At 54.6% G+C, this 68,636-nt stretch overlaps 2 protein-coding genes and 1 long non-coding RNA gene across 3 annotated transcripts; 2 read left to right on the top strand and 1 right to left on the bottom strand.

Moving 5' to 3' along the window:
- Positions 1–40,146: 40,146 nt before the first annotated feature.
- On the top strand, positions 40,147–49,681 carry LOC136992130 (maestro heat-like repeat-containing protein family member 2B). The gene is made up of 18 exons (XM_067296987.1): positions 40,147–40,171; positions 42,007–42,149; positions 42,355–42,477; positions 42,742–42,907; positions 43,357–43,455; positions 43,556–43,710; positions 44,149–44,292; positions 44,832–44,924; positions 45,405–45,474; positions 46,143–46,216; positions 46,494–46,613; positions 46,977–47,084; positions 47,276–47,411; positions 47,700–47,740; positions 47,881–48,022; positions 48,628–48,680; positions 48,941–49,048; positions 49,352–49,681. Exons 1-18 carry the CDS (start codon positions 40,147–40,149, stop codon positions 49,679–49,681), a joined length of 2,130 nt encoding a protein of 709 aa, XP_067153088.1.
- A 393-nt stretch (positions 49,682–50,074) lies between these two features.
- Positions 50,075–58,778, top strand: LOC106496078 (maestro heat-like repeat-containing protein family member 2B; the record flags this gene model as incomplete). Its single annotated transcript, XM_067296986.1, has 22 exons — positions 50,075–50,131; positions 50,543–50,569; positions 50,923–51,045; positions 51,394–51,473; positions 51,571–51,706; positions 51,839–51,934; positions 52,222–52,326; positions 52,553–52,676; positions 52,842–52,951; positions 53,203–53,355; positions 53,638–53,792; positions 54,034–54,196; positions 54,497–54,690; positions 55,122–55,259; positions 55,453–55,564; positions 56,182–56,328; positions 56,633–56,815; positions 57,084–57,239; positions 57,733–57,855; positions 58,095–58,197; positions 58,405–58,470; positions 58,656–58,778. Coding segments are annotated over 22 exons (2,652 nt in total), but the record flags the coding sequence as incomplete, so codon positions are not given.
- Positions 58,779–60,890: 2,112 nt separating this feature from the next.
- On the bottom strand, positions 60,891–63,684 carry LOC136992166 (uncharacterized). The gene is made up of 3 exons (XR_010884230.1): positions 63,575–63,684; positions 62,620–62,740; positions 60,891–61,654 (listed from the first exon to the last, which is right to left on the bottom strand). It is a non-coding gene; the product is annotated as an uncharacterized lncRNA (long non-coding RNA).
- Between the last annotated feature and the right edge of the window lie 4,952 nt (positions 63,685–68,636).

Here is a 68,636-nt window from a genome sequence, read left to right as displayed (position 1 = left end):
AAGCTCCTGGTCAAATCGAACTCCAGAATGTTCCCTTAGCTGTGATCTAGCCACCGCTACACAAAACAACAGGAAAGCATGTTTACATGTACGAGTGCCCGAACATGGAGCTGCTCACTAGTAATCTTTTGGATATCAAACTTTCTACAGAAAAATATTAACTCTCTCCTCTAGAGCAAAGCTCAGTTTTTATCTGCTTGTTTTCAAGAGGGACAACCATTGCCCGTAAAACTTAAATTTAGATCTTACCTCATATGGGGGGGACACACGTATGTTTCAAAGGTTGCAGAGGAATAGGACTTGCATGTATGAAACCTGCATCAAAACCACTTTTCTTCTTGCCACGTGGAATTTTCATACGGTCTTAGGAAAAGATGCTTCCCTCCTTTCAGCTTCATATTTCACTTGGAGGGTCTTTTGCTGTAATACAGATCAGAGAATCCCATTCTCATAAATGAGGTTTTTCAGCAAGCAGCAGGTTATAGTGATTTCCAAGGGAACTGGGAACATGATAGTGAGCAGAGCCTGCTGGATCCAATTTAGAATCACCTTTTTTTTTAAGCTTTCTACAAGGTTAGATTTTTGTCATTAATTCCACCTCTTCGTGTGTACCCTCTATATAACTTCCTCCTTGCTTTCCGCCCATGAGAATAATTATCTCATTTTACTCGCGCAGCATTCGACTTCTTTAGCACTGCCTCCCCTTTCTCCCTAAAATTGCACCACTCACAAAATATGCTAATCATAATGTGCTGTAAATACATTTTCATTGGCCTTTCATCCCCAGAGATCTTACACGCTTGAAGAGCACCATATGCACTGAAATCCTTTACCTGAGCATGGACAGGGAGCCACTTCAGCAGTGAGAAATGGAACGTGTGAACAGGCATATTTAGGTGTGTGTATATGCATCTCTTGATTTGCTCCTGCTTGTTCAGCCTTAGGTCAAGAAGTACAGAATTCAAACAAAAATGCTAGAACGCATGCCAGGGAGCAAAATAACTCTGCTACAGCATTCGGCCATCAAGAACTCAGATACAAAGTTTGCCGTTGCTGCACTGCCTTGCAAAGAATGAGAAGGAAGGATGGATTTATGGGAGCATGCTGCAACGCATTGAGATGACTGGCTTTCATTTTTTCTTCTTCTCCACACTTTCTGCATAGTCTCAAGTAAATCAAATTGTCAGTCTGCCACAGGTGACTAAACCCAAAGCTACAAACAGCTCTTCAGAGGGACTTTGAAAGTCACCAAGTTGCTCAAATCCCTCAGGACCTCAGCTCCCACTTTGTCAAAGAAGGATAACAATACTCCTCCCCACTCCACCGCAAGGTCCTGGGGGACCACGGCAGGGGAAGCCGTGTCTGTTCATAGATAACTTGTTGAGTAGTGGGAGGAGAGAAGAATCTCAGCTGCTTTTTGTGGCAACTCAGACCTGTCAAATAGTCAGCTACTTCCGGATGTTGCTGGCAGGACTTATGGACGCGTAGGCCCATCCTTTTTTTTTTTTTCCAGGGTGGAGGCCTGACCTTGGTCTTGAAAGCTGGCGGCCAATGTGGCACAAGGAAGATGATGTTTCCTGAAGCTCCCCCACCATCCAGGCAAAGATCACGGAGAAGGGGTTGCCACCTGAAATCCAGTCACACTTCATCTGCTGCAGAATACAGCTGCCCACCCTCTCGGTGCTGCTTTCCCTGCCTGAAAGCAAGTTGCACCCGCATGCCAACAGCTCCACTAGCTTCCAATGCACTGCTGCTGCTCCTGCCTGCGCCTCTCTCCTAACTGCTTACCTACATCTCCGGTCTGCTGCAAGAGTTCGGGAAAGGCGCTTCTGTGCACCGAGCGCAGGCTGACCACTCCTTGGCTCTGTCCTCAGGAAGAATCGCCAGCCCTCCTGCCTCCTGAGGCACGTTCTCTAGTGGCGGAAGTAGAGCAAAAAAGGCAGAGCTAGTGTTGGGTTTCTCAGGGAGCCACAGAATAAAAGCAAAGCCAACAAGACAGAAAGGCAAAACGGGCAATAAGAACACTGAAGAGAGAACTCATACAGCAGTAACTAAAACATTCACAGGACACCCCAAAAAGTCGGTCAAACTCAATCGTCTACTAACCTCAAATAGAAAACAAGAGCACAGCTGGCAACAAGAAGCACACTCTGACCATCATCTTAATTGTTCCTTTCAAATTTCCCACAATCTCCAGCACTCTGAAATCACCTAGGTCTGAACCCATCATTTCCTTCTTGCTTTGTTACAGTGTAACACTGTTGGTTCTGAGTTCACCACTAAAGTGTATCCAGCCATTAAACAGAGTTTGGGTTAGTTCAAGGAATGGTTAGGCTGTATTGTATCAGCTTCTGCATTTATTTTTGGAAATCTTCAGTCCTCTGCATACAGTCCAGAAATAAAATGACTCCTATGTACATGCAGCCTACATAATAGGGAAAGATGTCAGAAAACATTCATGGGGAAAAGCACAGCTTGACTGAGGGGCCATCCAGGCAATACACTGCGCTGCAAGAAAGAACATCATGCCTCTGTCCCCATGTTAGCCTCTTCTGTCTTGGTCTCTTCTGCATCATGTGCACAAGTGCAATTCAGGACTCAGAATCTGCACTGCTGTATGGAATACCATTGTGAAAAGCCCATTGCGCTGTAAGTTTATTTGTATATAATTCAAGTTAAGGAATACAATTGCTTTATAAACAACAGACACTCTACAGATGCACACATCTAATTGCTGATTGCATGAAACGTGTCCTACTGCTACTTCTGCCTTTAAATATACATAAATATTTATAAATAAAATGGAAAACATTCAAAACCATTTTACAAAAAAAGGAACAAGCTGCTTTTGATTATGATCGCATATGAAACACACACACACACACACACACACACACACACAAATATATATAATGCTCAGTGCTCATCTGAACCATGGAAAGAAAAATCTACCCTTTGATATTGCTAAATGGTAGTTATTAGCTACAAGTGTACAGTCTGGAACACAAGCTTTTGCTCCACAATCTGCTCTCTCTTTTCACTCTCTATGGCCATCATCATTTTGCACAGGCTTTACTGGCTGCAAGTTTCCAAAAGAGTTTACAAGCAGGCAGGGAAACAAAACCAGCAAAACATGCTAGTGTCTTCCTCAAAGGGCTCAGTCCGGTTGTCATTCAATTCAATGGAAAATCTTCTACTGCCTTTACTGGACTGAATGTCGTACAAAATATTGAAATTGATTTGCAGTCAAAGTGATGGCCATTCAGCAGTAAAAAATAACTGTAAACATGGAACAAATCAATTAGTCCACACAGGGTATCAAATCAGTTAAAGAATCTCCTTAGCTTGCTCCTTAGGATTATCTTATGGGAACATATTGTCAGTCTTCTGCCAGAAACTGCATCAAATTACTCTTTTACTGCAGCATATTCAGAGGCTTATCAAACACAGGTTATTTCAATGTGGAACAAATTCAAAAAAAAAAAAAAAAGAAAAAAAGGCAGCAGGCCTCCCTTGCTGTTCATGAAGGGAGTCCAGGCTGAGGGCCCAGGGCCGCCTCATTAAAGGCAAAGTGAGGCTTGGCACTGACCTCAGCGAGCAAAGGATCAAGTTCCTTCTCTCACCAGAACTGGGGAAAGAGCCACTCCCTAAGGCAGTCCATCCCTAGCCCAGCTGGGATGAGGCATGGCCAGCACCTTACCAGGCTCGCGGCAGGCGTGGGTATCCAAACCCTGAGCACACATTACAAGCTTCCTGGAAGGCTTCCCATCCAGCACGTGAAATGCAGTGTGCTTCAGTAGCTAAAGGATTTTTAGATCAGAACTTGTCTTAGTGAGAGCTGAAACAAGTCCTAGCAGGGGTTATAGATGCATTGAGCCCATGAGCCCAGCATGTCCATCAGAGACAGACTGGCAGTTCAGATGCCCGGGGCTATCTGAGGTAGCTAAGCAGGTATGGCACAAAACCTACAAGAGGCATAGCTCTTTACAGAGCGCCGGATGAAGGCCCTGTGCGATGATACTTCTAGGACATCTTAGTAGAATACTAGAGGCCTATGCTTTGGTAACTGAACTGGACTGTAAGGCTCCACTGACTACGTCAGGAGCTGAGCCATCCACATCTATCTAAACCTAGGTATCTTAACCCGATAAGTAAGTTAACCCTGAACCCGACAATGTAGTCACCAATGTGTACTATTTCACTCTCCAGTTTTACTGCACTGTTCCTCTCCTACGGCTGATCCAGCAGACGTGACAACATACACAAACCAGTTTACAAGGGTTCTCTAGGTTCTGCAAGTCACACTCTGTATGTCTTGCCAACCTGGGGAGAAAGACTTGGCATGGACAAAATCGGCTTCTTTGCTGGCCTTGGACCATTAGAGCCGCTTACTCAGGGCAAACAAGGAGAATATTTCCGTCAAGATTCTCGCTGAGAGACCCGTCAGTAGGGAAGAAAGCCAGGCAAACTGATACCAAAAGGATGCTCTGTGTCAGGTTTCAGGTCATAAAGTTGCATAAAAGCTGCATTCCTGGCACAGTACTTTTAAACTGCTTGTGCAGTTGGGTTGTCTGGAGATCAGACCAGTGAAGAATAAGGGGGGGAAAAAAGGAAGAGTTGCATTTCAGTTAGCTTCATCATGATTTGGATTGCATTTTCAGTGCAGAGTGCTATACGGATTTTTTTGAAATGCTTTATTCTTAGTCTGCTGCTTTTGAGTTAGGTTTAAAAAAAAATCTCAAAAAAACCTCCTCAAGAACCATGCAAAGGAGAATGACTATTTATCCTTCTCAGAATAACCAATTCCCAATAACCAATTTCTGTCAAGCTGTGGGTGGGAAAATTAATGTAGTTAGGCAAATAGTGCCTCTAGTGACGAAAATGAAAAATAAATCAGGAGATAGTGGGGATGGGGGACATTCATAGGAGGAAATCTGTGTGTTTGGCAGTGTTAGCGCTAATATTCAGCTGCTCTTTGAGGGCATGTGGCAGACCTGCCTGGACGTGCACGGGAAGGACGGTGTTTCCCCATCAGTTCACCATTGGAGGAGCTGGCCTCCTTGGCCTGCCTGGGCAGCCGCGTCTCCTCCGCCCAGGAGCGCTGGCACGGTCCCTCCTCGGCCCTCTGTGGAACAAGCAGCTTCGAGGCTCTTTGAGGAACTGTGGAAGCCACCGCCGTGACCTGCACGTGCCCCCTCGCGGCGGTGGCGCCAGCCGCGATGCAGCCGGCGCTGTCAGGAGGCAGGGGCGCCGGGCAGGAGGCGGCCGGAGCGGCGCTTGAGGGGGGAGCCCGGCCCCGGCCCCGGCCCCGGCCCCGGCCCCTCACAGGCGGCCGTTGGGCGCGGCGAGAATGCGGGAGAGCAGCCTCGTGCGCGGCCGTTGCGCCCAGCAGGGGGCGGTGTCGCGCGCGGCCGTTGGGGTGGGCGGGGCGGCGGGCGCGCGGCTGCCGTTGTACAGCGGCGCCGGGGCGGGGCGGCGTGTGTGAGGGCTGGGCGTGAGGTGGCGGCGCTTGGTGAGGGGCCCGTGCGGCCGCGGAGGCTGGAGGGCGGCGCCCGGGGGTGTCTGGGCAGTGTGCTGTGCCCTGCTGGCAGGGCCGCGCTCTGCCCTAGCTGCCGCGGCTGATGGCGTGTGCGAGGGGGTGCGGAGGGCAGCGGCGGCGGAGCGGGGAGGGAGGGTGTTTGGTGTGCAGCAAGGCGCCCAGTAGTCCGCCCTGGCTGGGTGCCCGTGGCCGTGTGCTCAGCAGCGCTGAGAACTGTGCCCGGCGCCTTCAGGCCTCGGAGGTGCCCCGAGGCCTTGCGGTGCCCGAGCCTCGGCTGTCGCAGCCGCCTGAGGGAGCGGCACCAGCGGGGCCTGAAGACTGCCCGCGGGTGAGCGTGGGCTTTAGGGTGGGGGGGTCCGGCTTCTGCCGCCGGGGTGTGGGGAGGCTGGGGGGGCTGCTCCCCACCTCACACAAATAATAACTGTGCATGGCAGGGCAGCTCTTTGTTCCTCTGGAGCGTGGTGGGGAGCAGCTAGGAGAACAGGTGGGCTTCGGCCTGCAGAAGCTGGAGCTGACAGTGTTTTGTCTGGGCTCTGCAAAGGCCGTGACATTTTAGGCAGCAGGCTCCCTATGGCTGCCGCTTGGCGGAGGAGCATGCTGCGCACAGCGATGCGGGTAACCATGAGGTGGCTGCCAGTGGGCTGTGGTGCCATTGGAGAAGCACTGGTGAGGAATAATTCTCTTTCCCAAGCTGGTGACAAATGGAGTTCTCTCCCTGATTGGTTTTCAGCTTAGGGTGCTTCTGGCTACTTGAAAACCTCCCAGTGAGATGTGCTTTGTGTGGAGAGATGGCAGATCTGTAATGCAGAAGATCTCAAGAACAAAACATGTTTAGGAGTGTGCTGCCCCAGAAACTCTCTCCCCACCTTGTTGTGTCATGCTGTGTTACCTGCTGGCCCTTCAGCTGACTGTGGCAAATGGTTCACTCCAGTGTGTTCTGAGACATGATTTTAGAAAGTCCATGTGTTTAGGAATGGAGAGATTTGTACAAGGTTTGAGAGCGCCTTTTGCCTTAGTGGTATTGACACCTATCTGGCCTAGGCCTGTTGTGTTTGAAAGGCCTTCCCTGGTGCGTGGTTGGGTCTGTATAGCAAATGCTTTAGCTCCTGCTGTCTTTTGCCAGCACCGTGACTTCCTTCCTAGGTCATATGACCATTTCTGTTTGCCCATTTAAATCTGTCCCGATAGTTTTTGTGGGAGAGTGAAGCGTGTGAATCTGGAGAGAAGGCGGCCGGAGGGGAAACAAGAGGTGGTCCGTATGCTGCAGCTTTTTGGAAACGATCTTTCTGTCTTTGTGTCCTTGCAGAACGTGTGGCTGGGACCCATGATGTGGTGTAACTCTTGAAGGCTTTCAGGAATAAATTCTCCCTTTGAGCAGTATATCTTATCCCTTCTTATGCCGAGTTTCTTCGACTACCCACGGAAACATCTTGTCCCAGTTTGTCTTGATCAGGGTGCGGTTAGGTCAGATGACCGTAGCCTTCTTTGTGCAAGAGTTGTTAACGTTTGCCCTCAGAAGGAGCTGTGGTTCTTCCAAGCCCCGCGTGCGGTTCTTGGGACAGGCTGGGAATAGGGTGTTGTCAGCGAGGCTGCTGGGAGGGGAGGAGTGTCCAGCTAGAAGAGCAGTGGAGCCCAACCAGCTGGTCCAGAATGGGCTGCTTCTTTTGAGGCCCTTTGCCTCTAGAAGTTCCAGTGGTGAGAAGAGGTGTATGTGCTCCCTGAGGTGGGGGAAAGCCCTCTCTGCAGCCAAGCTGCTGAGGCAGCCTCTCCTGCCCTGTTATGGGTGGTGTCTGAGCTGCTGGGACACCAATGGAGGCTCTGGAGCTGGCAGTTGCTGTACTGCCAGGACAGGGAGGCGGCAGAGCGTTTCTCTGCAGCCCTGTGTCTTGGGGGGAAGGTGGTGGTGGGGTGCTCATGTCTGTAAGGAGCAGGCTGCTCTGTCAGAGGGGAGGTCACCTCTGTGAGAGCAGGGGGGTGAGGAATGCCTCCAGGCAAGTGAAGAGTTACACTGGCATGAAGTGAAAAGCTGACTCCATCCAAAGCAGCCAGGCTCCCAAAGGCAGCTGGCTTCAGTTTGTGTTAGTGTCAGTAGCCACCAAGTTACAGAGCCCTTCAGTTTTTATGGGTTCTGGCTCAGGTTATGCCCCTTTAGGTAGCTGGTCTGATGTATGTAAAAAAAAAAAAAAAAATCATTAATTTCCAGAATTACTTGCGTGGCCCAAGCAGAACAGTGCCCAGCTGGTGTAAATGTTTGTGTGCTTTTTGTTGTGAGACCGTTAGTGAAAAGACATGAACTGCCCCAGCGCTGGTCAGCCTCTCCCAGTTTTCCTATGAGCATTTTGCAGTGCTGAAGGTCTTCCTGCCGAGGGTGTCTCTAATTCCATTTCACAAGCTCAATGCCTTCGTTCAGCTATGCCATGCGCTGTCCAAGAATCTGCAGTGGAAATGCCAACCGCTATGGAAGGCCTGTGGAATGGAGCTGAAGGGTGTTTTGAGGGCTAAAGTAAGGTGAGAGAGTTGGTCATTTGGACAGGCAGCTGGTTAAAGAGGTGATGGGTGATAACAAAAAGAAGGCAAAAGGGAGCTCAGGTGAGAGGAAGGAATAGCAGGAGGGTTCTGGAGCTGGGTGAAGGTGGCAGTGCCTGCAGAGCAGGCTGAAAGACCTAAGCTGTTGCAGCAAAGGGTTTGTAGTGTGTGAATTAGCAACCCGGTTACAGGGCAACTGTCCAGTGTGAGGGGTCTTTTGGCTGTTGCCAGCTCTATCTGGTAGCAGACCCTGGCAGTATTAAAGGCTCAGAGTTTTAAATGTACAAGGATATTCTAAAGCCAGGGATTAGACCGTGGTTCTGGTGTGTGCACGTGCTGAGAGTTAATAGGGAATGAAAAGTTAAGGCTGTGCCAAATTTGTAGCGTTTGCACTAGCCCTTGGTGAGGCAGAAGCTGCTCATCGGGCCAGACTCCTGCGCAGGAAGCCAGATATCAGTGAGGTGGGAGAGACGCACTGGCCTTATGGGGACAGGGAAAGGCAGGGTAAAAGCAGAAACGTCACCGCAGAGATGTGTGAAATGCAACTCTGTATCTACAAGTGGAAGTTATTTAGCATCAGACTTAGCCATGTGGTGTGACCCTTGTGCCCCTAGTCACAGCCTGTGCTTTCCAAATACAGGTCTCATACTGTGTGTTCTTGTAAAGGGTCACCTCACCTTCTTGCCCGCCCTTATTTTGGCCCAGTGTCTCAGTGCCCCTCAACCTGTGGAAGAGCGATAGAGGAAGAAGTGTGCAAAAGTTTGTTCCAGGCTTTTCAGATTGTGTGGCTCTAAGTCTAGATCCAAATGTTCTTGTCTGATCCTCTTCTGAGATCAAATAAGATGCCCTGTTGCATGCTACTTAAAAAACAACAGAAGGAGGTGACTTGTTTGTTTTATTTCCTGATTTGAGGGAAAAAAGAGAGACAAAATACTAGGAAGACAAGAAGAAGGTTTGTAATATTCCTGACATAATCAGGAAGCCAAAGCACTTGTAATGAGTGCAAGTGTTTTCAGGGGAATCCCAGTTCAATTTTGCCAACCCAAGTGCTTGTCATGGTGAATATAAGCATTTAGATCAGAATTTGGGTTTGTGAGCCTTTGAAATTCATTAGTCAGGAGGCTGCTTTTTGGCTAGTGTTGCTCCTGGTAATTCTGGAGAGCCTTCTGACTGTTTCTTGGTTTGATTTTGCCGCCCCAGCTCTGTTCCCATGACTTAATAGTTCAGGAGAGGGTGGTTTATTCCTCTTGCTACCAACTGTGAAGTTCAAATGTACATGTGAGCGTCGGGGGCCTTTGGCCAGTTTTCATCTTCTAATAGGCATGCAAGCACTTCTGACAGTTAATGAGAAGATTCCTGTATTAAGGACGCTTGTGTATTAACCAAAGTGTGCAACATTCCCTGTGGTAGGAAAGAAGGAAGTGCTGCCCAATTCCAGAGCACTAGCCCTGTATACGCAGGAAATGGCTGGCTTACTATTTTCAAGATCTTTGGCGACTTGTTGGTCACTTCTGGTGGTAGCTTTTGTTCTTAAAAGAAAATGGCCAAGGGCTTAGGGAGAAAAATGGCATTCGCATGTCCATGTGTTTGGAGGAAATGGAAGAGCCTGAAACCACTTCTTCTGGTAAATGTGTAAGCATGTGAGCATGCATGAAGCTCATTGCTGTAACGTTCTGGTACCAATCATGAATATTTTTGAATTATTTAAAAGGCATGTCTGTTTTTCCTGTAAGGAAAATATGATGGTATTTGCTACAGTATCTATCTGATTGCTGATTTGTCACGTAGTTGAATTCCACTTCCCTTTTTCACTTTTTTCTAGATGGATGATGGGACTTGTCTTCAGAGCAAGAGAAGGTCACGATCTCCAATGCTGGTGCTGCTTTACTGCTTACCTGTGGTAAGTTACTTAAATGCTGCCATGCACTTCTTGAGTCTGTTAAAATGGGGTTGTGAACCTCGCACTGAAACAAGTTCATGAGCTGTAGGGCTGTTCCAGCACAAAACAGTTCATGTTGGAGGCTTCCTGGTCTTGTGGAATTATATTTCTGCCCCTTCAAAACTCTCACAATAGATGGATCTATAAAATAAACTTAACCTAGTTTTTGTTTTGTTTTTTTATTAGGGCCCTATGGAGATTTTAGGCCCTCGTTTTCAGATATCTCCTTTACAACTTTTATAATTCATGGAAGATATATTTTTTTTCAGTTTGTCCGGCTCCTAAAGTGCTGTGGTAATACAATGTTTTCATACATCTGTGGCATTTCCCAAGGGGATCTTAAACCCAACCCAGACCACCTTATATATGGTTATATATGAGGGTCAGGTGCAAGGATGTTCCCCATGTCCTTTAAGTTAAAAATCATTGTAAGAGGTACACTTGAAGAACAGATTTACAATGAACTTGCAGTAAAACAAAGGTATCATGCACAGCTGTGAAACACGTGCAGCCACTTTTCTCCTCCTTGAAGCATATGGGAAGTGGTCTCTGCCTTTCCCAGTGTACATCAGAGCCTGCACAGAAATGCGTGCAGAGCCTGAGCTTCTCCCTGCTTCCTGAAGTTAATGGCAAAGCTCTCCAAGTGACTTCCACAGTGGGGGACCAGAGGCTGATGTGGAAGGATATTGGGAAAGATTGTTTACTTGAGGAGAAGTCTGTACAGAGCTGATAGCATCCCTCTCTTACTCCTGTCTAATCGCTCTGATCTGCTTAATGTCCCAGGTGCCATTTCTCAGCCCAGATTTTTGTGCAGTGTGACTATTTGTCAATGAAGCAGCAGATAATGTAGGTAGCAGTAATTGAAATCAGTTTGGGGTTAATGTTATGTCTTGTAGGATGATCTGTTATGATGTTTCCAAGGTAAATTTACTGAAAAAAGAAAGTTGCATCTAGAAAAAGGCAGGACCTGAAACCTTGATAGAAGATGCACAAAACTGCTGCAAACCATATATAGGTGTTAATCCACTCCTAATCCCCAATTTTCATAATACTCAGCCGTTGTAGCATTGATGCTGTATAGCAGAAACATGAACTGAGGGGCAAATGCAAAAAATAGTAGTTTAGCAACCAGCCAGACCCATTTCAGAGCACAGATTGTGGCGGATGAATGGCACGGACGCAGGGGGGTTTGCGTCCTGAGACCTTTATTATTTATTTCTGAGCATATTTAAAAAGTTAGCTGCTTCAGTGGTTTCACAGACACACTTTGCTAAGCCAATCATCATACAGATTATGTCACAGGTAGCCAATCATTGCACCGATCACGCACGCAGCGGTCATGCCTTGTACTCTGCTACTTGTTTGGAAAGGCTGTCTTGCCCTTAACCTTGGTTCCCACTGGCTTCTGCTAGTTCATCCGTACTTTCCCAGGATGTATCATTCCCACCTGCACCGGTGTCCTTGAGTATGTTTGTCTGAGGCTCCTGTTGCTTGCTACTTGCAACTTTCCACCAGTTCAACCCTGTCATGACCCTCCACACAGATGTGGGTTGTCAAGGCAGAAATTGCTGCCTTTGTCTGCCAGTGCAGAATGTAAGACTCAAGCGCTTGCAAAATATATCTGTGAGCTGCTGGCGTCATGTGCTGCTTTTCAAATGGGGTGAAGCTGAGAGCACGACTGAATTATCTTCCACATGCTAAACAGCATGGCTGAAAAACAAAGCAAAACCAAGAAAAGCAGAAAGTTCATGCCAGCTCTGGTTAAAAAAAAAAAAAAAAATCTACTTTGGTGTTTTTCAGTAGGTTATGATGCAGGTTGCTTCTGCAGTTTCCATTTTCTTACATGTCTGAGTGACACAACTTAACATTGGTGCTGAGGCAGTTTTCTCATTGCAAATGTCCTGTGCTGTCCATTGCTTGTGGGTTTTGCTGCATAGCTGTACTAGGAGTGCTGTGTGATGTGGGGAGAGTGGAACTTGCATTTTAGAAGAGCTGCTTTGTCCCTGAAGTGTTGGGAGCATCTCGCCTCGGTTCAGGTAGTTCCTGGTGCTGGCGGTGTCATGCTTCTCCTAAGGGTAAGGAGAGAGTTTGACTTTCTAGGGCTGTCTAAATAGCGCCTTCTGTCAACACTAAAGGGTGCAAAATGAGTGAATATCTCTGCGAGAATGCATTCTAGCCTGCCTCGCTCTAGGAGAGCATGTGAGAAATCCCCGAAGAGTCTGCTGTGACTACAACGCTTGGAACTGGAACTAATGATGTCTTTAGCAGAGAACAGAGAGGTTCTTCTGAATGATCTCCTATGCCCTCATGTAGGACATGTTCTATGGTGCTTTTGTTGGGCTATTGAGACTCCTTCCTGCAGCAGATGTTAGAAAATGAAACCCTTTGCAGATAAACTGCGTCCTGATTAGTTGTCATTGTGCTAAGGAAGTTGTCCTCTGATAAAACAGCTGTCCTTGTTGCCTCTGGTCTTCCCTGTTCACAGACCACAGGAGCTGACTTGGCAGAATTTGCTTCTGGGAACCACAGTAAAAGTACCAGCTTCATATCTGAAAGATGGAATTTGCTCACGGAAGTCTTTGAAATCAACAGTCAAATGTGGGAAGACAAAAAAAAAAAAAAAAAAAAAGAGAGGTGACCAAAGAAAACCCAGAGAGTGATGGGAATGAAGAATCATGGTCAATTTATTCCTGAGGAATTCCTTTGGTATTGCTGCTTTATGATCTGCTCTGGACTCATCTGGCCACGATCTGTCTGATCAAAAAGACAGGTATGTTTTTAAATGTTTGAAAATACCCGGATTACCCGGAATTGCTAGAAATACATGTTACAGAGACTTCCTGACCAAGACAACAGTTAAGATGGTTTGAACTTTCTTTGAACTTCCTAAGCCAGTGCTAAAGGAATCGCAGAAAACAGAAAAACATAGAAGAACATGTGATGTGTCACACTGCTCAAGTGAGCTTTTGTTTTGGGTTTGTGAATGTAAAACTGTTTCTGCAGAAGGTCAGTGAGGTGAGTACCAAGGCCTGCTTGGGAGTAGCTTTCCTGCAGGATTGCTGTGTACTTGACATCTTGATTGGTGATTTAATCGGTTTTTCTTTCTACTCTGAGCACTCAACAGGACTATGAAATGTCCTCTATTGATGCAGTCTGTCTGAGTGGTTTGGTAGGATTAGGAATAGTACAAGGTTCTGTTTGTTTTTTCTCTTTCACCATGTTATTGGCATCCCCCCACCCCCCCGCCCTGGCTTCTCTTTTAATAGGCAAAGAATAAGTCAGCATGTTGCCTCCATAGCAGAGCCATTCTTCTTCCTTGTCAGGTGATTGCCTAGGTCTGCCTCAACATGCCTCCTGGAATGCTGTGCTAAGGAGGGATAGGAATTCCAGAGCAACAGATTGCTGCAGACCCTAAAAGTGCCAGTGGTCACTGAAGTTACAGTAGAAATGATAACACTTTGGGAAGTGCAAATATCCTCTCCCCTCCTTTCTTTCTGAGAAGCCCAAAAGGTATGCAAGAAAAGAAGAGGCAGGGGACTAGTGGCAGACTGAGGTGTCCCTGGAGGGTCACTTTGGGTGGAAAGAGTGCCTGCTGTGAACTCCTCCTGGCTGTGAGAAGGAGGAGTAAAATGCACCTTGCTGCAGCAGGCAAGATTGATTGAAGCCGTTATTTGCAATACAGGAACTCTCTGAAGCTAACATTGCTTGGGGGTGTGCTGTTTGCTCTGCAGATGAAGTCCACAGCTCAAACGGCCTCCTCTCGCGCTCTGGACAGATAAGGATTTGCAGAAGTAACTGACAGTCTGTTGGGTGCATGACCCACAGTTTCCTCTAAACACTGAGGAGCAGCAGGTCCTTGAGGCATGAGGAGGGGAGAAGACGAGTGGTGAGGTGGAGGGAAAGCAAACAGGAAGATGCATCCTTGCTGCCCGGCACAGTTTGCTTTTCTACCACCAGGTGAAGGTGTGAGGAAAGACCCTGCATCCTCGATGAGATCCCTCTTTCCTTAGGCGACCATTTGACCTGGGGAGCATCCCTGGTCTGGGAGGGAGGGGGGCAGTGGACACTAGGTGACTGCTGGTTGTTTCTCTTTGTCAGAGCACAGCACTACCCTTGTTCGGTTGCTGTTGCTGGCTCGAGCACCAGATGTGCGCACTGAGCAGGAAAGAGAAATGCAGCCCTGAGAAGAGGAGTTGTGGAAAGGAAAGGAGAAGAAAGCGGCAGGGAGGGGAAGTGCAAACAGACCTGGAAGGGCCTCTCTTGTCCAGCTCTCGATTCACAATCCAGGGCTTTGTTCACACCATCCAAACTGGATGCTGAACTGTGGAGGTTCATCTCTGTGGAGAGTGGGAGGAGAAGGAGAGGTTCCTCCAGCTCTGGACATCCTTGGCATAGGACTTGTGAGTGGGACGCATTTGACATGGGGCTTACAGGGCACCGCTTAGGGTTATTTAACGCTGCTGCTTGAAGGTGGCTGCCTGTGCCCTCTTTAGGGTGGCGCAGTGCAGAGGGGAGCGAAGCACTGGAGACTCAGGTTCTGTGGCACAGTGATGGTAGGTCGCAACTGAGGACCTGGACGGACAGAGAGCCTTGCCATGCAGCGCGCAGGTCCCCACGGCAGGTGTGGAGTTTCAGCGCTGTGGTGCCCTGGCTTGGGTGTAGCTGGTGCAGGTGTCTTTGTGCTCTGCTCCGCAGGTCTTCTAGTTCTAGAGTTAGCCTCCAGGCTTTGTTCTCTGGTCATTTGGTCTGAGAAGGTGAGGTTTAAAGCAGTCTGAGGACCCTGCTGACTGGACCAGAGAATCCAGTCAGGGTCTGGAATGCTGCATCAGTCTACAGCTTGCCACTGGCTTGTACGCTGAAAACAAATGGACCCTCATGGATCTTTCTTCCATTTCATGCCTTGCAGCACCACTCCAGTTTCCAAGGTGTGCCATAATTCCTTTGTTCTCCTTCTACCACTTCTTTCCACCTCTTTCTAATTCTGTGGTCCCTTTTTAAGGTCTTTCAGTGGAGAGGTAGCATGCCTGCTCCAAGCTTTCCTGCCTTGTGCATCTAAGAATGTGGCTCTACCAGATGTGTCAACACTGTGACACATGGGCCCCGCCAGCCCTTTCATTTCCCCTGCTCTTGTCCTTCTCCCTTGATAGAGTTCATGGCAAATATACTTCATGCCTCTTCTGCTGCTTGCTTAAATCTTTCCTCATCCTCTCCTGTGAAATGCTTTCAAGATGTCAGAAGCTTTCTGGTTTTACTTTGGAATGAGCTCAAGACCTTCTGAGGCTTTCCATGAGCAAATGGACGCAGTTTACCGGAGTAACTCTGGATTTCACGTTCTCATCAGTGACATGGCAGGCTTGATGAAGCCCCTGCCTAACGAGCTTCAATGGGAGAGTGAAAGGTGCCTCTTTCCCCAGAAACCCTGGTGCCCAGAGGAGTAGTCTGGGATGGGGAAAATGGCAATGCCAGGATTTGTTGTTCAAGTGCTCCCCATGTTCCAAATCCGTGTTGTGAGTGTGAGGCTCTTTTGCAAATGTACTTTGCTCTCTGTGGCTCAGACTGAAAGAGCTTGTGGCCTTAAAAAAAAAAAAAAAAGCGCCTTTCCAAGGTTTCCTAAAATCAGTACATGCTCACAAAAAGCTTTACATTTGACAAGCTACATCAACCTGTGGAAAGAAAAACTCATTTTAGGGAAAAAGTAATATTAGTAGTAATACTAAAAAGAAACAAATTCGTTGCATTGCTTGTTGCCCTCTCTCAGTTGAGACACGGTACTGCTCTTTGGCTGCTGCTGGTGCTGTGCAGTGTGTGATGGGAAACACTTGCTGGGCACCCCTGCAGGGGCCAATGGCCTCGCCCAGCTCTGTTATCCCTAGCTGGACCCCCACATGTTGTGTTGTGTAAGTAGCCATGTAGCTTCTTCTTAAATTAGTCGCTGAGTATCACTGAGGACCCTAATGCTATGGAAGACCAAAGGCAGAGGAATGAAATCTGGAAGTGAAAGGAGGGGAAATGAAAAGGCCAGATTCTGCCTCCTTTTTGGTAGTATTGCCCACCGAAATCCGGGACCATCTGTGGAATTAAGCGTTGCTCGGGCTGAGTAGTGGTCTGAACACCTTGACCTCAAGGCACTAGCTGGAGCACTAGGAACCTTAAAAGCTGGGAGTGGGGGGAGAGAAGAGGAGCTGCTGGGGAATAAGAAAGTGAGCACTGACTCCAGAACCTAGCACCTGCCTCCTCTAGTTTTTAAAATGACAGTGGCAGTGAGCTGACTGTGTTGGTTCCTGGGTCTAGTGGGCTTGGATGTTAGCCTTTGCGCTGGAGTCTCTCATGCTGATGAAAGCGGATTGCAAGATGATATTAAGCAGTTTGGTTGAGTCCACTAGAACTGTGCTAGAGTTAAACTGATGTGAAACAAAACATGCCACCTAGAGATGCATCTCAGTGCAGTCAGGAGAGGTATAGACTTCTTGGGAGCTGGAAAGCTCTACAGCTTATACATCTGTTGGGCGTTCAGTGTAAATAACACTAACAGTAGAATGCAAGAGACCTATTTACCTTCCCTCGACACTGAGTGCATATTTCATGAAGAATCAAGTGTGGTGTAGTGATACAATATGCTTTGTTGGCATAACCCAGAGACAGGACCTCATTTCTGTTGCTTTCCTAAACCAATGGACAAAGCCAGGCAAGCCACTGGTGGTGAGGCTGAGTCCGTTAGTCCTTCAAATATAGTCGTGCATCTTTAGCTAAAGCTGTATGTTGGCTGTGGGAATTATTTGCCTCCTATCAAGCCTTACCAAGTGGCATTTTGGATGGTGCTGAACATCTGGTGCTTACTATGCATCATTATGTGTTTGTGGTAGGTACATAACATGCTATCAATGCAGTATGCTGGAAAGGCCTTCCTCAGCGGAGAAGAATTATTACTCACAGGACTGTTTAAACACATTCTTTGCAGCCTCCAAAGATATCAAATAAAGACTTGAAAAACTATTCAACAGTATTCTGTAGTCCTGGTCCAGAATATCAGAGCTTAAAGTAACATTGCTGCAATGTTTTGGGTTGATTGTTGTGCTTGCGTTAGGAAAATGTGATGGGAAGGGTGATGGACCACTAGAGGGGTGTCCGGGATTCTTTTGGATTCCAGGGTTAACTACACTGAACTCGAGAGAGCCTCATTTGTCAAGTATAAGAATTTATTAGAGCTCAGCAGTTGTGCACATATGACAGACGCTGGACTCGGATAAACAATTAACGCCAGAAAATCTACAAGTATAGCAAAGCTAGAAAGAGTTGTAAAGCTAGAAATAAAACAGAACTAAAAACAGAATACACACGAGAGTTCTGTGGTTAAGCCATGGATGCAGAGTACAATGACCGTTCTTGCCCGTTCCTTGTCCTTATGTGTCACTGCTGCGGTGTACAGAGTAGTTGACGTGGATTATTCTCACAAGGCATGAGCCCTGCCAAGATGTTTCAGGTTCTCCCTGACAGTTGGTTTCGGGGGCATCCCCGCTGATAGGTGGGTGGTTGGGTTTGCAGGCCAGCTGACGATGAGTCCGAGTCCCCACCAGAGGTAGGTGGCTCACTCGCTTTTTATCCTTCCTGGGCTGTCAGAGTGGGGGGAACGGGCCCGGAGTAACGATGAGTCTCAATATGAGTATGGTCGTTCTCCCTTTATTAGAGCTTACACAAAGTATATATATCGACAAGCAATACGCATGCGCTAGCAATAGTTACATGATTGGTTACAGTTTCTGTCCACGCGCATAAAGCGGATATATGATTGGTGCAAGGTTGCTGTCCACGCTCCGTCGACATTTATGGAACCTAGTTCCGTCCAGACTTGTTTACCAGTTTTGTGAATACCTTCTTTTGTAGTGCTCAAGGCCGCTCTACGGCCACTTTCAGCAGGCTTCAGCAGGCTCGCTTGCCTTGGCCTAGATAAGGCCGCTTTCAGCAGGCTCGCTTGCCTTGGCCTAGATTCCTTCCTCTACCCCGAAGACGGGATTGCTCATCCCAGTCAGAGCATGCCCTCTCTCACTTAACCGTTCCCATAACCATTCCTCCACAATTCCCCCTTCTTGTTTATGAGCAATCCAAGCGTGGTGCACTACTTTTAGCAAAGCGTTCTTCAGGCAGCGTGGTACTACACATAAGCACAAGCGTACCTCTACAAGGACTAGTAAGATGCGTATGCCTTCAGTAAGCAACCCTATTATCCACTGTGGCAGATTTCCAAACAGGTTAGTTAGCCATCCGTCTAAGCATTAACAAGCGCGGCGCTACAATTACTAGCACGCATACTGCTGTTGCACCTCCCCCTGCTATACTCAGAAAATTCGCTTTTCTCATACTGCTGGGAATTCCTACTAGGCAGGTTCTAAAGGGTTGTGTAGCAGAAGCAAGTGACAGACGAAAGGCGTGTTGCCCTGTTCGCCCAGGTAACGCACAGATATTGTCTGTGTTCAATCTTGTGGAGAGTCGTTACCACTGGGAACAGCATTCCCAGAAGCAGGATCTCTGTCTGCTTGTTCGCTAGATGAGTCATGGTGAGTCAAGACAGGCTTCACGTTCTTGCTGGGTACCCACACTGGACCACGATCTGTGGAGACACACATATAACCTCGACCATTAAAAACAACAGGGGCGGGCCCAATCCATATTCCGGAGACTGGGTCCCGATACATTACTTTAAACTGTGGTAACGTTGTTGTATTATTAAACTTAAGATTTTGGTGGTGAATGATTACCGGGGGTTCCTCACGGTCGCCCATGAGACAAAGATAATTCAGGGTGAAGAGCGCACGGTGCAGCCTCTGCTGTGCGTCTGTCTCCTCACCTTTTTGCTTTCTGAGATAGTCTTTTAATACTAGATGGGTACGTTCTATGAGCCCTTGCCCAGTCGGTGAGTGTGGAATCCCGGTAACATGATCAACCCCCCATCGAGATAGAAACATCCTAAGCTTTTGACTGACATAGGCAGGTCCATTATCCGTTTTTATGCGCTCAGGCACGCCCAATATGGCAAAGCAGGCCAACAGGTGCTTGCACACATGATGTGCCTTTTCTCCGGGTAATGCAGTTGCCCATATCATTTTTGAAAAGGTATCAATGGTTACATGCACATACTTTAATTGGCCGAACTCGGGAATATGTGTGACATCCATCTGCCATAATTCTAGAGCTTTTAACCCTCTTGGATTTACTCCAAGCCCAATACCCGGGCCGTGGTTCCCACACCTTAGGCAAGCCTGCACAATACCTCGGGCCTCACTCTCTGTCAGGCCAAATTGCCTTTTTAAGCCCTTGGCATTGTGATGAAACATGTCGTGACTTTGCCTAGCCTGTTGAAACTTGTCCATAGGGGGTAGATGACACACTGAGCTAACCAGGCTGTCAGCGAGCTGATTGCCTTGGCCTAGCCCCACATCCAGCTGGTGACTACAAATGTGGATAACACAACAAGCTGCTGTTCGTTGACCCAGCACAGAGCGCAAGGTAATGAACAGACTTCCCAACCTCGGGTTAGATGTTTCCCTTATTAAGGCGTTCTCCAGTCGTGGTACTATCCCTGCTACATACAGCGAGTCAGTCACTACGTTTAGAGGGGTACTCAGCCAATTGGTTAGAGCCCAAACTACCGCAGTTAATTCCAAAGTCTGAAGGGAATCCCGAGGCTGTCCCTCCATAACGTGCTGTTTCCATTGTTCACCTTCTTTCCACACGCATGCGGCACGTCGCAAACGCTTACCCGCATCCGTGTAGACAGTAATGCCATCTGAAAGGGGTTCCCTACTTACTTTGGACTTTTCTATCCATTGATTTCGCTGTAGCACCTGCCATAACTTTCCCTGAGGCTGACACGAATGTACCTTACCACAGAAACCTAACAGAGCATTTTGTATGGCCACAGCATTTTGAAGCCACCACTCTAGGTCAGCCATGTTAACAGGTATACTGATATCGTTCGGCTCTTGACCACTGATCTCTAAGATTCTTGATCGCCCTTTGCGTATCAATTCACCGACTGCCTCGGTTCGGGTCTGGATACTCGTTTTTGGTTGTACACTCAAAAATACCCACTCCAAGATGTTAAATACATCTCTGTGACTTTTGCTTTTGTCAGTGGCATCTGGCAGAACTGGGGAAGGAGGCTCCTCGCTGCTATGTTGCCACTGACAAATGACTGCGTATGGTGAGTCTTTTCCATTACATACGAGTGAGGATATGGGCAGGCTTAGAAGGCGTCGCGAGGACCACGATAGATGTAGTTTGTCCGTAATGCGCTGCAATACCGCCTGTAGTTCAGGTGTCAGGGTAATCTTGTTAGCAGGATTTGTGCCTTGCAGCAAAGCCGTCAAGGGTGCAATGTCAGTGTTGGAGATACCAACACAATGCCGCACCCATTGGATATCACCAAGTAAGGTTTGAACGTCATGCAGGGTGCACAATTGAGTTGCGAGCTCCGTTTTCTGGGGTCGGATTTTTGACTCTGCAATGGACCATCCAAGATATTTCCATGGAGCCGTGCGCTGGATCTTTTCTGGTGCGATGACAAGTCCCTTTGTCGATAAGATGTCGCTTAATTGCTTTAATGACTGTTCTGTAAAAGGCTTTTCCTGGCAGCAGAGAATGTCATCCATATAGTGATAGATTATGGTGTCTGGCCATTGGTTTCGAAGTGGCTGCAATGCCCATGCGACATAAAGTTGGCACAATGTCGGTGAGTTTTTCATTCCCTGTGGCAAAACAACCCATTCATAACGCTCTGCGGGCTCGGCCTTGTTTATCGCTGGCACAGTAAAGGCAAAGCGTTGCGTATCTTGAGGATGTAACGGAATGGTAAAAAAGCAGTCCTTCAAGTCGACTATCAGTATGTGCCATCCGTCTGGTAGCATATTAGGTGATGGCATCCCGGGTTGCAACGCTCCCATAGATTGCATCTGTTCATTGACTTTGCGGAGGTCATGCAAGAGTCGCCACTTTCCGTTCTTCTTTGGGATGACAAAAATAGGTGTGTTCCATGAACTAACAGAAGGCTTGATGTGTCCGGAGGCAAGCTGTTCGGCGACCAGTTGCTTGGTGATTTGCAGTTGCTCCTCATTCATGGGCCACTGGTCAACCCACACGGGTTCATCGGTGTTCCAGGTTAATGGTGGGTTGGGCGACTGCTCCCCAGCGCCCAGGATTAAAAAGGTTTCGTGGTTAGCACTGCTCCAATCTGATTCAAAACATCCCGGCCAATTAAGGCCTCCAAAGTCCCAGGTAGAGGTGACACATACACCTTAAGACTGGCTTGCAAGTGGATTGGCTGTTTGCTAACACGAGGGGTAGAGTGTCCCCCAACGCCTGCAATGGATGTCGTCGGCCTTTCTACTGGCCATTGCATAGGCCATACAGTTCGATTGATGATGGTAACGTCAGCTCCGGTATCCAGCATGGCTTCGATTTGCTTGGATGTGCCATGTTGTGAGATGATGACACTCATGGTGGGACGCCGATCCATTTTGGTGGTAAAACAAACAGCAGGTCCGGTAGACCCGAAGCCACGGTCACCTCGATAGGGTTGGAGTTGCGGCGGATGGTCCAATAAGGTGCCAAGAGCGACGATTTGCGCGATCTTGCTGCCTTTAGGAATGAAAACAGGCGGGCAAACAGTATAGACCATGATATAAATGCGACCTGTGTAATCAGCATCGATTACGCCCGGCAATACAATAAGTCCTTGAATACCAGCTGAGGACCGCCCTAGCAGCAACCCTCCGACGGAGCTGTTCTGATGGAAGAGAGGCCCTGCTGCATTGCTGGGGACCTTTTGGACAGCGGAGTCAACGAGTGTGACGTCTACTGTGGTCTCCACGTCGATTCCCAGGCTCCCTCGGGTTGCAGGCTGGTGTTGCTGCAGAAAACCCCGGATCTCGCAGATGGGTTCATTTGTGTCCGCGCGCGGCCCTTTCCCGCGCTCGCCCGGCCGTTTCCCGAGCACACTTTGGTGGCATGCGTGTCACTCTGGCAGTTGTCACACCACACTGCACTATGACAATTGGTGCGAGTGTGGCCCACCTCCCCACATCGATAGCATCGCCCCTTAAAGGGGGTGCCCAACACACGGCGCTTCGGGTTGGGTCGTCGGTCCTTCTGTACCATAGCAGCAACGGCGCCCTGGACAGCCGCAGCGACGGAGGCACCCTGCTTTTGTGCCTCCGCCCGCTCCACCCGCAGTAACATCTCCTCCACCCCAGCCTCTTTCGGCAGGCTGGCCAGAATCTGCTTTGTGACCTTGTTGGCGTTGTCAAAAGCGAGCACTTTGAACATTTGGCCTTTACCGTCCTCCGTAAGGTCAGGGTGTTGCATGATTGCCTCCCAGAGGCGGTCGACGAAGTTGCTGTACTTCTCAGTCGCACCTTGCACCAGGTTCCCGAATGATGGAGTGCCCCCTCCCCCCGGTAAGGAGAGGAAGGCATCAAAGGCAAGACGGGCCGACAGCTGGAGCATGGACGGGGGGTAGTTGGCCTGTTCCAGGTAGTTGGACCAGGCTCCCTCCCCACATAGCATTTCAGCTGTGACCCCGTGTAACGGGTCATCCTGGCCCAGGTGGCGCATGGCCTCCTCTGTGCTACGCTGTTGCCATGAGGCCACCCACAGTAGGTACTGGGTTGGCATAAGTAGAAGCCGCATCAGGTTTTTACAGTCATAGGGGCACATCAGATCTGCTGTGAAGATCCAGCTGACAATCTGCCGAGTCGCCTCGGACTTAATGCCGTAAGTAGACACCGTATTCCGGGCTTGCTGAAGGATCTTCCAATCATGTGGTGCCCAGTTTTTATCTCCCCCTCTGTAGACGATCGGGAAGGCCAAGGCCGATGGCTCGCCTCCTCCGGGGGCTGGCTGCCACTGTCCCTCTACAATGGCGTCCTTGATGATTCCACTCCACCGGGGCTCCCGCGGGACGAACCCACCGGAGGTCCGCATACATGGGGGAAGATCCCTCCTCCTGTCCCTCAGTTCCAGTTTTTCCAGTTTTTCTGACAGCTGTTCAAACATTTTTAATAGTTGAGCCGTGGACGGCTTTGTGCCCATGGGGGTGGTAGGCGAGGCTGTGCCTGACGACTCCGGAGATAACGATGTCAGGGGCTCCCGCCATAGCCTCGGCGGGGCTGTGCTGCCCTCCCCCGGTACGGGCGGCGACGAGGGCCCTGGACATGGCGCACTGCCGGCTCCCTCAGGAGCGGACGGAGGCAAGGGCTGCGGGGGGGGTGGTGGCGGAGGGACCGACGGTCGAGGCGGCCCCTCTGCGGGCGGCAGAGGCGGGGCACTAGGAACTGTCCCGCCCTCCCCCGGCTCCTGGCAGGTATCCTGTTGTACTTCCGCGTTCTCGTCAGGACTCGAGCCGACTGGCTTGGTGGTAACTTCCCCTTTTCCCGCAGAGCCGGCTGGACCCCCCCGTAGTTTTTGCAGCATCTCCGCCAGGGTGCGGTACGGTTTGCCCGTGGAAACGGTTCCCCTGATGGCGAACTGGGACCCGCCGCCACGACAGGAAGAGGCACTAGGTGGCGTAGGGCGCAGCATTGTTGCAGCAGCAGCCGCGACCTCTCCCTCAGCCTTCACGGCTGCTAGGGTCTCTAAGACCGTGCTCCACAGAGCTCGCACCGCCTAACCTCCTTCTTGTCCTTGTCTCCACCCTCGATGGTCTTATGCCACATTGTCTCTCCGAAATCTCGCCATTCTGATACGGAAAATAGCATATGAGTATCAGGGAAATGTCCCCACTGTTGCCCTAGCCTGATCAACCGATGCAACTGCTTTACCGGGGCGTCAATCCCTCTCTTAGAGAGTATCTCGGCGAGCAAGGTGGCGGCAGCATCAGCTTCCATGCTGCTCCCTGAGAGGCGGGGTGCGACCCCGAGGCCTCAGTGTCTGGCCGGCTAGGGACGTACAACCAGCACTCCTCTCAGCCGTTCAATCCCCACTCCCGTCCTCTCGCTGCTTACTGCAGGCTCGGAGCTCTTATCAGAAATCAACCATCCCCTCATCGGCAGGCTCGGAAATCAACCATCCTCTGCTACCAGATGTCGGAGTGGGGGGAACGGGCCCGGAGTAACGATGAGTCTCAATATGAGTATGGTCGTTCTCCCTTTATTAGAGCTTACACAAAGTATATATATCGACAAGCAATACGCATGCGCTAGCAATAGTTACATGATTGGTTACAGTTTCTGTCCACGCGCATAAAGCGGATATATGATTGGTGCAAGGTTGCTGTCCACGCTCCGTCGACATTTATGGAACCTAGTTCCGTCCAGACTTGTTTACCAGTTTTGTGAATACCTTCTTTTGTAGTGCTCAAGGCCGCTATACGGCCGCTTTCAGCAGGCTTCAGCAGGCTCGCTTGCCTTGGCCTAGATAAGGCCGCTTTCAGCAGGCTCGCTTGCCTTGGCCTAGATTCCTTCCTCTACCCCGAAGACGGGATTGCTCATCCCAATCAGAGCATGCCCTCTCTCACTTAACCATTCCCATAACCGTTCCTCCACACCGGGCTTAGTTCATTATCCAAACCAACAGTGCCAGACCATAGTTACACAAGAGAACCGGTGGCCTCAGCCGATAACAAGATGGTCAATAGGGTGGTCAACAGATACCAGTAGGGATGTTCACCAAATAACTCGGTGCAAAGTTCCACAGTACCTAGATGCTTACGGTGTGAGTCTGCAGTGTCACTTCTCTTTTGCTGGCTAAGTTTACTCAGCGCTTCTGGGGTCAGCGGAGGGCTACGGCAACCGCCCAGTGTGGTGACTCTGGCCATGGCGCACCCGAGGTTCCTAAACTCTTGGGGAGCACTCCTCAGGCAAGCTCTCTTCTGTGGGCTGCACCATGCTGAGTCGCACGCTTGCCTGTGTGGTGCCTCCAGGAAGCAACAGTAACACAAGAACTACTTTTATATTAGCAACCTATTGAACAGATGACACTGGAATAAACATGTATGACCTGCAAGTACTTTCTGTAGTCACTCGGCTTGGTCTAGTATTGCAAGTCAACGTCTCCTCCCTCTTGTTTGGTGCTTTCCTCAGCTTGGTTTGCTGGACTTGTAGTCTCCATTTAATGAACGGTTGTTGTTCTTGCTGCGTTCAGCAGTCCTGATGTGTTTCAGCTAAGGAGGCTGGCTACTAACTTGCTCTCCCTGTAGGCATCTATGCATGGATCTACATGGGTGTGTGCATGCCTGTGTGTGTGTGTGTGTATATTTTTTAAAATGTCAAAGTGAAATATTTAAAGAGAAAGAAGATCTATTTACAATCTGAAGTACTCTTGCATCTATAGTGTTTTAAGAGATGCTCTCAAATTTGTTGAATTAAGAAACTGACATTTCCCCCCCATAGCTAGAAATTTCCAGTGAAAAAGTGCTGCTGCTTTGTGCTTTGTCTGTTTGTGTGACCTCCTGTAGGACACAGATAGCTGACTGTGTGTCCTCATGGGTCAACCAAAGCACTTGTAGCTCGCCTTCCTCTATTGCTTCCTACCGTTTTTCTTTGGAGCTAACCCAGGGCTGTGATGCCCCAGAGAAAGGCAAGCAATGTATGGTTATAAGCAAGATTCAGTTTTGCTAACTGGAAGGAGCTGAGCTGGGCAAGAGGAAAGCAAGCTGACGTGGCAAGTGAACAATCCTTGTGGAAGACAGCCCAGCATCCTTTGTTTTGATCCCTTTCTTCTGGCTCTATGCGTGCCAGTCACCACAGCAAACGGTGCAAGAGCCTGCCTGGTGCGGTCAGGTTTGTCATCTCGTAGTCTGAAGAAACTCTGCAGCCTTCTCCAGTTCTGCTTCTGTATGGCTCAAACAGCAGCTCTTTAACATACCAGCAGAGGATGACAGAATCGCAGAATAGTTGAGGTTGGAAGGGGTCTCTAGAGATGCCCTAGTGCAGCCTCCCTGTTCCAAGCAGGCTCATGAGCATGTCAAGTCAGCTTTAGAATATTTTTAAGGGTGGAGACTCTACAGCCTCATTGGGCAGCCTTTTCCAGTGTTCAATCACCCTCCTCCTGAAGAAAGTTTTTTCTTCAATTGGAATGGAATGCCATATATTGCAATTGGTCTCCATTGCCTCGTGTGTGGTTTTGTGCCCTTTATTGCTTTATGCAGGCTGCCCCCATTTATGGTCTGTATATGAGCGAGTAGCAACTGCCTTTAGGCTGATGCTGCATTTCGCCTGGAGATGGGCAAGGAGCAGGCAGTTCAGAAGTTTGGTGTTGGCCCTCAAAGCGCTGAACAAAGCTGAAGAGTGGGCCCGGTCAGCAAAATCACATGTGTCCGACCGAGCACTGCTGCAGTTCATTGGTTTCCTGGATCTTGCACTGGCCCTGCTTGCGGTGTCCCTCCAATGTCAGTCGATGTGAGTGAGGGTGGTGGGACCTGGGGCCTTGGGGAGAGAAAGTTGCCATGCAGTAAAAGTGTTGGGGACGAAAAAGTGCTGGCCAAGTAGAAGCTAGCCTGAGGCGTGAACTGACGCTAAAAAAGGCAGTGTTCAAATGCTAATTGATTGTTTTGGGAGAAGGTGGTGAATAAACATCTCTTATTTTCAAGTGCCTGGTTTCTCTTTGAAGGTTCAGAAGCGATTCCATTGCCTCTTGTGCAGCCCCCTTCTCGTATGCCATGAACTTTTGTTATCATATCCATAGAAACTGATTGCTCGGGATGCTCTAACGTAATTCAGTCTGTTGATTAATTACAAAGACGAGCAATAAATTGTGGTGAACTTTGCCCGGTGATCTTTTTAGTGAAAGACTAAATCAGAGATTGAATAAAAACAGCGGGATGAGAAGCTGCCTTTGCTACAAGGCAGCAGGGGAGGATTCTTCTGGCAAAGGGTAACAGAAGGAAGAGCAGAGTACCTCTCTGGGTACCTGCTGCGCTCAGAACAACTGCTGCCTTGAGGCAGTCTCCAGGCAAGAGTACAGACCAATGTCTTGCCCAAGAGAGGGGTGGGATGTGTCCTGTGTGATAGGGGGACCGCTGGCAGTGGTAGTGGGGCAGTGGGTGCTACAGCTGGGTTGTCACTGCCCTGCTGGATAGCTGTGGCCAAATCCCTCAATTTTTCTGCCATTGCCTTTGTCCCCTTTGGCCTTGCTCTGTCCTGTCTGCGTAGACTGCAAGGGTCTTTGGGAAGAGACATCTCTCTTGAACGACTTAAGGCCTGTTTACAAAGCTCTGAGCAGAAGTGAGCCTGCAAGTGGCTGAGGGCCTGTGGGAGGCTCCTGTAAGACAAATTAATGAATGGTGTCATTTGCTTTTTGAGTCTGGGGAATGCTGTTGTATTTTATGGTGTTACACCCTCACAAAGTGATGAAATGACTGTCTGTGCCCTGTGTACCAGGGCTCAATAAGTCCGGGACCGTTTGGCACCTCCCGGGACCATGTTGACTGTGGCCAGCTCTGCAACAAGCTTTATGTTGCATCTTCCTCTGAGAGCACCTGCTGGGATCATTTAATCCTTTTTGTCCCATCATGACCTGTCGGGATTCTGGGACTGAAAACAAGGAGAGGACTTGGTAGCAGTGGGTTCCCGAGGGTTTCTTTGTGTTCCCTGAAGCAGGGACTTAGGGAGCCAAGAAGAGCAGTGACATCTCTTTGCTCACACACAGGGCCCTGCAAAGCCTGTATTTTCCAGAGGGGAGTGTTTTGTGTATGGAAGGCACTGGGGAAAATGCTCCTGTTTCCTGACAAGAAGGCACGGCGATACCAATCCAAATTATTCTCTGACTTGACCAAGCAAATAAGTAAGAGCGGTAACTCCCTGATGTGCAATGGCTGTACGTGTCCTTTTTGTGCAGATTCTATTAGCTGAACATCACCCCACGTGTCCCAGCTTTGAATCTGCAGACGTATAGGCCCTGTCACGTGAAAGTCATCCAGCCTTGGAAGGAGATGATCGGGGTGGAAAAGGGTGGGCTCGAGTTGTTGCAAAGAAGGCATTTCACAGTCTGCATTTCCCTGTGCACAGCTACCAGGGAGGTGTCCTTGAATGGCATGTACCAGGTTTTCTCAAAGTGTGAATTAAGGAATAGCTGTTGCTGTTTGCTTTCAAAGCACGTGTTTTCATTGTTGATTGAAGCAAGTGTTTGTTGGAAGCATGGGTAGTCATCGCTTCACTAAGAAGACAGGTCTGGGCACTCTAAAAAACCCCCATGAACTTCAGTGCTGTTTTTGCTCCCATTAAATTTGGTGAAAGTTACAGCTGTAGACGTTGTAGAATTAGACGTGAGCTTAGGACAAGGGTTAGTTCAGAGGTCTGCTAATGTAGAGGATTTCTTTCTGTTATAGAAAGGATCAAAAGTTTGGAAAGAAAATCATTTTTTCTTTGAACACAAGGCCAGTTTATAAATAGCATTCAGAAGTGCGCTTTGCACAGAGCTTTTGTGAAATTCATGTCTGGTTTGCTGGAGGTGCAGGAAATTTCAAACATGTAAAAGTAAAACGATTGTGTGTGTGGGGGGGGGGGAATCCCTCCTACCTTTGTCATACAGCCTATTGCTTGGGCAATCTGTTCAACATGTGGCAGTATAAGCAATCTCCTCCAGTGCCTTGCGGCTCATGGAAACAAATTGTTGGAAACGAGAAACTGTCTTGGAAAGGGGAAAGTGTATGTTCTTCGTCTTGGGTAAACCTTTGGCAGTTGAAGCCACGTGGCTGGAGAGCTTTTGTGGTCAGATGTGAGGAGAAGTGAGAGCTTGATGGGGACCGGTTAGTGAGAAGCGCTAGAGCAAAATCCCCATAGCTGGGCTGTCAGGCAGCTGATGTTCACCCCTGTGCTGAGCTCAAAAGACACGAAGAGCACAGGACAAAGAGTTCAGTGTGCCTCGCTGCCCCGTTGCAGGCTTCGTGGTGTTGGGCATAAGGGACTCCCCTGCTGCCGAAAGCGTCCAGCTTGGAGTGCTCGCAGTAACAGAATTAAGCTCCTTGCAAAGGGCTGCTATTTTCTTTTCTTTTCTTTTTTTCTTTTTTGGGTTGCCCCCCGGTTGTTGAAATGTCTGAACTGGCCAAAGCACCTGCTGTCAGGTTGTCTCGCTTCCACTAGCTTTCTTGCTGCTGTCTGTGCATCTGCCCCTTTAGCCCATGGGTTTTGGTGGAGCACTGCTGGTGTGACCAGCCCCTCAGGGCAGAGCACGCGCCTTGAGGAGACCGGCAGCCTGGGGACTCCCTGGTGCTTGGCCGAATGTGTCTCAGCACGGCCTGGTGATAATTCGCTGGTGCTGATTAGCAGTCTGTTTGTAGCAGTTTTGCTAAAAGCTCATAAATGAACACCAAACTACAAATCTTGCCGTTGCCCATTTGGGCAATTTGCTGTTTTCAAAGATGTGAAGAGGAATAAAAGAGCTGAAAATAGGCCCTGAAGCCACTGATAGTTAAAGCACTGTGGCTGTGCTCACGGTTCAGTTGCCAAGGACCAAATGTTGTATTATTTCAAATGCAGGGGCATGATTTTTGTTTGTCATTATTTTGAGGCCAGACAGATAATAGCTGTACTGTGTGTGAACTATGTTTCTATGGGAAGTTTTGGCAAAGAGGAGATCGGAGGAAAATTGACTTTTCAATGTGGTATTTCCTCTAGATAGCATAAGTGCCTTTCATTTGACTAGGTCTTTCACCTGACGAGGACTTTCTGCTTGAGTGAATGGGGCAGGGAGTTCAAGTGACCCAGCCCCTGGCATCAGTGATGATGCAGCAGGTATAAGTTTGACCCTTGCACTCCGATTTTCAGATTTTCAATGCTTTTTCATGATATCCGTAGAGCTTAGACAATTTACATCTGCTGTAGATCTGGAGCTAAATCGTTTTTATTATGGGTCTGCTCCAAAGGTTGCTGCTGTCAGGAGGTTTTGGATGAGCTTTAGGCTGAAGCTTTAGACTGGAGACCTTTCTGTTATTACAACAGGCGAATAAGAGTGTGCTTGTTTTTTCCCCAGAGGAGTGCATCTTTTTAGGTTACTGGCTTGGCCCGCTAGCCATCAAATGAAAAGCAACATTCTCTGAGAATACAAAGATATTTTCAGAAACAGGAAAGAAGTGGTAATGTTATTCCCAAATCCCTAGTTCTTTGATTCATATCTGCAAGGAAAAAGACTATTTTTGATACCATCAAGTTTATTCTACCTCCAAATACAAAGCCAACGCCAGCAAGGCAGAATAAGGGTAATAGGTTTCTGATCCACTTACCATTGCAAATGGAAAGGATAAAAGCAGGACCTTTCTGTGGTGCTTAGTAGGTTTATTAGTGCTCCAGAAGCTTGTGCATGTAAGAATGGGAATTATGGGCTATAGGGCTGGCGTAATAAGATTGGGCAGCTTTTTCTTTTAGTATGTGCTGTCCAGGACTGAAGGCAAATGAGAGGTGAGTTGTTTTCCAGAGTGATTTCAGCTCTGTCTGCCTTTTATTTGCGGAGGCTGGTTTGCGGGCACTGGAAAGCTTGTTACGTCTGTGTTCTCCCTGAGACGGGAAGACGCTGGTGCATCCCTTCTGCGCCTTGGTTGTTCTCTGTGCCATCTTGTGGCACAGCCCTCTGCAGAAGCTTGGAGGGGTGTTTGGGCAGCTTGAAGAAGTGTGTGAATACCAGCAGGCAGCCAGAGAGACTGCAGGGCTCTGAGGTGCTTTCAGAGTCCTCTCTTCAGGTGACTTTTGTGACCAGTTAGGCTGCTTCATGGCAAAGGCCCACTTAGACCTATGGGTCTGGCTGAAATGGCCTTTTCTTTCTTTTTCTGCGTGCACGCTTTCTGTGGTGGCCCTTGCCTTTGCCTTCTCAGCTGCCTTCACCAGGTCTCGCAGCTGCTTCCTGCGCAGTTATTGCTGCTGCAGGCAGCCAGGAGCTCCCTTGGGTAGGGTGCAGCCCCGTGCTTAGCGTCTGCAGTGCAGTTTTTGAGAAATCATGACCGACTGATAAATCGAACATACCGAGAGGCAGATCTGGAGCAGGGGTGAAATCTTCTGCTCGCTGGAGGTTGCAAAGCTGGTCCAGTTTGGGTTCTCAATGCAAGTGCGAGGGTTACACTATGGCGTTACTAATTTTTTTTTTTTTTGTCTTGATCTGAAATAGCCAGGTCTCTTGGTGCTTCTGTAAAGGGAAAATCTGTGTTGAGGAAAATCTTCTTGCTTCATTCTGAGTGAGACCATCTTTGAGCTGCGAATGCAATTATCAAGTAGTTAAATGTCTCTCCTGCCAAGAACCTGCTTCTGACTAAGATCATCTGCGAAAGGCCCTGATTTGTGTAGCTTCGCACGCTTACAGAACGTCATGATGACTGAAAAAGCCAACAACCTGGGATGCTGATCTCGAGCTCCTGCTTTTCCATCATTTTCCTTCTGTTGTGGAATATAAAGCTGTGTGATTCTGGGTGACTCTGAGTTGAGGGGAGTCACCTATAGCAGACCATGTGACAGTAGGGCAACCAGCTGCCAAATGCTGGACTGTAGTGCCCTCACACTGACCTGCTCAAACAGGGGCAAGAGAAAAAGATCATAAAATTAAGAGAATATAAAATGTAACGTTCCAGATTTTTGTGCTAATCAGTGATGACTAGAGTTGATCTTGAGTGTGGATTAAACAGAGCGTGCCTAGCTGTAAACCCACTCGTATTGCTGAACTGAAAGAGATGCTCTGAGAAAAAATGTCCTGCAGCACATCTCAGGAATTTATTGAATTGTGCAGTTTGGGATTGCCAGAAATATTACTGGCTCTGAGAACTCTGCAGTAATTCTGCACCAGACTAATTCTCTGCACTGTTTTATCTTCTGCCTTTCTTTTCAGAATCTGTTTTCAGCTTGCAGGTTCTCAGCCTGGCAGTAAACTGCTTCTGATATTATATGGAAAAATCTCTCGCAAGTTTTGACAATGTTGCTCTTTGACAACTGATTCCTGGGATATGCAGGTGCCTGAAATTCTGCCCAACGCCCAGGAGACTGTGGTCCCATGTCCCTTCCCGAGCTCTGCAACTCACTTCTGTGTGATCTTGGGCACCTTGCATAATTTCCCGGGAGTGGACTGTCTTGACAGAGAGCTGAGTATTACTCTTAATTAATTTCTTTTTTCCACAAAATCTCAATTTGAATCTTTTAATCATGCTTTGTTATCCAGATTTTTCTTACCCAAAATCATAGCTGGTAGCACCCTTATTATGTGAACTGTTCAGCTCCTTTAAATTCCAGGCTGCAGAATGAAAGTGCTATTGGAATCTGTAGCAATCTGTAATGTTCAGTGTGTTTTTTCCTAATGTAACAGTTTTCTAACACTGTATCTTCCCATGTGCTAGGAAGGGTAAAATCAGTAACAACTCAAGTGAAAACGAATGGCAACTCGGAGTCTGTGTTGCTTTCATTAGATTCAATGGGCTACATTTTGTTCGTGGATGTAAACACCCAGTAGCTGGGTTCCCTTCAGAAGAGTGACTGAGGTCAGAATTCTGCCCCTTGACCTCAGTGGAAATGGGACTTGTCCTTAAAACTGTATTAGTAATAGCTCTGCTGTAACCCGTACGAACGAGGAGTTTATCTGAGAGAGTAATTCCCATTGTCGTCGTGTGCTTTCTGATTTTTGGGCTGATGTTGATTCTTTCTGAAGGTTGCTGGTAGGCAAAGGGGGGAACCCGCTACCTTTTCCACTTCAGCAGCAGCGAGCGAGGCCCTGCACAGTCCCTGCCTTCCTGTAATTCGGGCGCATACTCTGCACTCCTGACCGCGTTTCTGATGGACCTTTGCAACAGGAAGAAACTGCCTCCCGCCTCGGGGAATCTGAGAGGATCTCCTCTTCCCAAGGCAGTTCAGTTTCAGAGAGTAAGCAATTGCTGAAAGGCGCTTTCTCATCACCTGCTTCTCCTATGATCACCATAACATGTGTTTTTTGAGGTGCTGAGTAGGCAGCGACATGCCTATGGCGAACATTTATTTTTAATTTTGTCTGTTGCAATTGAGAGCTACATTATAGGTAGCCCTCCTTAGACTGGTGCTGTTAGTCAGACTTGTTTATACGAGCAGCTTCATTTCCATCCTAGAGAGTGATTTTGTAAGTCATGCTGAATACTGAGGTCAGAGTTTGTTTGTATGAACAGCTTCATTTGCATCCTAGAGAGTGCTTGTGTCAGTCACGCTGAACACTCAGGTCTGTTGAATTGAAAGGAGGCTTTATAGGCAGGCAAGCTGGTGCTGGCTTGCATGATGGAGTTCCTTGGAGTAATTTCTGAATATGCATTTATAGCGGTTTTTCAGTCGTGGCAGTGCCAGGAAATGCCCTGAGGAGGGATGCCAGCTATGAGTTTAGAGACAGCGTAAGAAGCACTGATGCTGGCGTTTCTCCTCCAGCGCTGGCAATTTTGGGTAGCAGTTTTAAGTTTGTGAGTTGGGAGAAGAAAGGATTTGACTGAATGTAAAAATGCTCTCAGAAGGAGAGGGCAAGTTTAGAGGAGAAAAGAGAGGAGATTTGAGAGGAGATTTTGCTATCAAATTAATATTGCATTAGGCAACGAGTGTTGCCTCTAAGGATTCCTCTTATGACCAGATGGAAGTTTTAACTGACTGCTTTTGTATACTGTTCAGACATTATATTCAGTGACCGCAGAGCTGAGCTTAATGCAGAGAGTAGATCTTTGTTTTGTTTAAAGGCAAATGTGCACAGGATTAACTGTTTTACCTGTTTCTTTCTGCGGAGCTGCTAAGCGAAGCAGCTAAGTGAGCACAGAGTAGTCAAGAATCTTGTGGGAAACACTTTTAGGGAGTTCTTTAAGAGGAGAAAGGTCGTTTTCTCCCTAGGTCATGATCACCCCCCACTAGTTTTGATGATTTCCTTTTCTTTGACCTATCTGACCTAGTCTCTTACACCAATTCCTTGAAAAAGACCCCTTTATCTGCTGCAGTGTGAGGCTGAAGGTGACTGTTTTGCAGACCAGTTTTCACAAACCAGTGTGGGGACTTATTTCAGCCAGGGCATTGGCTCACCATCCTGCAGAGCATCCTTTTCAAGGTTTGTGTTGATAGGTATTTGTATGAGTTCCCACTATGATCTCTCACTATATTTGTTGGTAACAACCTGCCTTCTGCAGCTGTTGCTGCCTTTTCTTGCTCTCCTTAATTTTTTTCCTGATGTTACCAGGTCTTTGATGTTACTTCTTCCCAAATAAACCCAAGAGTCGCACAAGCCTTTAATTATCCAACTGTTCTTTATCTTTTCTTAGTGCCTCTAACTTTTTGCCAGGCTTTCCCCTGTAATAGATGAAAGGGGATACCATTTTTTGGCCTATTGATCTTTTCTGAGTGCTCCACCTCAGTCCTCTTCCTTCTGTACTTAACTGCCTGTCTTATGCTGATATTCCTCTCTTCTATTTCCTATATATTTCAGCATTGCGATGGAGATGGAACCAACATCTTTTAGCAGATGAGCTTGAAGTATTTTGTTGAATTTTGAAATATTTGTTTTGTTCTGCTGTCTATTCTGTGACCTCCTGCCTGTCCTCTCATGCAGTTTTCTTCCCATTTTATTTTTTTCTTGCTCCCTTTCTCCCCCTAGGAAAGTTTTCCTCTGTTGCATTTGCCTGTCATCTCAATGTAATCCATAATTACAAGTGTTTTGAAACACAAGTTGAAAAACGTTAAGATTTGTCATTTTCTGATGGCAGCAATGTAAAAGCAAGAGTTGCATCCATCGTGCTGCACTGAAATGTGGCATAGCTTTCGGAACAGGCCAGATATTTTCATTAGTAGGTCTTTATGAAAGCAGCCAGCGAACTTAAGGTTTCTGCAATTTGAGAAGTGGTCTCCTGAGGTGAAAGGTATGTCTGCGCTTTCCTTTTCACTCAGAGTGCTTTCAGCTTGGCTGATTGCTCACTGACAAGGTATAGCTCTTTTAATTGATTTTTTCCTGGGCAGAAGCAGGGTAAATGTTAGCTCTCCAAGGCCAAAACAAAGCCTAGCAAGGAACAGATGTGAAATGAAGGTTTGAAAGCTGCACACGAGCCTCTTGCTACAGCGCGTGGAAATTCAGAAGGAAAACATGACCGTAAACAGTACTCGAATGCGCAGCGCCACCAGCCCCAGCTGCCTTCTGGGGCTTTGCTTCCCGCTGTGCCGCTCGGTTGCCCCTGCGGGCGCTGGTGCACCCTGGTGGTGAGCAAGTGGAGGATGGTGTGGAGGAGCTGCTCAGGGTACGTGCACATTTTGGCACTGTATTATGTTTTTGATGAGCTGCATATTTCCGATTGTGGCAAAGAACTGGAAGTGTTGGTTTGAGAAATTCCTTTTAATCCTCTGATCTTTCCTTGTTGCCAATTGGCCTTATAACAGGTAAGGAAGACATTCAGAGAGTCGGTTTAGGGCAAGTCAAAGTAAATATAGCAGCAGCGTGTAGTAATGCAGCAGCATAAGTGAGCATTAGGAGTGTGTGAGGCTAGTGAGCTCGCTGTGGCAGTGTGACCCGTGGTAATGAACTGGCCCTCTGACAGTCGTTCTCAGCATAATCATGGAGGCTGCGCAGGCAAATTCAGAGCTTAAAGATGGAGGGAGGAGAAGAAGGGGAGAAAGAGACAAGGGTTGCTGTTACCGTCGCTTGGTTTGAATTTGGTTGCCTGAAGGGCAAAGAAGTTGGGTCTATTTTAACCTCCTGTTTGGGGACTTGAAGCAGTCTTGTTAGTCTCCATCAGCTCAGGGAAGTCTGGAGGGTTGGCTGAGGAGGAACATGACAGAATGCAGCTGAAATGATTGCTGTAATATCTCCCTGCAAGGGAAGTAGCTGGCGTGGTGCCTGTTTCTTTATGCAGAGATGGGGTGGGGGCGGGGAGGGGGTGGGGCTGCAGGGCCACCTGCTGCTCTGGGGCGGGGCTGTGGGCGGGGCGCTCTTGGTCACCGCCTGGTGGCCGAAGGCGACACTGCCGTGCCGGAGCAGGCAGGGCCTCATTGGCCGCAGGCGTCTGTGATGCAGGCATGTCCTGGGGCAGGCCCTCATTGGCTGGAAGCCCTCTGTGACGTGCATAGGCGTGTCCTGGGGCAGGCCCTCATTGGCTGGCAGCCCTCTGTGATGTGCACAGGCGTGTCCTGGGGCAGGCCCTCATTGGCTGGCAGCCCTCTGTGACGTGCATAGGCGTGTCCTGGGACAAGCCTTCATTGGCTGGCAGCCCTCTGTGATGTGCACAGGCGTGTCCTGGGGCAGGCCCTCATTGGCTGGAAGCCCTCTGTGATGCATGCGAATTTGCACAGTTGAGGGGAAAAGAAGACAAGAGCACCCAGAAGAAATGACCTGTGGCAGACGCAAAGGGCCAATTGTTCTCGATTGTTATTGCACACGAGACAGAACCATTAATAGAACAAGCAGGAAGTTTTTCAGACATGACGTTGCTTCTGAGCTTTCCTTAGGATTTCGAGAGAGCGCAGTCTTCTGTGTAGTTGGGATGCGGGAAGAAGTTTGGGCAGATGGACACTAGAGGAGAGAGCGAATCTCTCTGCCCTGAGGGCGCTTAGAGGGAACCGGCGGTCCCTCTGTCCTTCCTGCTGTGGACTGCCTGTTTCTGTTCCTGCCCCAGCCCCTGCCTTGTGCAACTCACGTATTTGCACAATGAGTCTGCCCCAAAAGCTGATCCAGCTGAGAAGTAACCCAGCAGGTGTGGACACAAGGAAGAGAGCGAGAATCAAGTGTTGGCAAGGTGACAGAATTGTGTCTTTCAGCCGCAAAGCAACATCTGTAAAAATGGCAACTCTCCACGTTGCCCATAGGCTGACCATTTTGGCTGGTGACGTGGCAGTGCTAGGAACGGGCGCTCTCCAGCTGTGGTGTGCACAGTGCTTCGCATAACACAGTCACACTCCCAGCCAGGCGCTGAGTCCTGCTGCACTACACAGACTAAAATAAAGACCTGCAACATGTCACTCAAGTACCTCTCCGTTACAGGCACCATCTTTTCAAAGCTTGGAGGAGCTGATCCAGGGTTGCCTGACAAGTTACTAGAATGAGGATCTTGAATGCACTATTGATGCTCATAAAGAAAACAGACTTTTACCTAACAAGTCTCAGATGAACCTGTGCCAAGAAGTAGCAGGAGGGGGTGGTACCAGAGTTACTTTTCATTTGCTCACAATTAATCTTAGGCCTGCAGGAAAGAAGGGATTTCCTTCCTCCTTTTCGTACCCATCTCTATATCAGGCAGTGTCAGTGAACAATCAGGAGAAAAAGCGGCCAACTACACCCCTCCCCCAAAAAAAGGAGAGAGAGAGAAAAATCCATCTGTATCATCTTATTTCATTCTCTCCTTCTGCTAACATTCAAAGAATTGAAATAGAAAACCAGAGTAAAACCCAGGCAGCGTATAACCTCAGTCTTTCAGGAATGTTGACTTGGTTTCTCCATTTAACAGCCCAGCGAACATGCATTCTCGCGGTCCTATGCTCCTGTCCTTTCCACTCCTCTTCGGGGGGTTGGCCTCAGGGAACCAAAAGAAGCAATGGCCCTGACAAGCACATTTCCGGCAGTTTTCCCACCACCGCTGCCCTGCTGGAGCACTCTAAATGAGTTGGCAGAGAATCTGCCCCGCTTCTGGTTTTGGCACTCAGCCCCTTGATTCAAACAGCCCTTTGCTGGTCCTGCAGAAGGGCAGCAGAGGCAAGCAGAAATCAAATCCAGGGCAATAACCAAAGGGCAGCAACCTGTCCTCGGTCTGCAGGCAAAAGATCCTTTGGCCCCACCAAGACTTTTGCCTGCATGCCAAATGAAGAGAGCAGCTTCTTTTTCTTGCCCCTTCTGCTCTGCCGTGCATTGCTTTCCTTGCATTCGGCAGCTGGTGAAACACTTCTTGCAGGAGAAGTACGTGACGTCCTTCATGCTTAGGCTACTGATGCTTCCGAGGGACAGCAAGGTTGAGATAGCAAGCTTTCAAAAATACCAAGCTGGAAGAGAGAAGTCTGAAGGAGACCAAATCACATTCAACACAACACAACAGCAATTAGTTCAACTCAAAGGTATCACTCTGTGCTGAGGAGAAGGTGCAAGGTCTCCTTGTGCTAAACCTGTAGTGTGCCACGTGCCCTGAGCCAGCCAGAAGTCATCCCAATGCCCCTTCCACAGCCATCTACTCCTCCTCTTGCCCCAGGTCCAGCGTTTGTGCAGCTAGGTGGTGACCCGGCTGGGGAAACAGAGCCTGCACAGAGCTACATCAGCAAAGGGGAAAGAACTGGATGCCTTTTGAGATTAGTCACTTCCCTGATCCTGTTCTCTGCAAGGCTACGCAAGTTCTCTGCATGCCTAAAAGCAGCAAGTGCTGTCTTACCGCGTTTTCTACACAGCAGCTTAAGGTTTCATTAGTCACATACTGTCACTGTTATGTTTACTGCCACACGATGGAGACAGAGAGCTCAGGGAGGCTGTGGTCCTGGCCCCTCCACTTCTTTAACTGCTTGCTGGCCTTAAAGCGTAGCCATGGGGTTCCTCAAGGATGCACACAGCTGATCAGCTGCACCATTTACAGAATCAGTTGGCAGTGATCAGGGAATGGGAAAGTCCATAAAATCCAGGAGCTAGGGATGTGTGCTCCCCAGGCATATGTACCAGCCCCTGCCTGCTGCAGGGTGTCTTTGGGTCACTTGTGAATTACAGCACCTTGTATTTGTGCTCTTGAGAGACAAAGTCTTACATCTGGCTGCATATAAGAAACTCAATGGTACCAGTTGTCCAGAGAGCTTTTGCAGTCTCCATCCCTGCAAGTTTTCAAGAGCCAACTAGATGAAGCCCTGAGCAACCTGCTGTGATGCCATAGCTGACCCTGCTTTGAGCAAGAGCTTGGACTGCAGATCCACCAAGGTCCCTTCTAAGCTCAATTATCCTATGATCCTGATGTAGTTTTAGCTTCTTATGGTACCTGAGACCTTCGCTCCTGTTCTTTGCACGTTCTGGAGGAAAAACTCCTTTGGGCAACAGGCCATGCCTGAATAAGTACATGCTGACTTCAGAGATTCCCCCAGGCTGCTGTGTGCTCTTGGTGTCCCTGGCCCCCAGGCATTTACCTTGGCCCTGAAATGCTGCCAGGGCCTGTCAGTGTGGTGTAGCTCTGAGCGGTTGTGAGGAACAGGCGTCAGCTGCCCACGGAGAGAGAGACTCCAGTTCTGCCTTTGGTCAACAAAGATGCATTTAGCCCTTTCCCAACAGGATGTCTCTTATGTGGCACAGATTTAGGGAGAACAAGGCGTGGGAAAGGGATGTGATGCTGAGGCGCAGCAAAAGCAATGTGAATGGGGAGGTCACACTGTTATGCAGATCACAGCTTTCCACCAGCTGTCAGCTGGGGACACATAAGTATCTCCATTCACAAGACTCCTGTTTCAGGTTGTGGCTGGCCAACAAGGACAGAGGAGGTTTTTTCTGAGAAAATTCACAAAATCACAGGATGGTTGAAGTTGGAAGGCATCTCTGGAGATCATCTAGTCCAACCCCTTGCTCAGGCAGGGTAACCTAACACACATCGCCCAGGACCCTATCCAGATGGCAGCTTGCCCCAGAGCAAATCCAGGGCTGTTCAGTTACTCAGAGGAGACGCAGAGAATGACACATACAGACGCCTACACAGATGACAAGCCTGCAGAAGCCTTTTTTGGAGAAAGTCAGGCAAAAAGAGAAAAGGCCAAATCAGCCCCCTTGAGAGCAGGTCACCTCTGGCTCCGAGGGTAGGACCCAGAGCCGGGAGGGGCTGGGAGCCGCTGCTCAGGCCAAGTCGGTGACCAGACCCCTTCAAGGAAACTCAGGAGATTGGAGTGATTGAGGGGAATGGGGAAATTTGGCTTTGGGGCACTTTGGAGTCCTTTGCCTGCTGCCCTACCCGGTCCCCTGCCCTGAGTGGGCGTGGCCCTGGAGCACAGCCCTTATTGGCTGGCAGGTCTTTGTGATGTGCACGGGCGGGTCCCAGGGTGAGCCTTAATTGGCCAGCAGCCTTCTGTGATGCGCAGGGGCGTGTCCCCAAACAGGCCCTCATTGGCTGGAAGCCCTCTGTGATGCAGGCGGGCGTGTCTGGGGCAGGCCCTCATTGGCCGCAGCGCTCTGCGGCGGTGAAGGTGGCGCGTACGAGCGGGTCCCCACGGTCCCACTCTGTTCTCACGCAGGGCTGGCGCAGCAGCGCTGTCCCTGGCCCAGCGCCATGCGGAGACTCCGGGCACTCCGAGGTGAGGGGCTGGGGCCGGGGCCAGGGCCGGGGCTGGGGCCGGGCCAGGGCCAGGCTGCAGGAGATCCCGAGCACGAACCCTCAGCACCACTGAGCAGGGCTGGCCATTTCTGATGCTGCGGGAACTCCCCTGGACCCTACAAGTGCACCGGCTCCTCAGGAGAAAACCTCCTCCTTGCTCCCATGCAGCTCCTTCCAGGCCCTCGTTTCATGCACTTTCCACCCAAGGAGCTAATGTGCCCCGACCGTGAGGGAGATGGCAAATGGAGCAAACCGTGCAGAGCTGTTGGTCTGCTTTGCACTTCCACACAGCAGTGCAGGGGACTTAGAGGCTGCCTCATGAGGAGTCAGGCCTGATGGGCTTGGTGGCTCTGATAACATCCACCTTGTTTCGGTAGCAGAGGCCCCCTGCTTCCAAACCCAGCAGGCTCTGGGCGTTATGCTCGCACGATAACCAAGGGGGGATGGGACGTCTGTGCACTGGAGTCTAACCTGCCGCTCAAAGCAGGACCCGCAGGGCCTTGTCCAGTCACGCTGTGAATATCTCTGAGGATGGAGATCCCACAGCCTCCCTGGGTGCCTGTTCCAGTGTTTGACCACCTTCACAGAATCACAGAACAGTTGAGGTTGGAAGGGACCTCTGCAGATCATCTAGTCCAACCCTGCTGCTCAAGCAGGGTCACCTAGAGCACATGGCCCAGCATTGTTTCCAGACTGCTTTGGAATATCTCCAAGGCTGGAGGCTCCATAACCTCGCTGGACAACCTGTTCCAGTGCTCTGTTACCCTTGCAGTGAAAAAGGTCTCCTTATGTTCAGATGGACCCTCCTGTGTTTCAGTCGGTGCCCGTCACCTCTCATCCTGTCCCTGGGCACCACTGAGAAGAGGCTGGCCCCAGCCTCTTGACACCTTCCCTTCAGATACTTATACACATTGAGAAGATCCCCCCTCAGGCCTCTCTTCTCCAGGCCAAACAGGCCCAGCTCTCTCAGCCTTTCCTCATAGGAGAGATGCTCCAGTCCCTTCATCATCTTAGTAACCTTCCGCTGGACTCGCTCCAGGAGCTCTTGCCTTGAGGAGCCCAGAACTGGACACAGTCCTCCAGATACAGCCTCACCAGGGCTGAGCAGAGAGGGAGGATCATCTCCCTCGACCTGCTGGCAATGCTCTGCCTAATGCAGCCCAGGATACCATTGCCCTTCTTGGCCACAAGGGCACGTTGCTGCCTCATGGTCAACTTGTCCACCAGGACCCTCAGGTCCTTCTCCGCAGAGCTGCTTTCCAGCAGCTCAGCCCCAAACCTTCATGGGAAATAGTTTTTGTCTAATATTTCATCAGAATTGCTCATGTTCCAACTTGTTCCTGTTGCCTCTCATCCTGTCCAGGTACATTTCTGAGAAGAGTTTTGCCCCATCTTCTCTGTATCCCCCGTTAGGTAGTTGCAGGCAGCAATACACTGTTCTACCTTCCCCTTCTCCAGGCTGACCAAAGCCAGCTCTCTCAGCCTGCTCTCGCATATCATGTGCTCCAGCCCCCAGCCACCTTGAGGACTCTGTTCTGGGCCCACTCCATTATATCATACCATTATATCATCTCTATCTTTTAGTAAGGAGCCTGGACTGCACCAGTAGCCAGGGTGGTCTTACTGGTGCTGAAGAGAGGGGAGGAATCCCTCCCCTGGCCCTGCCGGCTGCCTGCCTGCTGATACAGCCCTGGCTGCAGAGTTAGCGCTGAGGGAAAGGATTTCTCTCCAGGCTGGGGAGCCGTTTGCCCCGAAACAGTGCAGGCAGCTGAGGCCAGCAGAGCTGACGCTCATCCTCTCCTCCTCTCTTTTCAGAGGGTCTCTTCTCTTGCGGAGGTTGCTGGTCCCGACCTCCCGTTCCTGAGGATGGAGGCAGGGCGACAGAGTCCATCCCTGCAGCCGTGCCCACCTTGGCTGACCAGGTGACTTCTCTGTCAAACCGCCTGCAAGACGAGGAGGTGAGGCGGGGGCGTTGTGCTGTGCTGCGCGTGGGTTTGCAGGGGCCCAGCAGGGTCCCCGGTTTCCCAAGGGCACCGCTGCCCTCCTGCGAACCGCACATGCTGCGGATGTTGCCGCTGGCGGGGCCCGTGTCCCCAGCTCTGGGGCTCCCTGGTGATAAGGAGAAGCAAGGCCAAGCTCTTCCCTTCTGGGCTGTGTCCCCAGGGCGACAGAGCGGAGACGTACCGAGAGCTGGAGAGAGTCTTGCAGGGCGATGACGGCTGCTTGCAGAGCGCTGTCCTGAGCAGGGTGATCGCAGCGGCTTCGAAGGACATGAGAGCGGCCCAGGTGAGCTGCTCCTCTCCGAAGGCAGCCAGAGGCGGCTGGCTAGAGCGTGGTTTTGTAAACTGTAGGAGGGCTCTGAGGACCTGTGTCTAGCACTACGACCCGTCAGAGGGTCCCAGACGCCCTGTGACAGCTCCTTCCCCGTGGATACGCCTGCGCACGAGAAAAGGCCGTATCCAGCCCTGCTGCAGAGGGCCCCGGCGCATTCAGCCTGTCCGGCTGCCTCGGCCTTTCTCCCGCTGAGGGGGGATTCGTTGCTCTCGCCAGGGGGTGACGGAGGACGTGCGGACGGCTGCCAGCGACGTCCTGGTGGCCCTGGCCCGCTCCCACTTCGACAGCGTCATGTACGAGCTGCAGCGCCACATGCGGGCCCTGGGAGAGATCTCGGAGGACTTTGTGTTTGTCACCCTGGGCAAGCTGGCCAGCAGCTACGGTAGGGCCCTCGGCCTCCGGCTCGGGGCTACGCTCTGTGGTAACCGGCAGAAGGGATCCTGCCCACTCCTCCCAAAATGCTCCGTGCTCAGCCGGAGGCTGCAAGGTTTCGGTGCCCCTCGCTGGCTGCCGGGGCCGGCCGGGGCCCGGCCATAGCCCCCATCCCAGTGAGCTACGGACGGGAGCAGCGGGAGAGCCAGCGTGGCGGGCTCTGCCCCCGCCGCCCTCCCAGGCCCCCGAAGGGCTGCCCCGCTGCCCACTTGGGGCAGGCACCAGCACCCCGTCAAGCCCCCTCCCACGAGCCCTCCCCACGCCAGCGCCTGCCCCAGCCCCTCGGGCAGCTCTGGCGCCCCCCGACCCCGCCGCGCGTCCCCGGGGTGTCCCCGCACGCTGCCCCGGCTCCCTCTGACGGCGGCCGCGCTCTGTGCCTCTGCCCTGCCCTCTCTGCAGCCCTGCGGTGCGTCCCCTTCGTGGGAATGACGCTCTTCGCCCTGCAGACGATGCTGAGCCAGGTGGGGAGCAGGCGGACCCTGCGCGCTGTCTGCGGCGGTGAGTGTCGGCCCCGCGGGGAGGGGAAGGGCCGGGGCGGCGGAGCGAGGTCTCCTCCCCGCCGCAGACTCCTGACCCTCCTTCGCTCCTCTCGCTGCAGTGCTGGAGCAGTGGGCGAAGGCCGCAAACACCTACCTGCGCCACTGGGAGAAATGCCCCTTCCCGCGCATGGGGGAGGCGCAGTTCTGCAGCAGCGTTTCCCCGCTCTTCTGCCACGTGGTCGGCAGCTGGCTGGGCTGCGAGGAGGAGGAGGAGGTGAGAACGGCTGCCGTCCCAGCCCCGCAGCGGCAGCAGCGCTGTCGCGGTCTGTCCGTCTTTCCGCGTGAGGGCCGTGTGGGAGGAGAGGCGCCCGGGGAGGGTGCAGGGTGTCTGATGCAGCGCCCAAAGCCAGACCCTGCCGATGCGGTGGCAGTGTGGACGGTGGCAGGCGACAGCCAGCGTGCGGGACTGCAGCTTCAGGCGCTGCCCGTGCCCAGGAGCAGGGGGCCGGGGCCGCCCTGCCGGGAAGCAGGCGAATGCGGGGGCCGTTGGGCAGGGCCGGGGGGGCCAGGGCTGGGGACGTGCCCTGTGCTCAGGAACAAGCCCTTCTCCTGCAGGGGAAGCAGGGAAATGCCTCTCTGTGGGGGGGCAGACTGTGTCGGGGTGGCAGGACCTTGGGCCCCGATGAAGAGCGTCTCGCTGCCCTCCCTGCAGGTCAAGCAGGCCGTCCTGGGGGCGATGGCTGCCATGATGGGCCTCCTCCTGCATGAGGAGAAGCACCGCGGGCACGTGTGGGAGCAGCTGCCCTGGCTCCTGGGCCAGTATCAGCAGGTCCAGGACACTTCCCGGGTGACCAAGGTGAGGCGTTATGTGGGGCATGGTGGGGCCATGGGGTGTGTGCATGTGCTGCGAGGTGCTGTGGGGTGCCTGGAGGAGCCGGGACCCCTTGAGAAGAAAGGGAGAGAGCAGGGGAGGCTTGAGGCCTCCTGGGCTTCTCGGGCAGCACCAGAGCAGCCCAGGTGGGGCCGAGAGGGAGCTGAGCGTCCCCGAGGCCCGACCTCCTTGGGAAGGGAGGCCTCGACCCCTGTCCCTGGGGCATCGTGCGCGCGAGAGGCTCTGCTCTAACGCCCGGGCGCCGTCCAGCCCCGTCTGGCGGGGAGGGGAGGTGTGAGGGGTGTGAAGTGCTGGGAAAGGTCATCAGACGGGCTCCGTCCAGAGGAGAGGCCCTCTAAGGCTGCTGCTGGGAGGGAAGGACACCCGAGAAGCCCCGTGCAGGAGGGCTGGTTTTTTTTCCTGGGGGCTGGAGTTAAGGACTTCCTCACAGAAATGCTGGGTTTCCTTTCTTAAGACGTTGCTTTAGGTGACAGCCCCACTCTTCTTCCCCCGTTTCCTTGCAGGGTCTCAGTTATTTTCTTGAGATTCTGGGGGAAGTGAAGATCCCCATCGGCAAGGAGAAGGTTCAGGCCATCAGCACCGCTGTGCACAGCCAGGTAAGGGCAGCGTGACCCTGCACCGCTTGCGCTGGGTGCCGCAGACCTGATTCATGCTGAGGGGAAAGTCCTGCTGGACGTCCGGGCAGAGCATCCTTCCAGTGGGACCTGCCTTAAGGGCAGGTCTCTGCAGATACTTGGAGTCCTCTCCCATTCTGGGGTCTCGGGGCTGTTGTAGAGCTGATTGTGGCTGCTGTGCGCAGGCTCAGGGGAGAGCCCAGCTCAGCCAGCAACGTCCCTTTCAGCCACGTTGCAGCACTCTGGAGCCCAGAGACCCCGAGCGCAGCCTTTGAACCTGCTCAGCTCGCGGCCCCTGGGCAGCGCGGCCGCCCCAAACCTCTGGAGGTGGCCAGCACCTCAGTGGGGTGGGGTGGGTTTTGGCTGTGGGTCCCATCCCAGGGCTCGGACTGCCTAGGGAGAGATGGAGGGGGAAGGCTAAACACTAGGCACCTAGTTGTAAAGCGCGCCTTGTTCCCACAGCTCAGTGATGAAAGCAAGCAGCCCAGCGAGGAGCACCGGTCAGAGCTGTCCTACTGCGTGCTGCTGCTGGGTGAGGGCAGGAGACTGCGCGGGACACCGCTGCGCCTTTGCTGCTCTCTCCCAAACCTCTGAAGTGGGGGAAGACCTGGGTGGCTAAGGCAGAGCACGACTTTTCCCTCGCAGCCCGAGTTTGCCCTGAGCACACGGTGGCATTTCTGCACTCGCAGCTGGGGAGCAGGAGCGAGGCCGCTCGCGTGGTGTCCCTGGATCTGCTCAGAGCCCTGGTGCGCTCTGCAGGTCAGTGGTGCGGGGCGCAGCGAGGCTGGCCAGGGGTTTGGGCTGCCGGGCTGGGGACAGACACGACTGCAAGTAATGTACAAACACCCGAAACAAGCTGCCAAGCGCCTGTTCCCCAGCCGAGCTGCTATGTGGCTGTGGGGACAGGGATGTGACGGGGCAGCTGTAAACGGCGATGCTCCAGTGACGGTGCTCAGCGCTCAGTGACAGGGCAGGGACCCATCGCGTTTCTGCAGTGCTCTGTGTTGTTATAACAGACGGTCCCGTCACACAGCTGTGTCTGTAAACGGAGTCACTGGGGGACTCTGCTGCTTCCTCGGCCGTCACAGTCTTGTGCCCGGTTTTCTGGGCCGCTCGTGTGTGAACAAGCTGGGAGCTTTGTCAGGTCCCTGCGGAAGCGAGGGCTCTGCCTCAGCGCACGCCTCTGCCCATCTTTTCCAGCAGCGGAGGGAGGCCAGAGCCTGCCGCTGCTTGTGCAGGCGGTGCGGACTGTGCTGCGAGACCCCAGCAGGAAGGTGAGCTGGCTGGCAAGGGGCGGCAGCGCGGTGGGCGTCAGAGAAACCTGTGGCTTGGGGCAGAGCCTGGCCAGCCCCCAGCGGGGCTGCTGCTGGGGGTCGAGCCTAGACGAGCGTTTCCCCGTGGAAATTCTCCTGCATGGCAGCGACGGCAGGAGCAGAGGGGTCTCCTGCACCCGCATGGTCTCCCCAGAGGGCACACGGGCTGGATCGGTGCGAAGGCGGGTGCCCCTGGGCTTTTGAGCAGAGGGGGTAACTGCAACCTCCTCCGTGGCAGGTGGCGAGGGCAGTTCTGCGCTTCACCAAGGAGCTGCTCAGCTGCAGCGTGCAGAGCTGCTCGGCCTGGGATCTGGTGGCCCACGTCTTCGCCAGGTTCAGCCAGGCCTCCGTCAGACTGGTGAGGGCAGAGTGTGACGCTTGGGCTTTGCTCTGTGCCCAGGGTGTCCTGGGAGCCCCTGCGGGCGCCCTGGGAATGGGGAGCCCCCCACAGCAGGGCTGCAGTCAGCGGTGCAGAGGGCTGAGCGGTGTCCCCATCGCCATTCCTCGGGGGGATCTCGGAGGATGCCGGGGGAGGGCTTTGGCCTGTTTAGTCCTTGCTTCACCTGGGACCTGGCCCCTTGTGTGGGACTTTCTGCTCTCTCCTGCCTCCCGAGGGGGGTGCTCCCAGGGGAGCATCACGGGAGCGCTGGGTGGTTGGTGCTTCAGCCTCCCATCTCAGGGACAGGGAGTGATGCTGGTGTTGCCCAAACTGTGTCTGCAGGCGCAGAGGAACCTTTCTCAGGCAGAAGCGCAGGAAGAAGCAGATCTTCAAGCCCTGTGCTTGGACATCCTGCGCTCTCTGGATGTCTCCGTCAGGGGGATGACCAAAGTAAGTCATCCGGCGCCCTGCTGCTGCCTCCCTGCCCCACTCTCCCCAAACTGCTCCCCAAGCAGGCCCTTATGCGCACAAGGCGAGTGGAAATGCACAGCGTTGTTCCCATCTCGGAGCTAAAATGGGCTCTTGAGCTGGCCCTGAGTTGGGAGCCCCGAGGTGCTGAACTGCCTCCTTCTTCCCTGCAGCTCTTGTGGCCGCGGCTCCTCCAGTACGTGGTGCCAGCCCAGTACACGGGCACGCTGGTGCCACTCTCCCGATGCCTCCGAGAGCTGGCGGAGAGACGGGAGAGAGCAGGGCATGAGGACGGAGAGGAGGAGCCCGGTGTTGTGGCGTTCCGGGAGTGAGGTAGGAAGGCGAAACTCTTGCCGTGTGCTGTGCCGGGCTGTGCCGGGGGCCGGGGCAGCCCGTGTCACTCTGCTTCCCAGCGTTTCCCAGCCGCGCTGGAGCTGCCTGCGCCTCCGTCTGCCGAGCCCTTGGGAACGCCCGGGACAGGGCTGCGGCAGCGCAGCCGGTCACCAGCCCGTGGGCCGCACGGGGGCTGCGCGACCCGGAAAGGGGCAGGGTATGGTGGGTGGCGCAGCTCTCAGCGGCCTTTCTTTCTCCTCGCAGCCAAGCTGCCGACGCCGCAGGCCCTGCTGGCTCGCCTGCTGGTGAGTAGGGGCCGCGGGGAGACGCTTTGGGGGCCTCGAGGGGACGGGAGAGGCTGGGGCCGAGCGACCACCCTCCCTGCTGGGAGAAGCCGCTGCTCCTCCGGCCGCCCCGAGCCCAGGTCTCGCCTGCCCTCTGCCAGGTGGTGGCGGCGGTTCCTCATGCCAGCAGCGGCTGCGGCGTCGCTGCCCTGCGGCTGCTGCAGGCCCTGTGCGGAGAGATCCACGGCGCCGTGGGGACGGTGTGGGCCGTGAAGATCCCCTTCCTGCTGCAGTACCTGGAAGGTAAAGTGCCGTTGTCGTTGTCGGGGAGGAAGAGGCTGGAGAGGCCGCGGGGGAGGCAGGAAAAGGCAGCGTGCAGAGGGGTGAGGGAGGGCAATTGGCCCTGGGTTTCTCAGCGCTTGCTCTGCAGCCGTCCCCCTTCCAGGGAGTGAGCGCTGACGCCCCGGAGCAGTTTCTCCAGGGGAGGGGGCCTTTCTTGCCCGTCACTGCCACGAGCAGGTTTTGCAGCCCCCGGTGTCCTTGCTGGGTGGGTGTTTGGGAGGGCCGGACGTGGCGCTCCTGGGGGTGGGTGAAACGTGGCCTGGTGCAAAGGTGTGTGCGTGGTCCGTGCCCTCGTGTGACGGCCTGGTCTGCTCTGGGAGCTGCAGCCGAGCGATGGGGATCGGGACCGGCGGGTCTGTGGCCGACCTGAGTCAGTGACGCTGGCCCCCGTCCCCAGGGTCCATCAGGTGTCTGGGGCCTGCAAAGAGTTGGGCGCTGGGGCTCGAGCCTCCCGGCTTCGGCCCTTTCTGGCGTGGGACCTGGCGGGTGTTTGAGTGCAGAGGAGACCCCTGGGCTCTTCTCTGGTGCTAAGTAACACGGAGTGTTTTCTTGCTCTGGTGTTGCAGGGGAAAGCGAGAGCTGCCTGGACTCTGCCGAGTGGGAGCGCCTGCTGCTTGAGGTAGAGCGCTGCTGCGAGGGCAGCAAATGCTGGTGGGAAAGAGGGGGAAGGTGTGGGTGGAAACTTAACGAGGAGCAGGGGCAACCTGAGAAGGAAAATGCCAGTTCTGTTTAGAGAACAGGAAACACACGAAAGACAGCGGGCCGGTCGCTCGGGCTCCCTGTTTGGAGGGAGGGAGAGAGCAGGAGCGCCGGGCGCTTGCCGAGCAGCCCTGGCCCAAGGGGCCGGGGAGAGGCTGCTGCAACTGGTGTTTCCCCTAGTTCCTGAGGACGTCGCTGGAGACGATCAAGAGCCAGGCCTGGACCATGGGCCTGAGCTTCGAGCTGAGCCAGCAGATGGGCAGCTACCCCCGGCTGTCCCGGGAGCAGGTGGGTCCCTGCCGAGGCCTCGTTCCTGCTCCCGTTCCCGGTGGGCGCTGGCGGGAGAGCCCGGGACGCTGCCCGGGGCTGTGCCTGCAGCTCTTGCCCTCTGCGGACAGGCCGGGCTCCCCGGCTCCCCGGGCCTTCCCCAGACAGGCTTTGCTCTCCGCGCCGCTGGGCAGCGGGGCTGGGCTGAACGGCCGGGCGCCGCGGCCAGCTCAGCTGTGCCTGGTGCGGGCTGGTGCGTCACGGCCCGGCTCTGTGCCGCCACCTTGTGCGTGACCACGTCTGCGGTGGCCTCTTCTCTTCCAGGCCTTCCTGTATAAGGCCATCGGGATGTCGCTGGCAGCGTGTCAGCACGTGCCCTACGTCCGTGGGGAATTGAAGAAATATCTATTAGGAACCAATTATTTGGAGGAGTCGGAGAGAGAGGTGAGTTTCCTCTTGTCCCCTTGCTTTGCCCGGAGCCCCTCTGTGTTTCCAGGGAGCAGTGATGTCTCCCAGCAGAGCGCTCCAGGCTCTTCCGATGTCCTTGTCGCTGCTGTGTCTGTGGGACGATATCGCAAGTGTCGCTCGGAGCTTGCTGCAGCTGAGTGTGGGCCAGAGGCCGACTCACCCTTCCTCTTGTGTTGCAGGGAATGATTTCTGTTGTAGCTGGCGCTGCCGAGAGCCACTTCCACCTTGCCCTGGAGGTGGTGCAGGAGTTTGGGGCCTGCATGGAGGAAAGGCCAGTGTCTGGGGCTTTCAATCGCCTGAAGGTAAAGGATGCCGGGGGTCTTGGCTTGCCTTTCCTCTGCCTTATTTTCACTTCTAAGCCAGCAGCAGCGCAGTGGTGGCTGCTGCGTGGAAAGTGGGGCAGCTGCTTGGTGGGGAGGCAGTGGGAGCTGGGGTGCGACGGAGGTGCTGGGCTGACGTCTCGTGGCTTCTCCCACGGCGCAGGAATACCAGGAGGGGAAGAGAGCGGGGATGCACACGGCGCTCGTGCTGGCCTACAGCCGGATCGCGCTCTGCGCCCCCCGGGAGCAGCTGCCGGCCCGCGTGGAGAGAGAAATCGTGGGGCACATCCTGCAGCACTACCGCGCCAGCTGCCAGGTGGGTGCGCGGGCGCAGGGCCGGCCACACGGACGTGCCGCCTGCCCCAGCCCGGCTCCGAGCTGGAGCTCATCGCGACGGGCCGTCACTTAGGAAAGAGCCCCGAGGAGGGGTCTGTGCTGAAGGCCGAGTCGCAAACCCAGCCCGTATCCCTCTGCATGTCCCTGTCCCCGCGTTGCAGCTGCTCTGGGCGTTTTCTGGGTCTGAAACCCTGAAACTCCTGCGAGCCCCGAGTCCCCCCAGTGCCCCAGGGGCAACTGTGCCCTGCCTGTGCTGGTGGAGGGCGACGCAGCAGTGCTGGTCCGTCTCTGCTGTCCCGCAGCGCCTGTGCGCTCTGGGGCCGTTGCTGCGTGTCCTGCGTCTGTGCGCCGCGCTTCCTTGCCTCTCACTCTGTGCCCTTTCCCCTTGCAGGTGCTGGGCTTCGCCTTCTCCGCCAAGGTAAGTCCTGCCCCGTGGGGCCTTGCTTCCTGCCCTTCCCGCACACCTTTCCCATCGCAGGCGTGCCGGAGCGGCTCTCCCGCTCCCCAGGCCAGAGGTGGGGGGGTCTCCTTGCGGTAGGTAGCGAGGAAAGCTCGTGCCTCCCCAGGGGGAGCTTCTTCCCGGGAGGGGAGAGGAGGCTTCCTTCCTCCGAGCCGTGTGCCGAGCCCAGGTCCCGGAGGCTCCTGGAAGCCGCAGTCGCCCTTCGGCGCTGTGCTCCGGGGCTGGACTCCCCGCCGTGCGCCTCTTTCCGCCTTTGGCGCTGTGAGGAGTTCCTCATCGGTGCCGCTGTGTTTCTCTCTGCCGGGCCGCAGGACGTGCAGCTCAAGCTGAGCCTGATCCGGAGCGTCGCCGAGGTCAGCCGGGCCGTGCAGGGGGCGGGGGGCTCCCGCCGCGGGGAGCTCTGCTACAAACGGGAGCTGCTGGGCACCCTGCTGGTGAGTGCCGGGCCGGGACTGTGCCGCCGGGGAGGTTGGGGCTGAGCCCCGAGGCCGGGCGCCCCGAGGGGCGATGCTCTGCCTTGGCCGCGCGCGACCTCTCGAGCGCCCTGAGCCTCGTCCCCGGGCAGCGGGGCCCTTGGGTGCTGGTGCCCGGTGGCCGTCGCTGGGCAGAGCAGCGGGTCTGTCCGCGGTGGGGCGGCTGCCCGGCCCCGGTGCCGCTGTGGGAGCCGTGCGGGCGCCCAGCGCCTGTGCCTGGGGCCGGGCGAGCAGAAGAGCCTGTTGGCGGCGGGAGGGCTCTCGGTGGCTGCCCGCTGCCCACCGTGCGCGTGTCTCTGTGACCTCCAGGGCTTCGTGAAGGCAGAGCCCCGGGATTGCCTGGCGTCCCCGGTGCGGCAGGAGGCGTTTGTGGCCGTGGGGCACTTGAGGTAGGGTCTTTCCGCCGGGGCTGTGGGGGGGGTGTCGTGTGACCCGCTCTGGGGAGTGGTAGGAAGACTCTTTTCTGGTCTCCTTTTTCTCTGTCAGCAAACTGAAGCCGTCGCTGACCCGGGAGGAAAACCGCGACCTCCTGGATCAGTGTTTGCAGAGCGTGATGCCTCTGCCTGCCCTGGAGCCCGCGGAAGAGGAAGGGGCGACAGCAGCAAACGCTCTGCCCGTGCAGGTACCTGGCGGCCCTTCTCTCCCAGCCTCTCCGGGGGATCCCCCCAGCAGCCCGCGCTGCGCTCTGCCCCCTCCGGCAGAGCCGGGCGTCTCCGTGTGCGGCCCAACGCCCGTCCTTCTCTCCCGCTCGCAGTGTCCGCATGTGCAGACCATGGGGGCTCTCGGCGAGCTGCTGACAGCCCTGCTGGAGGAAGAGCTCACCTCCAGCTGGCTCACGGAGATGCTGCACGTGAGTATCCGTGGGGGGACGGGGAAGGCGTCCCCAGGGTCGGGTGAAGGGTGTGCAGGAGAGCTGGGCCGTGGAGTCAGCAGGGTCGGCGCGAGGTGGCCGTGGGGCACGTCTGCGCCGGGGCCCTCCATGAGCGGCTGCCGGGGATGGGAAGGGGCTGCGCCGCCGGCTGCAGAGGCACCAGCTCCTCGGCAGGACTCTGCGCGGGAGGGAGAGGTTTGGGGTGGCGCTGGGCAGGCCGGGCTCGCCGGGGCCGCCCGTTGTGAGACAGGTCTGCTCTTGCGCAGGTGCTGGAGTACTGGCTCACCTCGGCCAAGGAGTGGGAGCGGGAGAGGGCCCTGCAGGCCTGCGCCCAGCTGCTGGGCGCTTACGAGGAGCGATTCGAGCTCTCGGTGAGAAGAGACCCCCCGCGTGCTGTGTCCCCTCTCCCCGCTGGCTGCGGCCCGGCAGGGAGCTCTGCCCCAGGCTGGGCACTGGGTTTTGGGTCTCCTGGGCTATGGGGCTGCACCGCTGCCTGCCCCGATGCCCTGCCAGGACTCAGGCGGCAGCACAGCCGGGAGAGGGAGATCGGCCGCCGGGGCCGCCTGCGACCTTCTCGTCGGCCTTCTGTCTCCGCAGGGAGAAAACTCCTTTGGGCCCTTTGGCTCCATGGTGGGACTGCTGGCGCCTTTGGTCTGCGACTCGCTGGCCACGTCCCGCCAGCGGGCAGGGGCCTGCCTCGGCCACCTCCTCCGCATACGAGGTGAGGGCAGCCCCCTGCCAGCCTCGGCCAGCCGGGCCCCTGCTGCCCCCGCGCCCCACGACTGCGCGGGGCTGGGCTCCGTTCTTGCTTCCTCACAGCCCGTGGGCTGAGGTGGGGTCTCCGTGCCCCTCACTGCCCTTCCTTTCCTCCTGGTGCTCGCTGCAGGCAAGACGCTGGAGACGGGGGCCGAGGAGGACGAGGTGCAGCCTTTGTGCCAGCGGCTGGGAGCCCCAGACGCCGAGGCTCTGCTCCAGGCCTCCTCCAGACTCGCAAAGGTACCTGGCGCCGCCAGCGCAGGCAGGGTCCAGGCTCTGTGTATAAGCAAACAGCCCGCGGGGAGACACTTGCAGAGCTCTCGGCCGCCCAGAATACACCAGGCCCTGCCTGCGCCGCTGCACTGTAAAGCACTCGCACCCTGCAGGCCTAGCGAACTGCCCCACTGCCCGGGCGCTCGAGCTTCCTCTCCTTTGTGAAGAGCCGGAGCAGACCTGTGATGTGCTCTCTCCTGGTTGTGATTTCTGCCCAGATCGTCTGCAAACACATCCCCCCAGCGCAGGCCACGGATTTCCTTTCTGCCGCCCTGGACGGGATGCTGTCGGTCAGGCCCGCGTGTGCTCAGGCAGCTGGCGAGTGGCTGCTCACCTTCCTGGAGACGTGCGGGGGACAGCTATTCACCGAGGTGAGAGAGGCGCCTTTTCCCTGCGGCTTTGGCCTTCCCGCCTCAGCCGTTGCCGTGCGCCTCGTGCAGGTGCCGGGGGCTACAGAGCCGCCCCTCGTGCGCAGCACCAACAGCTCTATCGAATCCAAGTGCCGGCAGCCTGATCCCGGAGCCTCTGCTCACCTCCTCTGCTCGGGCTCTGCTGCGCTCGGGTTTGGCTCTGGGGCCACAGGCCCAGGGTGGGAGGCTGTGCGGGAGGACGAGGGAAGGCTGCAGAGGACGGCTCTTTTGGTCTGCGTTCAGGTGCCAGAAATCCTGAGCATCATTTACATCCGGATGCCGACCATGCAGCAGGACACCCTGCGACGCGTCCTCTTCGAGGCGGTGTCCCTGCTGGCCCGCTACCACCTTGGCTCCGTCATCGACAGCCTCCTGCAGAAGCGGCTGCCCATGGACAGGTACGTGCACTGGCCCGGCCCTGGGGGCAGGCAGGACCCACCGCTGACGGGGCCAGGAGGAGCCAGCGGAGAAGGCGATCGTGCTGCTGCGGGGGGAGAAAGGCTGAGCGTGGCAAGAGCCGGTGCCCAGAGCCTGGCCCCCGCCAGGCCCTTCGAGGCCAGGAGAGCGTTTGGCCGCTGCCAAGGGCATCACAGGTAGCAGAGCCTGCGGGCTCACGGGGCAACTTCTGCTGCCTTGCAGTGACACCGTGGAGCTGTGGAGGGTCCTGGGGAGGAAATTCTTTGTGAACCAGCTCCTGAGGGTTTTGATGGAAAAACTGAAGCACTCAGGAAACGACCAAGCCAGGACCAGCTCTGCCAAGCCTGAGGCCGACGATGATGAGGCTGCGCTGGAGCCTCTCAAGGTACGTGCACTGGCAGACACATTGCTGCAGCTTCGCACCTGACGTCCTAAATAACCCTTCGGCCTGAGGGACGCTGTGCGCTGTGCACACTGTGAACACCCCTGAACCGCGCGGGGTGCCGTGCTGGGCCCTGGGCAGCGCTGGCAGCGGGGCAGCCGAGACCCTTTGCTGCTGCCAGGCAGCCTGCAGGGCTGCTGCCGAAAGCCAAACTGCAGACGGTAAAGGTGCCCGAGGCGGGCAGGGGAGAGGTGGGAAAAGGCCTTGTTTTCACAGGCCGCTTGTGGTTGAATTTCTCTGCAGATCACACGTGCCATCTTTGAGGTGGTGTCAACGCTGCAGACCTCAGAGGCTGTGCAGCGCTTGCTCCCGGAGCTGCTCCCGGTGCTGCTGAAGCAGATCAGCGCCACGCTGGGAAAGGAGATGCCGTTTCCCCAAGTCAGCAGCCAGCGAAAGCTGTTCCTCAAGGGACACACGAGCGATGACAATCCTTGCAGGTAGGAGGCAGCGGGACAGAGACGCAGGGTCCCCGTAACCAGGCCATGTTCGCTCATGGCCCCGAGGCAGCGCTTTGTCCTGCCCCGTCTCCGAGGTGGGGAAACTGATTCTGGTTGTTTTTGCTTCCATTTTTCTCCTGGAGGAACTTTGATTCCCAGGGAGGAAGGTGTGAGCGTGAAGTCTAGAAACTTGGGGTTTTCTAGTGCTGACAGTGCGTTTGGGGCATCAGGAAGGGTGAAAAGGCCAGTTTTCGTGCAGCTTGGCAGACCTCAGGGTTGCGAGATGTCATTTCAGGGGTATTTGCAGCTCCCTCGGCGAGGCTGAGCCTGAGTGAACGAAGGCCTCGCAGGCGGCGGCGGCGGCGTTTCCCTTGCGCTGCCCGAGATGCCTGTTGCCGAGGTTCAGGCCTGGCTGCTCTTCTCTCCCCCAGGCTTTCCCTGGAGACCTTAGAGGCGGTGCTGCGCACGTGCCTCGACGGGAAATGGCTGTGGCTGCTGAGGAAGCAGGGAGCCTGGGCCGCCCTGGAAGACCCCCGGGCTCACCCCGACGGCGTCGGTCTCCTGACCGGGTGAGAGCCCCAGGAGGCGCCTCGCTGCTCTGGGGTGGCTGCGACCCCATTGGAGCTGGCGGGACCCTTCCCCTTGGCCTGGGCGTCTCCGAGTTGCCCACCAGAGCCTGCGCAGGAGCAGGTGAATTTTGGGGGCCGAGGCCAGGTGCCTGCCTGTGTAATTGCTTGTCGCCTGCCTGTGCTCTGTGCGCAGGGTGCTGCTCCGCGCCGGGACCATCTCGCTGCCCGTCGTGCTGGTGCTGACCCAGTGGCTGGACGCCCCCTCGGCCAACCTGCGGCTCATGGCTGCGGCTTTCTTTGCGGAGGTGAGCGAGAAGGTGGGAGAGGGAGGTTTGGGATGGGTTTTCTCCTGACGCTGCTCTTTGGGAAGGTGCTGGCGGAAAGTGTCGCAGTGGAGGCGGGAGCGGATCCCCCCTTGCAGGAGGCCTCCTGGGAGCTGCCCTTCCCTGCCCCCTTCCCCGTCCTTCCCCTGTGCTATTGCCAGGGATGCTATTGCCCCTCCAAACCGCTCAGTCCCGGTCCTCGTCACTGCTGCTGGTGGCGGAGGAAATGCAGATGGGCTTTCTATCAGTGACCCCCTTTCCAGGGCCTCCCCCGACCCCAGCCAGGACGTGCTTCCAGGTTCGATTGATCTCAGCAGCTCTGCTGAGCGACCACCGGGACCCAATGCAAATCCTCTCCAGAGGCCAACTCCCCCCAAACACGGGCACAAGGCCTCCCCCGGGCACGGGGCAGTGCTGCCCCCAGCAGCTCGCCATCCCCGAAGCCACAGCCTGGGCCGGGCCCAAAGGAAAGCTGCTGGGCACCGGGGCAGTTAGCCCGGGCTTGTGGGGCTTCCTCGTGTCGAGCCCGGGGTGGTTGTTGTTCCCGGACCTGGTCTGCATCCGTCTCCGATGCTGACGGCCGGGTTGCTGTGCTGCAGCTGATGAAGGAGCCAGCGCTGCAGGAATGGAGGTGCTTTCAGCCGATCTTGGGGGCCTTGGCAGAGAAAACGCAGGACCCGAGCAGCACCGTGCGGCAGATGGCGGCGCGCGGCCTGGGCAATCTGGTCAGCGGAGCACCGGAGAAGGTGAGAGGGGCTTTCCTCCACGTGAAACGCAGCCCCTGCATGACCGGAGAGATGCAGGTGGAGAGCGCGGAGGGGTTAGAGAGAGTGGGCAGAGCAGCAGAGGCAAGTGTGAGTCTTTGCCCCGAAGGCGCTCTGTTCTCGGGCATCAGCCGGGTTGCAAAGGGGACTGAGGTGCCAATGGGACCCTTGGGCTGCGATCTGCTCGGGGGCTGTTTCTGAAAGCTTCAGCCCCGGAGGCAACGGGAAAGATGAGCGGTCAGAGGCAGGAATAGCGAGAGGTGCGTGTGTGTGTTACGCTTCACAGCTGCGCAAGCACAAGGGAGCCGTCCTGGAGGCGCTGCAGAGGGGCCTGGAGGACGTGGCCTCGGCGGAGGTCGTGGCAGAGAGCCTGCTGGCGCTGGCGAAGGTGGTGGATGAGCTGAAGGGGAAGGCTGTGGGCTCCACCTTCAAAGACCTCGCCAAGGCCACAAGGACCTTCTTTGATGCTGTAAGTGAGCGGTGTTGTCTAACGGCTGCTCGAAGGCTCCCTCGCGGGCTCGTCCAAGAGGGGTGGTGTGGGCAAGGGCAGCTCTACACCGGGAGGGTTCAGGGAAGACACTTCTCTCTGGGGAAGACGGAGGAGGTGCTATTTGTGACCCCCTCTGGGGGTCCTTTCTCAGGACGTTGTGCTCGACTGGCAGTGCTCGGGTGTTACAGAAACAGTTGTCCGAGGTGTCCCAGTTGCCCACCTGACAGCTGGGGTTTCTCGGTTGCAGGAGCAGGCGTCGCTGCGCTCGGCGGCCTTCACCCTGTACGGGGTGCTGGCCGCCTCTGCCACGAGGAGGTGGAGGTCTTTCTTCACCGAAGAACTGGCAAATACGTGGGCCAGCCTCGTCCTCCACCTGCGGGACCCAGACCCGGGAGCCTCCATGGTCAGAGCCGCAGGAACTTGCTTGCAACACAAAAAGTGAAGCCGCGCGGTGCCCGTGGGGACACTTCTGCCGTTCCTGCCTGCTCGGCAGCTGCAGGGTCTCTGCAGAGCATCCCCGAGAGTGTCCCAGCAAGGTTGCCCCTGCGATGCCCAGGGCAGCCGCCCCAGCACCCTCGCGGTCCCGTCGCAGACCTCTGCCTCCCTTCCCTGGCCTGTCCCTGGCGCCCGTCCCTGCCCCAGGTCCCTGCTCCCCCTCAGGGACGGGCGTTCGCAGTGGCCTCATGGGCGCAGCCGCCCGGCAGTGGTGCTGTTTGCAGGGTGCCGGGACAAGGCCGGGGAAGTCTCCCTCCTGCCGGGACAACGCCCCCAGGGCGCCCCCTCTGCGGGCCCAGGGCCGGCACCGGCCGAGCGTGGCACGACGAGCTCCCTGGGAAGGGCTGGGAAGGGCCTGGCCATCCCAGGGCAGCCACGACAGGCTCCGCTCTCTTTGGCAGGCGTGCCAGGGCGCGCTGAGGCTGTGCGCCCCGTTTCTGGGGCTGAGGAGGGTGCGGCAGGGCATCGCCGTCAACACCCGGCTGAGCGCGGCCGAGCTGCAGGACGACATCTGCAGCCAGCTGGTGAGGAGCTGCGCACCCGGGCGCGACGGGGCTGCGGGGCCCTTCCCGGCCCCGAGGGAGGCAGCGGGCGACACGCCGAGGGCGGCAGGGCGCCGTCGCGGGGCTGGCGCCGGGCCCGGCCGTGCTTCCCGGCCCTGCTCCGGCTCCTCGGCGCCCCGCGATCCGTGCGCCCTGCTTGCCGCGGGTCAGCGGGGGCGTTTTTGGGCAGAGAAGGACAGTGTGTCCCCGTGTTGCCCCAGGCCCAGGAGAGCCCCGAGCACCAGCAGGCGCTGTACATCGCCACCCGGCGCTGCTTCCTGCGGAGCTGCGTGGATCTGCAGGCTGCGGCCCTCGACATCGCTGGTGAGCCCGAGCGGGCGTCTCTGCGGCTGCTGCCTCCCGCGTCGCCACTCTGCCCGTCTGCCCAGGGCTGGAGCTGCGTGGGGGCGGCCGGAGCGGGGTGCGGGGGCTGCAGGGGGCGGGAAAGGTGGAGCAGGTGCTCAGGGTGGGATGTGGCCGGGCTGGGAGGGAGAGAGCGCCCTGATGCCGGGTGTTGCCCTGTGCACGCAGGGGTCCTCGTGGAGCACGCGGGCACCGAGTGGCTGACGGGGGAGGAGGCGATGCTGCTCTCGGCAGGTAGGTGACGGGGCCGCGGCGCCCCGGGGGCTCGCAGCAGTTGGGGCCCAGCACCGCAGCGCTCGCTGAGCCAGCAAGCGGCTGCGGGGCAGCGGCGGGGCCGCGTCGCCCTTGCGGGGAGGCCAGGACTGGGGCCGGGGCTGGTGCCGGTGCCAGCACCAACGCCGCGGCCGGTGCCGTTGCAGCTCTGCGGGTGCTGCGGGGCGACGGGGACCCGCGGGTGCAGCAGGCGGCCGCTCGGCTCCTCCGCGCCACCGGCCTCGAGCAGCCTCCGAGGCGTCGCTGAAATAAACCTTGCTGGAGCCTCACGCAGCAGCGGGGGTGTTTCTGTGCCGGGGCCCCGCGAGTCGCTTCGCCCCCGCCGCCGCCGTTTGCGCCCGGGTCCCCGCGGCTCTGGGCCGCGGCCGTTGTCCCGGGGGCGGAGCCGGAGTCGGGGGCGGGGCAGGAGGGGTGGGGTGGTGCCGGAGGTGCGGGTGGGGCGGGGCCGGGGCGGGGCTGGGGCGGGAGCCGAGGACGATGTGGGGCGGGAGCACGTGGTGGGGCGGGGCTGGGGCAGGGGAGGGCCGGGGGCGGAGCCGGGGGCGGGGCGGTCCCGGGGCGGCCCCTTCCCGGCGCCTGCGCGGTCTCTCCGGCCCCCAGAGTCGCGGCGGGGCGGGGGGCGGGCGGTGGCGGCGGCGCTCGGTGTGCGGGGCACCCGGGCCGGGCTGGCGCGGGGCTGCCGCTTCCCGGCTGGCGGCGGCGGCGGCGGCAGCGAGCGCTGCCCCGGCGGGGCCGCCCGGCCGCAGGTAAGCGGTGCGGAAGCGGCCGGGGCTGCCCGAACCGGGCCGGGGGGTCTGGACAGGGCCAGTGCCTGTGCCTGTGCCGGTGCCGGTGCCGGTGGGGGGGCGGGCGGTGCGGGGTCTGTGGGCGGCCGGGAGAGGCGGCTGCGGGGCGAGCGCAGGGCGGGAGGCAGCTGCGGGCCCCGGCGCGGTGACGGCGCGTCTGTGCTGCCGCCGGGTGCTGCCCGGTGCCGGGAGCGGCGGGGCGCGGAGCAGCGGCGCTGGGGCGGGGTTGGGGCGGCGGCTGGCGGCGGAGTGAGCTAAAGGCGGAGGGGCCGGAGCCCAGCGGCCGCCCGGCCCGCCGGGGCTGCGCAGCGCCGCGGGGCTGTGCCCTCCGTGCAGGGAGGGTCCCCCCGGCGCAGTTCCCAAGCACGGCCCGACCCGCGCGGGGCTCCCCCCCAGCCCCAAAAAAACCCTTGCCCCGGGGCCGGGAGGGGAGGGCTGGTGCCTGGGGGCTGGGGAAGGGTCTGAGGGCGCTGTGGTGGGGCTCGGACACGGGGTGGTGCAGCCCTGGGAGGGGGGTGAAAGGAGGGTGAAGCAGAGGGCTGAGCCTCTGTGCCCAAGTGCTGCGGGTTTGGTGCTGCCAAAGAGGCTCCGGGGGCTGGTTTGGGGGCTCAGAAACGGAGGCCGAGTCCTGCGTTCCTGGCGCTCAAACGCGGGTTCCTGCAACTGGTGTGAGAGCTCAGAAAGGGGGGCTGAGTCCTGTTTTTTGGGGGGTTCAAAAACAGGTTCAGTGGGCTGTTTTGGGGGCTTGAGAAAGAGGATCAGGGTCTGCTCTGGGGCTTCGAAAGGGAAGCTAAACGCTGTGCTTTTGGGGCTGAAAGAGAGGCCCAGTGGGCTGCTTTGGGGGCTCATAATCCATTTCTGAGCCCCCAGAAGAGCCCCCAGACCTGTGTTTGAGCTGCAGGAATGCAGGATTTCGCTTCCCTTTCGCAGTCCTGCATTTTGGGGCCTCAAAAGCATGTTGATGGGGCTGTTTTGGGGCTCAAAAACAGAGGCTAAGTCCTGCGTTTTGGGGGCTTGAAAACTGGTTCAGTGGGCTGTTTTGGGGCTCAGTCTGCTTTTCTGAGCCCCCAAAACAGCCCCCTGGACCTGTTTCTGAGTCCCCAAGCTGCAGGATCTGGCCTCCATTGACAAGTGCTGTGTTTCTGGGCCTCAAAACACATGCTCATTGGGCACTTTGGGGGCTCAGAAAGGGAGGCTAAGTCCTGTGTTTTTGGAGACTGAAAACAGGTTTCTTAGGCTATTTTGGGGTTTCAAAAACAGAGGCCAAGTCCTGCCTTTTTGAGCTCAGAAAGGGAGGCCAAGTCCTGTGTTTTCGGGCTCAAAACCAGAGGCAAGTGCTGTGTTTTTGGGGCTTGAAAACAGAGACTAAGTCATCTGTTTTCAGCCCCAAAATCAGAGGCCAAGGGGGCCCTTTTTGCGGGTGGTGGGAGGGCAAGAGGGGTGGGAGGGGGCCGCAGACCCTCACTGGAGGTGGGGGCTCATCGGCATGCGCCCTGACAGCAGGGAGGCTGGCATGCACCAGGCCAAACTTGGCGTCTGAGAGAGTTTCTGGCGCAAAAGGCCCTTTGGGGGGAGGAAACGCGAGCAGACACCGTCTTCCAGTTCCACTGTTTATTCACCCTTTGTACAAGACTTGGAATAATTATTCAATTTGTATATAATGTTCATAAACTAGTTGTGCAATGTGTGTGCAATATTAAAGATGATATTAATACGCAAGTTGTGACAGTGATTGATTTACGACCTTGTCAGTCCCCAAGATTGCTGTGAGGAGCCCGAGCTGGAGCTGAGCTGTCCCAAGCTGGCGCTGTACTCCCATCCCAGCAGGGTTTCTGCGGAGGCCGAGAGCCAGGCGGGCGCAGGCAGGTCGTCCCCAGCCAGGAGCGGGACCGCGCGCAGGGCAGGAGGGAGGCGAGTGGAGTCGTGCTGCTGGGAGAAGGGAGCTGGGTGCCTTCTGCCAGGGACGAACTAAACCTCACGTTGCCTCTCTGCATCGCGGCTCTGCTGGTTCCCTTTCCCAGCGCAGAAAGGAGGTGCGAGAACATCGCACGGTGTCTGCACCCCTGGACGTGACGCAGAGGCAGGCAATGAGGCTGGAGCTGTTCCTCAGCAGTGACACAAGCCCTGCAGGCGATTTAGGGAGAAGGCAGCAGGGGAAAATGCCCCCGGGCTCCCCAGGAAGCGCCTCCGAGGCCCCGACGTCCCCGTGCGGGTGAGAGGGGCAGGGACGCAGCCCCTCCTGCTGGACACGCTGTCCCAGGCTCTGCACGCAGGCGGCAGTGTCAGAGATCCAGTGCTGGGGCGACGCTAGGGCACTTGCACCGGCTGTCTCTGATGGCGCTGCTGGGGCTCCTCTGTCCCTGTAAAAGTAAAAAATAGTAACTGAAGGGTCTTTCAGGAGAGGCCCAGCACCATAAGGAGCAACCCCAGGCCCTGCGACAGGGCCATTCCCCGGCCCAGCGCAGCTCCAGCACCAACGCTGACTGGGCACAGGTCGGGGTGGGTGCTGGGAGTGCTGGCAGCAGCAGCTCCCGGGCAGTGCTGGTCACCAGAGCTTTCCTGACCTCCCTTTGCAGTGACCTGTCCTGCACAACGCAAGGCACAAACCTGCCCCGCAAGGGCTTTGGCAGCTCTGCACGGCGCTCCCCGGCCATGCAGACAGACCGCCACTGACCCCCATGGCCTGCATGGGCCCTGTGGGGACACGGCGCTCTGGGCCAGCAACACCTAGCTCTGTGTGCCCACCCCTCTGGGCACCCTGTGGCCCTCTGCACTCAGCACTGGGGCTGCAGGTACAGAAACCTCTTTTGTCCCCAAACAGCCCCTGCGCAGCCATGACCCCCTGGCCCGACCCTGCCACAGCTGGTGCCCCAGCCCAGGGGGGTGGCTGCCACATGGGGAGCCCTTGCAGGGGCATGGGCATTGCTGCCTCTAGTGACCCTCAAACCATTCCCCCCCCCCACCCCAGGACAAGGAGTACAAACTGATGCTACAAGCCAAAATGGGATTTTCCTAAATGACAGCTCCAACACAACCTTCCTGGCTCTGGCTTGCTAAGAGCATTCATGCGTGCCTGACCCTGCCGGTTTCTCCCATGAGTGTAGCACTTAGCTGCCTGTCACTGCAGCCCCCACACCCTGCTCCCATCGTGCACCCCTGGAGACAATCCCCACCCACCCACCCCCTCAGCTGCAGGGTCCCTGGAGACTCCTCAGGCACTGCTGGGCCTCTGGCTGTCAGCCAGAGCCCTGCTGGGCCCCCCAGCACAGGCCCCAACATCACAGCAAGGCTTCAATGTGTTCAGTCATTGCGCCTGGGTGCTCACCCGAGATTTCCTGCAGTTCCTGTGTCCTCCAACACTCCTCTCCCAGGGCAGGTGTTTGTGCTCCTCACGGAGGCTCATGGCTGAGCATTTCTGACTCCTCGTTGCACTGCCACAGCATCACCTGCACTGACAAAAGCCCCTGTGAGGACATAGCAGCAGAACTGCAGCAAGGACACAGCTCTGTCAAGCAGGAGTTCCCAGTTCATATACCCAGCCCTGAAGCCCTGACCTCAACATGCCGGTAGGGCAGCGCTCAGCAAGCCTGGCAGTCCCTGCTGGGAATGGTGGGGCCGCCTGGGGCCACCTGGGCTCCCAGCACAGCCTGGGGCTCGTTCCCTTCACCTACTCAGAGCTAGCCTGGAGACGCTGGCTGCAACACACCAGTGTGCGGGAAGCGTTTGCACTCGCTGCTGGGCTCAGACACTGAAAGACTTTGTCGGTCCAGCTGCAGGCGCCCCAGTGCCTCTCTGCAGCCTCCTGGCGCTGACGGCCGGGCTGAGAAGAGAAGAAGCTGCCGCATTGCCCCTGCCCAAATCCGCTAACGGCTCTGACCCTCTCCCCAGGGCGCCCTGTGCCTGGCCGGCGGGGCCCCCCCGCCCCAGCAGGCAGCCGAACCCGGGGGGCAGCCCGGCCCCGTGCCCGGTTCTCCGCGGAGACCCCGGGCTGCTCGGGCAGGGACCGGCCCCGGGGAAGCTCCCGGGCGTGAGGGGCGCCGGGGCTGCCCTAAGGTCCTCCGCTGCCCTCGGGGACGTTTCCCCGCCGGGTCTCGGGGCAGGGCCCGCTCGGGGGTCCGGGGACCGCCACGCCCGCACGGCCCGGCCCCGGCAGCGGGAAGAAGCGGCCTTGGGCGGCGCCCCCGCCCCGGCCGGGCCCGGCGAGGAGCCGCCGCGAACGGGGAGGGGAGCGGGGCCGCCCCGCGGGGCCCCCGCTGCTTCCCGGCGCGGCCGCCCCCTACCTGGTGCTCCCGGCGGCCCCGGCGCTGCGGGCAGAGGGGGGGCACCGGCAGCCGGGCGGGACAGCGGGCCCCCAACGGCAGCCGCGGTGAGGGGCGCCGGTGCCGGCCGCCGGGGGGCGCCCGGGTAGCGGCGGCAAGGCGCAGCCGCGCCGCCGGCCCCGGGTGCTCCCTTCCCAGCAGGCGGCGTTAGAAGTACGAGCGGCTGCGCCCGCTGAGGCGGGTGAGGGCTTGCGTTTGGCTTCGCCGCCCGGGGCCGCCTGCATCTTGCGCAGAGCCCGGGGGCAGCAACGCGCCGAAAGGCGTCTCCGAGCCGCCGGGCACCTGGTGTCACCGCCCCCCCGATCACCCACTGAGGGGCTGCAAGCGTTCACTGCAACGCAGGGGAGCAGCTGGGTTAGGCTTAAACTGCTCTCACTAGAGCTGTTTTGCTGCTGAGGGGAATATCTGGCTCTCAGGAACGTGCTTAGGGAAGAGGCTGCGTGTGAAGTAAAGCAGCGAGGAAGAGACACTGCATGGGAAGTTCAACATCTGTCCTGCACACCCCAAACGGCTGTGTTTAAACAGATAACTCACTTGTGAGTGGAGGTGTGAGAGCCCATGTCGAGATGTTCGTTTCCCACACAGTTATCAAAGTACTAGCATAACTTCTATTTTTTTGTTTCTTCTTTTTTTTTCTTTTTATATTTTATAAAAAGCTTTTCCAATATTAAATATCTGTTCCATCATACAAACTAGTGTGAATGTTATCTTCTAAACTCACTGGCTTCACCTTACCACCTTAGATCCCATAGGCTCCCTCAGTTTCATTCAATTTATTAATATTCCTCACCATGCCATACTGGCCATTGGAGCTCTTCGCTGCCCTCTCTGCCTTTTTCTCGGGCTGCTTGACCGTGGTGGTCCGGGAATGCTTCTCCAGGGTGTCTTTGGCAGACTTGCTCTTCTCCAGCCTTTAACATGGCCTGGTTATGAAGCAAACTTCCAAAAGCACAAGCAGCAGCAGCATGATGGCAGCATGCAAACTCCCTGTGGAAGCATTTAGTTTATGCTGATATATTTTAAATAAGTAACACAGAAATATGAGACATATAAGGAACATATTCTTTATTTAAAATTATGTTTTTTTCATGCACATATATTTTTCTATTATTAATTTTCATTCAATATAGTTCAGCTTTCTGAAACTCTCAAATGGAAGGCATTTCCTAAGTGAAAAAATTTCCCATTATTTTATTAATAGCATACAGTTCATGTAAATAGAGAGGCCTATTTTTCACTGCCCTGCCCTTTTTTGCACACCTGCACAAAGCAAGAATAAAGTGTCTAGAAAGCCTTACACAGTGTGATGCACTTGCTCTGAATGGGCTTAAATGACAATTAGCAATGACAGCACTGCAAAATCAGGGCCTGCTACAGCAAATTTCCTGTTTTCCATCACTATTCTTCAAACCAAAGTTATTACATGTAGTTATATTTCTTTAATAAATAGAAACCATCATATATAGGAGTATCAGTCAGCTCTCACGTCTACAGGAATACATATCCACCTTGCAACAGCAGGAAAGAACTATATCTGGCTTCGGCAAACTTCCAATGCAGATAACTCATAAGTATTTAAATCAAGTGAGAGACTGCAGACAAAAAAAACAAATCAAGGTTGTGTACTGCAGAGAAACCTCTCTCAGCAAACCATCCTGCAGAGATTTAAGCTGCTCTTTATGGGATTTTATGGTTTTGTTCCTTGAGGTAGCTGCTGATGCACCCTGGCAAAGTAATAATTTAAATGAAATTATTTATAAAACCCATTTTCACTATTCTTAAGCTTAGCAAGCAATTGATTCTGATCTCATTTTTCACTGGGAACTTGCTGTCTTTCTCATGACTGCAAGCTTGGCCAGAGCAGGCTAGACCTGTTGCCATCCACACAGCCCTGTTCCCTGCACTGTGGAGGACAAGTAGCACATAGCTGAGCTGTGCCCAAAACAGGGCTGGGGCAAAGGGATGGATACACATGCAGAAACAGAGGCTAAGAAATGGTCCTGGGTGCTACTTAGAGCCTGTTTTCTGAGAACAAATTTTTTCCTTTTGTGTATTGTTGCAAGTCCCACAGTGATTTCATAGCTGCTGCAGCTCACAGTTCTTATTTCTATGCAAAAGCAGCCAAGAAAAATCCTGGTGACAAAAAATATTTCCTGCATCATTCATCCATGCCAAAATCATTTCTCTAGAAGAGAAGAGTTAAACCTCATCCTCATTTACACTAACATTTACACTAACCTCATTTACACTACTACACCTCATTTACACTAACAGCTACTAAGGAATAGGACAAATATTCCTATGTCTGAATATATACATGTACAGCTAAGGGCATCAACTAGAGGCTGCTCAAATCAGTGCGAGTGTGCCATTGTGTCCCAGTCTCCATAACGGACTCCCAGAAGCAGGTGCCTCAGCCATTTCAAAAGAGACAGCTTCCACCTGCAGTAGAAGCTGCTCCAACCACTGCTGCTGGTGGCAGCAACACCACAAAGCAATTTTGGGGGAGACATAGGGATAAAAATACCAGGAACCAACTCCTGCCATCTCTTCCCATGGCTTTGAGACTGCTACTCGACCTTTCAGTTTTTTTCCCCCCATCCCCCATAAAATGGGGATGCTGTTGACCTGTGGAAGCGCTCCACGGCTGACCTGAACTTGTAAAGAGTTTGGTACTTGCAAAATCTTGTAAGCTGTTAGTGTGTTATTAGCCCAAGTTAAACAAACACTAGTGTTTGCTAGTACCAGTAATATCAAGAGACTGTCCTTAGCAAAACATGTCTTGAAAGAAAAAAATAATAGATCAAAACTAACACCAGGATGGTCAAGACATAGCAAAAGAATCAGTGAAGAAGGAAATCTTTTTCTCTCTGCTAGCTTTGATTTAAGCATTCTAATTTTCGTCTTTTGAAAAAGAATGCTATGACAGAAGAACAATAAAAACATTAGAGTGATGTCTCCAAGTGGCTGAGAATCACCTTTCTATAAGATTTTGCTGCTTCCAGAAGCTCCCACACCACAGTCAATAATGCCATTAGACTTCTTTCCTGATTTCCCAGGGGGAATCACAGAACACCTTCTTGGGGCAAGACGTCACCTTTCACTATGCTGCACGGTGACAGGTGCTTCAGAAGGCAGCATATGAAATAATTCATTGCCTTACAATGCATTTCCATATGCATGTGCTGAAGAGTCACTTACTTCACAACCCCAAAGAAAACTGGTTAAGCCATCTGCTCATCTATGTCACCTCATCTATCTCATGAGTAAGCTGCTTCAAGAGAGGCAGGCATGTGCTAGAGGGACCAAGGAACAACATTTGGAAACTAGACCAGGGAGAGGTGTGTGAGAGCAATGCCTGGAGGAGGTTTGGCAGGAATTTATACCTGGGCTCCTGCAACAGGCTGAATTCTGCAGTGCCTCAGGGATCTTACTAAGGATCCACATTGCCACAAGGATCTATGCACAAAGTGGGCACAAGGCTCCAGACACAGAGCAGATTGCTGGACTGCAGCCGACTTATCACAGAACGAGGGAACAAAGCATGTGGGGTCCAAAAAGAAACGAGGGCCAAACAGTGTCCTGACAACTTCACTGTGCAACCAGTCCAGCAAGCCTACAAGTAGTCCTGATGATCTCAAAAGGGCAATTTCTGTTTCTAGCACCCAGTCCTTAGAAGATACAGTGTGCTTCAGCTCCCCTGAAAGGTATTTCAACCACACAGATGTCTGCTGGGTGCCCAGCTGCAACCTAGGAATAATATGCTCCCTGGACATTTGTGCTTTAACTAACCTCCCTTTAGACTGGCAATGAAATTAAAGGTCACAGACAACAATCAAATGAGAAGTGTGACAACAACTTACCAGAGCCTTGTCTGGCACAGTGCTTAGTTTCTCCTTTGAAATGGTGCCCATCCCTGAAGACAGCAGAAAGCAGTGTTGGTTCACATAGCTCTCCACAGGCTTTGCCCCAAAATATACTCCTGTCATCAGCTTCTCTCTCTTTGTTCCTGTGTTTGCCAGCTCTTCACAGCTCTCTCCATATCAACTACTCCAAACATTATTCCTCTTCATCTCAATGTCAGGACTGTGAGGACACCAGGACACCTTAATGACTCTGACCAGCCTCACCTGGGACCACCACACACCCTCTCTGCCCATTGGTCCAGGAGCCTTACTTAAGCTCAGGCCTGGGGCCATAGCTCTTACCTGTACTACACTGAGGGTGTATCTCACTTCAGTCCTTGTTTCCTGGGATAGGCTTCAGACCTACACTGCAGATAGCATGTCTCCAGTCCTGCTTCCTGGGATAGATGTTGGACCTATGTTGTGGGAAGCTTGTCTCCACAAGCAGCAAGAGTGGGGCTGCTCTCTAAGGGAAGGTAAGCAGGGAGCCAGGGGTGGCCATGGTGCAGGCTGGATGATGACCTCACCAACAGGATTGCAGTTGAGGGTACTAAAGACAGGCAAGCAGAGTGGGGTGGTGATGGCAGTTGGTTCTGTCAACAGTCTAGTGATGACTAGGCAAAGTAACAAGCTTAGATTTCCTGGCTTGACCTTGGACTGGAGAACTCAGAACAGGGACAGGCACCACTATGATGTAGCTCAGGGAGGGACTGAAGGCCCAGAGCTGGGCTTAAATATAGCCCCTGGGCAGGGGGTGGGTGGAGGCCTCAGATGAGGCTATTCAGGGCAGTTAAGGCCTATTGGTGCCCTCAGGGCTGTGAGACAGCTGCTGTCTCCTGGGATGGACCTTAGACCTCCACTGCAGGTAGTGGACCTCCTGCCCTGTCTCCTGCTGCTCCTGACTGGACTCCTTGGATGCACCCTGGACTTGTTTCATCCCTTTGCCTGGTCTGGGAAGGTCGATTGACCCTGTCACTGGCAGCCAGCTCTGTCTGTCCTGCTCAGCTCCTGCAGGACTGCTCCCAGGTCTGTGAGGGCACTACCTGTGCTGTGGCCACCTTCAGCTCCTACTGTGTTCCCCCTGCTGAAGCAGCCCTGCTTAAGTGAAACCATCACTT

The sequence above is a fragment of the Apteryx mantelli genome, chromosome 5, assembly GCF_036417845.1.
Source record: "Apteryx mantelli isolate bAptMan1 chromosome 5, bAptMan1.hap1, whole genome shotgun sequence".
Lineage (NCBI taxonomy): Eukaryota > Metazoa > Chordata > Aves > Apterygiformes > Apterygidae > Apteryx > Apteryx mantelli.
Note: the sequence above shows the minus strand (reverse complement) of the source record. Positions and strands in the feature narration are given on the sequence as shown.

What these genes read in the sequence shown, in the direction of transcription:
- LOC136992130 (XM_067296987.1), top strand. Translation starts at nt 40,147, where the DNA reads ATGCGGAGACTCCGGGCACTCCGAG. An exon ending in GCACCGCTGTGCACAGCCAG is followed by an intron (nt 44,925 to 45,404) that starts GTAAGGGCAGCG and finishes TTGTTCCCACAG; the next exon opens with CTCAGTGATGAAAGCAAGCA. An exon ending in GCCAGGCCTCCGTCAGACTG is followed by an intron (nt 46,614 to 46,976) that starts GTGAGGGCAGAG and finishes CTGTGTCTGCAG; the next exon opens with GCGCAGAGGAACCTTTCTCA.